This window comes from Hyposmocoma kahamanoa, unplaced genomic scaffold (assembly GCF_003589595.1).
Source record: "Hyposmocoma kahamanoa isolate Upper Pololo Valley unplaced genomic scaffold, ASM358959v1 84, whole genome shotgun sequence".
NCBI lineage: Eukaryota > Metazoa > Arthropoda > Insecta > Lepidoptera > Cosmopterigidae > Hyposmocoma > Hyposmocoma kahamanoa.
Window position 1 is genome coordinate 976,344 of NW_020654229.1, and position 72,089 is coordinate 1,048,432.

Here is a 72,089-nt window from a genome sequence, read left to right on the forward strand (position 1 = left end):
GTAACAAATTACCAGCAGTTAGTCAAGACAAGAACCATATGCTATAGCACGATCGGCACATCCTGAGTAACGGTCAATTTTGTGAAACATTGTTCTCTGTCACACGTTGTTCGCTGTTATTTACGGAGATAGCTGGGCGATCATATAGGTTTATTTAATTTCACTTTTTGAGGTATTGTGGACGAAATAATAAATAAATAACCATTAATACGAAGATCGAATATTTGTATTCGATCCGGTCGGATTCGAACCGACGTCTTCTTGCATACGGTGCCAGACGCTATACCAACTAAGCCACGGAACGAACCAACGGACCCAACGAATTTTTCTATGTGCTTGCGTCGTGTATTTGTATTTGGTTTTTCAACAACTTTTTAGTCGTAGCGCCATCTATGAGAAATCTATGAAAGATTCATCACCCAGTTAGTACCTTTGCAGCTACTAGTCCTGGCGAGAGATGTCACTATTCACTGTATTTTAAATTTTTATTGAATTGATATTCAATTATTTGCAATAATAATATAATAATAATAATAATAATAACAATAATAATAATAATAATAATAATAATAATAATAAATTTTTATTGTTTCTCTCGCAAAGTCTTAGTATAAATACAAAAACAGTACTTAATTATCTAAATAGTACAATATTTAAGTCTGTGTGAGAGACTGGGATCCGTACTAGGAGACCTGTATTACAGATCACCAGCCCCTCCACACTCCGGACCAAAGACAAGTACAGCTTACTTATACTTAGATAGTTACATCAAGAAATGACTTTATTAATAGACTTAAGGCGCAAGGGTGTGTGGATAAATGAGTGTGTGCATGTGTGTGTGATGGTGCGCGTATGTGTGTGTGAAGGTGTGTGCGTGCGTGCGTGTGCAATTATTATTGATACAATAAAAAACAAATTAACAACACTAATATTCTAAAATAAATAGTATATTAATTAGAGGCATGCAAATAAGCGTCTTTTTCGGCCTGATTCTATATAGTGTTACCAGTGTTAAGCACGAAAATCAGACATACGTATAACTACTGCTTAATTTCATTTACACAGGTCACGGTCACGTATTTTAAAATAGTATGTGAGTCACAAAAAGCTCGTTTTCAAACATTCTTAAAATTCACCGAATCCAGCGACTAAGTCACTAAAACGGCAACACTGCCCACGAAAGAAAAAATCAAACCACGAAGATTTTTTAAAAGTTGTTGTACCTGTACATACATGGAGTATTTAACCAGAAATAGAGACGAAATGTCATTTAATTTGTTTGAGAACTATTCTGCCATATCATTACGTTGACAACAGCGCTCCGATTGGCCAGCCCGAGTTCGAAACAATTGACGGGTGTCGTCAATGGGTGTTGTCAATCGTTACACTTCAAATCGACCAGTTAACTTGAGCTTTGCTATAATGGACGAAAATTGCAAAATTACATATTTAATATTCAATCACCGATGAAAATTAATTACGTTTGTTTTATAATTAGATGTTTTGATACAGCACGCCATTATTAGAGATATTATCTTTGTTAACCGACTTTAAAAAAAGGAGGAGGAGAACCTTCTCGATTTGACTGTATGTTTTTTTTGTATGTATGTTACGCGATAACTCCGGTATTTGTGAACCGATTTTCGTGATTCTTTTTTTGTTGGAAAGAGGGTACCTCCATAGTGGCCTCATTTCATTTTTAATAAAATCATCCAACTCTAAGGGTGGCTGATCACGCATGAACATTCATTTTTATAAATAGCGCCTAAATTTTACTTAAGGAGCAATTATTTTAATGGTTGGTTTTGCTATTCTCCAATTCAAGGCGTTTTGCGTTTTTCTCTCTCAATATACTCAAAAGTCGTGCGAACCGTTTTTTATTATCTCCTGTGTCAAGTTCCGTATAGTGGCCAACTAGGGGATGAATCCGGGTTTGCGCACTTTCTAGTGACCGATTTCAATAAAACTTGGTAATTATATGTAATTCCACGTACTTTTGAGGTCGGTTTTTTTAGTACTCTGCACTGAGATTATTAAAATAAATACAGAATATTTTTGGAGTGTACGGAGACGTACACACAGGTCAGTTCTTGACGCTATCTATATTTCAGTGCAAATGAGATTTGATATTTATAATTGATGTATCACTGATGAGTTACCAGGAATATAAGGCCCTTAACTCGTCTCTATTTCTGGTTATATACTCGGTGTATACATATTATTTATTGTCGGAGTAAACGCGTAACATGCATACAAACAAATAAAGTCGAAATGAGAACCTCCTCCTTTTTTGACATCGGTTAATAAGGTAGTTACATTGAATAGATTAATGGAATATTATTTATTTACTGCTCATTACATTATAGTGGCTACACAAACAAGTAATTTATCTATAACAATAATAAGTTAATACGTAGCATGCGGTCTTATTGTCATGTAACAATTTCTGCAAAGCAATATTAGGGATTTGGAATACGCAAAAAGGGTACAACTGATTAATATTTTCGCAAATATACTACATACATTTAGATGGAATGCCAAATAACACGTTTTCGCATACCAATAAAAATGACACCCTGTATTTGTAAACATTTCAAAGCGCAAGTCTCCATTAGAAACGGTTAAATAATAACTTACGTGTTCTATTTCCGTATTGAAGTAGTCACCTGTTATGATCTTACCTAACATAATGGGAAAGAGAGTAGACTATGAACCAAGACATAAGTGGATTCATTGGTTTTGATACTTTAAAGTTTTTCTTCCGAGCTATCATTTTGAAGGCGGCACTTAATAGATTGAGAGTGTGCGATGGAATTGCATAATTTGATTCCGCCTGTCCATAACAGTTGCAGTGCCACTCAGAGCTTTAAATCGCAAAGATCTGATGGGCATTGCCACTGCGCCCATCACCCTGAGACATAAAGTTGACAAGAACCATGTGCCTGTAATTTTACCAGCACCCTTACCCTTTTAAACCGGAACGCAGTAATGCTATTACTGCTTGGCGGCAGAAATAGGTAAAGAGCTCTACTGCTGCTAAAAGGTGCGCATTTAACCTCCATCTCACCTGATGGAAAGTGATGATGAGGTCCACGATGTAGCATGTACACCTAAATAATGCCTATTCAATGTCACCTTGAAAAGGTCCAAGTTATAGCGTTCGGGGAATAAATCTGCAGGTAGGGAATTCCACTCTCTAGCCGCTCGCCATATAAATGTGAAAGCGTAACGCTTCAACAAATATCCACAACAGGGGTGGAATCCCAGCCCACATCTAGTCTCCCGATGATGGAAAGGGGAAGGCGGAATCAAGTCGTGTAATTCCTTCGCACGCTCTCCGTGATATACCCTGTAAAATACTGATAAGCAGGCAAATTGGGACATGTCCAATTTTTTTCTTCGAATACAATTAAATGATACATGACGCTGAGTTAATCAGCATAAAAAAAATCAATTTTGTTCATTTTCATGAACAACTCACGCTTAACCAAAAAAATTTACCTTGCCAAAATTGTTTTCACAAAAAAGACAGAATGACTTACGACAGTTTCTGTACATCCTATAGCTTCATATTTCCCCGTACTGTCCCATTTAAAAAAAACACACTTTATAGTGTGTATGTACTATTATATATTCTTTGTAGCAGCCACAGACATGCCAGAATGTCTAACCCTGTTCCGACATTCAGACAAGTCTTAGTGCAAGCAAAAGTAACAACCATACTTTGTGAATCAGCATAAAACACACGTACCAAATTAGTATAAATAAGTAGGTCATACAAAATATAAGACAGTCATTTACCAACCCACGACTCGTCCATCATTCTCCACCCAAACTACCATGGCGAAGTGGTAACCACCAACACCTGTCACCTGCGCCATGATAAATTCTTTATTGCCCCAAATAAATACAACAGAAATATTAATTTAAGAAAAGGTGAGCAAAGGTGCATTTATCTCTAAAAGAGATCTCTTCCAGCCAACCTAAGGCAGTTATATGGAACAAATGGTTCCTATAAGAAAAGCTTACTGTTTTACTAATACTATTGTGGATCGGTATGATATAAAATCAATCATTGTATTATATTCTATTCAAATATCAAATTTGCTACTTCGTTGTATACAAATCGATGAAGACGAGGCAAAGCCAACGACCAGGACGTGCACGCTACATATACCTGCATCACAGAGCTTATAACGCTTTACTTCATATCATAACATGGAATTATTCATCATATTCATCATCATATATTTTTTAAAGCCGTAAGTTAATTTCTGTGAGTAGAAAATACTACCGGTATTTTATAGAATAGAATAATGTAGCGTTATTTATGATAATCATAAATAACTAAAATTGTACACATTAGTAAATTTAAAAATCGATAACAAGTCACTAAATTTTGTCGACTCGACTACAACACTAGCTGACGCCACGCTATGATATGAATCGTGAGTTCGTTCATTCGTTGGCTCGCTGCCGCTGCCGATGAGATTCATTCGACCACGGACCTCGAAGCGAGTAGCGCGTGCCCTTCTCCACCGCATTTGTTTCTAACCTAGCTCCGTTCCGAACGGTCGTTAATATAAAATTGTTACAAGTAGTAATGAATAATTTACCTGAACAAACGAAATCCAGTGTCTTTTCTTCCCCGTTATTGGGTAAGTGTGAACAGACGTATTCTTTTGTGTGCTAGCTTAACGGTGCAGCGATTCGCGCCATAACTATTCATGTTGCTGCACTCCAAAATGGCGGCTATTCAATTTCGCTTTATCATTTTTAATCAGCCTTTGCATGTGCATCATTTTTAAATATTTAGTAAACTATAATTGTATAACTACACTGCTAGCTCGCTTCTATTTAATTAATTAGTTATATTCATTGACTTACAAATAAATGGACGACGGGTCTAATACAAAAACCACGAAAAAAATGTCCCAAGTCAACCTATTCGAAATTTAAATTGTAATGTCATCGCAGTATCGCGCTGTCAGTAGAACAAATGAAGACTAAAGCGGAGTTTGGCGCTCTGTATACGATTTTAGCGCCTTACAAGTGCGGACACTTTTTAGCGCGGACCCGACGTCCATATAATTGTAAGTCAATGGTTATATTGTTCTAAAATTGCACAGCGGTTAGTTTTATATCTTTCAGCTTTAATTATAATTCTAGTTATTTATTTTGTTCAATTTATCACTCCGTATCTGAGGGTCTACTCTCGATCTCCGTCCGAAACAATTACTGTCAAATAAGTAACATTCGACACAATTAAAAGACAAGTATTAAGAAGAACCTTCATTCGCATCACGCGTCTTTTCATTTGGTCAAGTATTGCTTATTGGCAGTAATTGTTTCGGACAGAGATCGAGAGTAGACCCCCTGGTTTCCGTAACCGCCACAATCATACTCGTTTAGGTACTTCTCTGCAGTGATTGACGGCGGTACGCGTTGGATTTATTCCCAGGGTCCACGTTCCGGACCACGAATCCCCTAAGACCGGTGCTGCAGCCCACTATCTACGTGTTGCAGGTTTTCCACGTATTTGCACGGACTCCGGGAGACGGGACTTCGGATTCAACCCTGGTCGCACTATCGACCCCCCTGGCTAGTGCCTGAAGACTCTGGGAAGTGTCTGCACGTTTTAGTGTAGGCATTACGAAACTACGAAGTAAATAAATGTGTGTCGAGCATAACTGACTATCTGTTTTACTTATTCAACCGCCTACCGGTAGGTTAGCCGGTCTTCAAGCGCGAAAATCATTTATTCGACGAAGGCAACAACATGAAGAAAAAAATTTTTAAATACGGAGTAAAAAATTAGGCTTAACAAAAAACAACCAATCATTGTATGCTACCTGCATGTCCCACCGAATAGGTCACCACCTCAGCATATGCGGGGCGCAATATACCGCGCGCTGATTTTTAGTTGGCAGCCATGGTCGATGTTGCATGGATGTGGTAGGTATAACAACATACAATAACACCATACAGGTTTAATTTTAATTTAAAGTGGCCAGTAAAATAAATCGGCAATTTCATATTTAAACCCCTATTATAAGTTTAATGTTATATTACAAGTAATTCATTAATCATTATACAATTGGTAGTAATTTGTAAAAGTCAAAAGCGGAATTATTGAATCGTTATACTTACATAATGGTATATAAAACTGCACATTATAGCGTATTGTAATTCACTAGTCCTAATTAGATTAGGCCTTCAAATGAGCGAGTGGCGTCCTATATATATTTCTAATTTGTGGCCGCGTCTTGTTATATTGTGTTAGCTAGGGACCCCTCCCCGCGCTTCTCCCGTAACTCGTTCGGCGCCCGTGCAGCTAACAGATTCATGAACAAAACAGGTTATGACTCGTAGTTTTGTTAATAAATTGGTAAATTACACTTCAAAGCACAATAAAAACATCTACGCTAATATTTCCTTCTCGATCACAAGTTCACAACATCTTAGTCAAATATGGCGGATCTTGCGCTCCTATATCTTTTATTTTTATTTTTAGAGTCAATTGAATTACTTCTAATAAAATATGATAATGGAATGATGTTTATAACAGTGATACGTTATTTTAATTGTATATTTTTATTTAACTTAATAATCACACTTAATAATTAAACATTTAAACATGTTAATTCACATAGCATTATTCGAAATAGTAACTGCGTAAGAACAAGAGTTGTTTAATGTTGAAGTCAAAGAACTTTTATTTTACGAAAATAGATAATCTTGTTTAATATATTTGAAGTGATGTACTTTAAATATGTATTAAATATTTTATTAATTTGTTTTCACACTACACACACTTATACCTGTATGGTATGTATATATTGCAAAGATTATGTAAGTATTTATTCGATATAAGAGTACACACTGCAATAACACTATACACACTCATGATATAAGTATTTACGTAGTTTATTTTATTTTATTATCTGTTCCGGGACGCATACGTCCGTCACTCTCACTCACTCGGCTAGGGCCCATTGAAAACCAGCGTCACAACCTAGCCTTGGTTGTGACTTTAGCTGAATGGGATCCTTTTGTACACGCCACAGCCGCACACATGTCAGTATAGTATTATGCAACTTGTTGTTGAAATGTTTTTACGCTGTTCTTTGTGTTATTTCTGTCTTAGTTATAAGTATTAGTCTTTGTTTTTGTGTTTTTTTTTTATAATGTGGCGTTACAATAAATGGTTTCTATTTCTATTTCTATTTCTAATAAAATTAAAATAATAACTAACGGATAACAATTTTGGAGATATTGACGCCTAAAGTTTGTTTTTTCATTGAAAAATGTCAATTCCATTGAGTTTGCTATGTTTTGACCGACTTTAAAAAAGGAGGAGTTTCGAATTCGACTGTACTTTTTTTTGTATATTACGCGATGACCTTGCGAACCGAACCGATTTTGATGATTCTTTTTGTCCTCTTGTTCCTCTTGGAAAGAAGGAACCTTCACCACTTGTAGTCCCATTTCAATTTGAAGAAAATACTCCACCTATAAGGGTGGTAAACTAGGGGATTAATGATTTTTGAGGTAGGTTTTTTTAGTACACTGTACTGAGATTATCTCTATAATATTAAGTGACGGGATGAACAAGTCGTGCTCCTGGTGGTAAGCGATAGTTGTGAAACATTTTGGGGGCAGTGCCACTGCGCCCGTCACCCTGAGACATAAGTTGATAAGTCCCATGTGCCTATAATTTCACTAGCACCCTTACCTTTCGAAACCGGAACACATTAATGCTCACATGCGTCGTACGCGGATAGGTTCCAAAGAATCAAATATGACAAGACCTGAATGTGGAAAATATGAAACAGTGATCAGCGGTCTGCATAACCTATAGTATATGGAGGGGATATTTGTGCACTTTTATGTGATACATCGCAGGTAATTTCGGCGGAAGTAAAAAATGTTTGAAATTCAAATAAACAGGTGCCGCATAACAAATTTCGTAGCCTTCTGTCACGGATACTATTACAGATAGGTACAATGTGCTCGAAGGAATGTCATAGTGGGTAATAGTGGTCCTGTATCGAAATTAATCCAAGACGACGAATTCAAAATGGCCGCCGAAGAGAAACTTAATATATGCCGCCAAGCAGTAATGTGTTACTGCTTGGCGGCTTAACAAGATAAGGCAGTACTTCTCTGGACGAACATTTTCACGAGGAGCTCTACTGCTTTAATTCTAAGAATAACACTTTCTACTAAATTTCGAGAACTCTAATTCTATGCAGACGAAGCCACGGGCAACAGTTAGTGATAAATAAAGTTATTATATTTCACAATAAAATTCGAGTTATTTTCATTACACACCAATGAAATACTTTCACTCGAGTAAAATCAATGTAATATATGAACCGAGTTATTTGTGCCGACGACAACATTTAAAAACATGGCTGCCGAGCCATGTTTTTAAATGTTACTCAACATTCATACTAAATGAAGTTAAGGCCCGAAATGCTATGTAATCAAATTATGTACAGATTAAAACACAATTGCGTGACTGTACGTGGGTATAGCCGTGCACGCAACTGTTACACATTGAATGAATGATGTAGTCTTTGTTGAACATATCACCGTTAGCATGAATACGCTCATTCAAGCAATGTTTACTCTTTTTTATTAAGACTCCGGTTGATATTCAAAATTTGTCATTATACTAAAGGTTTACTTATACAACAAAAATCTATGGTAACGACGTTTAATTCTTGAAAGTTGTGACGATCTAGCAGGCTGATCCCATGAGAAGAAATTTCACGAAACGATAGGGATTGCTATTTGTAAATAAACATTTGTATACATTTATCATTTACAAATTTATTTCAAACAGAGACTACCTGCAAGAGCTGTACGGGACATTAGCAAGGATTTTTGTCATCCAATTACGCGAAAGTTGTATAATGACCTTTAAGACCTGGAGAATGGCAAGTTTTTAATATGGACTGGAATCTAATTATAGAAGCAAACAATGTTATCCAAAAAATCAATAGACTGTCTTTGAAACTCAAGGGATACGTGACTAGGCATTAGCATATCCATATATAGAGAGAACGCTGCCAGCATCTTGGGCACCTTTTGCCGCGAAGATCCAATTTTATTCATATAATTTAATCCTAATTTTAGTTACAAATATTTAAGCTTTTATTGTACCTTATCTGTATATTTCAACATAAGTAAAATAATATTTTCACATCGAATTCTTAGGTTTTCGCGATTGTTACACATAGGAAACGAAACTATTTCTCTTTAATGAAAATTTTCACAATCAAATTCAAGTTATGATAAAATAATATGATCTGCAGCTAAAAAAGCTGTGATCCATATACATTGACTTATGATATTTATTTATTTTCTTATTTCTTATTATGCCATGTAGTAGTGATGCAGTGGCTAATCGTCTACCTTTACACACACACACACGCGCGATTTTAAACAGCGATGAAAACACGATGTAACGCGTGACTGCATCGATACAAACGAACGATTGCATAGGTACACTTGGGATTTATTTATTTATTGAAAGAAACACCATTAACTTAACACAAAATGATCTTAGAAATATACACACGTTCATCATACAAAGTATGTACAGCGCTAAAAATTGAGAGTTATGCCTGGTGCACGAGTCTTTCACTTGCGTTTTTCGCTTGCTTGCGTGACTTGTTTCGCGCATACGCAAAGATCTGTCTTGTGTGCACAGGTAGGATTGCTCACGATTCCCTCGCTTGCGCCGGGCGCTTGCTTTGTGTTGGATTTCTTTGCTTTGCGTGTTTTTGATATCTAGCATGTTTGATATATCCACGCAAGCAACAGGCAACGTTTGCGGAGTACAGCACTACTTGTCAATCACAGAGCACCAGCGTCCAATAAAACCAAAGCAAAGACAAGGCGCCGCGCATGCGCGCAAGTCTCTACGCAACGCAAAGCGGAAGATTCATGAAAGCCTTTGCGCGGAAGACAGATTTCTACGCCGTGACCCAGCCAACGCAAGCAAGGGATAACCGCAAGTGAAAGACTCGTGCACCCGGCAAGTCAATATGACACAAAGAATAATCTAAAATAATCATTGAAAAAAATTACACACATTACAATTACAGAAATAATTGATTATAAAAGATTTAGGGATGAAACAATTGCTTGCACATGCGAATAAACTGTTTAGTGTTCACTACATGAAAGATGTCTATGTCATTGTCTCTGGTCAAAGTCAAGTCATTGTATGACTGCATGAGTCTGTTCAAGGGGCATGCCTTCCGAGATTAGTTTGGCTACTAGACAAAACAAATGATTTCGCAATGGGGACCTTAGGAACTCTACGAGGAACGTTTAAGTTGATGAGAGGCAGTGTCAGTGCATTTAAAGGTGATTGCATCGATGGATCGCGCGTTTGTATCGATGCAATCACGCGTTTGCATCACTGATTATAAAAGGTATTACAGAAGCGTATACATCTCCCTTTAAATGAATTCGAGACATTGTGAAGACGACAGTCGTCTTTGTCATTTTGTTTATATTTCTCATTTAAATATTATGTCTGTCACTATTTTTCACAAATGAATTACTACTTACTATTCTCATAAATAGTACATTTATACAGTAGTGACGAACATCGTCGCTTAATCTGTCGTCCGCTAATTTTAAATCATCTCAGTTGTGTGTGGATAGAGTATCTTCTGCTAAAAGTTAAGGGCGCGTTCAAATTAGCCACTGTTAGAAGCACTGCATCCGCGCGGATATAGATGATATAATAATATAATAGATGCAAATTTCCATAGTAGTTTTAGTGGATGTACATCATTTGCTCATGGAATGTGTTCAGACTGGTTTCCGTACATTTAATGTTGGGTGGTTTCAATCTGTTTTATCGGAGCTAACATGTAGTGCCGCGAAGATTTTGTATAAATGTTTGGTTGGGTAGTCTTTTGATTTATCTGTCTGGATTTTATTAAGTTTTTTTGAGGTACCTATTTATTGATTTTCTAATGGGGCTGACATGTTCAATAACGATCAAAGCCCCCAAAAAATAATAACGAATAAGGAACACACTCAATATAGACCCGCACTAGGGAAACCCTGTGTCGCAGGTGTCATGGACACACACATAGATAACAACACAATTTCTCTCGGCCCGGGAATCGAACCCGAGACCTCTGCGTGGCAGTCCAGCATGGTAGCCGTTTGGCCACGGAGGCAGTCAAATTCAGAAATAAATAAAGAATAAAAAAGGCGGTTTCGATCGTTATTGATTGAATGATGAATGAATGAATATCGTCACTGCATTCCACTGACACTCTATTCAAACTGAATTATTATTGCAATTAGATTTTAACAGAATAACAAATAATATCATAATTGCAATATAATCTTAATGTAGCCTCAATGGAATCACAATGCCCTTTTTTTTTTTTTGACGGGGGGGAAATCTTTATGGAACAATCACAATGCCCTGCCATTTCAAAGAATATTAATAGAATTGAGGCACATGTGAGGTTGTTGCCAAGCGTTCCACTATTAATTATTTTTTAGTTATTTCAGGACTGGAGCGAATATTTTAGGACATCTTGTTTTTCTCGGATGCAACAGTACTACTTTTTATTAAGGTTATGTTTTTCAAGTGTATATACATATGTATGTCCATTTCTTTTTCACACTGTACAGCCTAAACAGCTTGATGGATTTTGACATATGAGGTGTCGTTAGGTTCGTCTTGATTGTGAGAGTGTCATAGGCTAAAAATAATCAAAATAGTGAGGAAGGGAATATTTTTTTTATCTTTCCAGATAATTTGTTCGCGTGTCGAGTTTTTGTTTTTTAAATAATTTTTAGATTTGTTTCAGTATCCTTTAAACAAAAAAACAAAATATCGAATTTTCACTTTCAAATTTCGACCTTAAAACAAAGTACAGTAGTTATGGATATCGCAAGTTAAGAGATATTAGTATAGTCAATTTAACTTTGATTAATCGTTTAGTTCGAGCAAACACTTTTATCGTTGAGTGTATACTGCCCTTTACAAACAAGGGTGCGAATCGAGGGGTCGCCCCTTTTCATTTTTTGAGATGATGACTGACAAGGACAGGGATGAACTTGGTTTTTTATAATTTCTTTTTATAAGTAATATTATAAACACAATAACTCACTTGTGTAAAGCTATTTCTACATACATACTATCACGCTTGCCTCCCACTGGGGTAGACCGAAACTGCGATAAGGTACACTATGATTTTGACGTTACAAACTCGCTTCCTCTACTCGCATAATATTTTCTTTTCACCGTATATATTTATTATTTTCATCTACCTTTTTTAAGCAGTTCCACAATCTATTAACTACTCTTAATTCTAGGAAATGAAACCATTTTTCCGGATTTAAATCGCGTATATTTGATTTTTTGAAACAAACCTCTTAGTACTCTTAATTATTTAAGTGCACCTGGTGATAAACGACACGCCTGTCCATAGCAATTGCCATGCTACTCAAAGCTTTACAGCGTAAAGATCTGGAGGGCAATGCCACTGCGCCCGTCAGCCTAAAACATGAAGTTGTCAAGTCCCAAGTGCCTGTATACCTTTGAAAACGGCAACGCAATAATGCACACATTACTGCTTCTTCTTCTTCTTACAGTGACTATTCAATCCTGAAGGTTGGCCGTCAGCTTCCTGTATTTGTCTCTATCAACAGCCAACCGGAACAGCTGTTCAACAGAGGCAATGCCGGGCCACTCCCGGATGTTCCGCAGCCACAATGTCTTTCTTCACCCAGCGCGTCTCTTTCCCTGCACTTTGCCCATCATTATCAGTTGTAGCGGCATGTATCCATCGTTCCTGATCACGAGACCAAGATATTCTATTTTGCGCCTTTTGCCATGACATTATTGTTTAGCGGCAGAAATAGGTAAGGTGGCAGTACTTCCCTGAACGCACTTTTCACGAGTTCTACTACTATTAAACACCTACTGTTCCCTTCTCTTAGAAGGACTCAACTGACCAACTCTGTCTCACTAGATTAAAGATAGGCCTGCTTTTATCCAGAATCTCACCTAATTGAAAATTAATATGTAACCAATAAAGGGCCCTTGAATAAACAACCTTAATCCGTCACTGTGCTCCAGTTTTTGACATGCACCCCGACGCGTCAGAGTTTAGCCAATTACAGTGGCGTGACATCAGAAGGCCACAGTCTGACACGGGGTTAAAATACTATATAAAATGTCATCATATTTAATACGTGGGATTTGATATTAAACCCATATTTTCCAGTAGAATAAATTGTTTCGAACTCGCATTTTTTTATGACACCATGTGATAGGACGAGCACGTGCTGTGTCTGGTGGTAAGCGCCACGTCTGTCCATAACAGTTAGAATGCCACCAAAGATTTATATAGCAAAGATCCAACCGCCACTGCGCCTGTCACCCTGAGACATAAGTTGACAAGTCTCATGTGCCTGGAATTTCACCAGCACCCTTACCCTTCCAAACCGGAACGCAGTAATGCTCACGTTACTGCTTGGCGGCAGGAATAGGTAAGGTGGCTCTTATGCTACTTATCTATTTATTGTCATTTTATATTTTCATGAATCGAGCAAAGAAAATATAATTGTCGCGACAAATCGACCATGTGCATAATTTTTTAACCGACTTCAAAAAAGTAAGAAGAAGAAGAGGTTCTCAATATTGTATGATTTTGTTGACTCTTTACTTGTTGGAAAGAGGGCACCTCAGTATTGGTCCAATTTAAATTTGAAGAAAATATTCCACCTGTAAGGGTAGCAAACTAGGGGATGAATCCGGTTTTGAGCACTTTCCGGTAGCCCATTTCAATAAAACTTGATAAATGTGATTCCACAAACTTTTGAGGTCCATTTTTTATAAAAAAAGTTACGATGACTCTTTTTTTTATTAGAAAAGATGTAACTGAATACTGGTTCCATTCAAATTTGAAGGAAATATTCCACTTCCGAGTGTGGCAAATTAGGGGGTGAATCCGGTTTATTAGATTTCACCCACTTTCCGTCAACTGGAATAAAACTTGGTAAATAGATGTAACGAACACTGCAAAAGAGAATAAGCAATCTTTTGAGTTCGGTTTTATAATATAAAAAAGTTAGATAGGTAATTATTAGTTCTATTTTAAATTGAAACAGTTTTATCAATTTCTAATAAGCTATGGGCTCGTGCAGTGTACCGGTGATGTGTTGCGACTGCGGTCGCGTCGAACGACTCGCAACGACTTCTAACAACGAAGTACAGTGCAGCATGCGGGAGACTAGCGACATAACACTACCGGCGACCGGCCGGTAGCTTAGTGAATTTGCGAATAATTATCGTATCTACAGGGAAAATGGATATAATATCAAAACTTTTTGTTGGAAATATCCGTTTTACGGGTCCGTGCCGTAGGAAGGATAAGCAGAAGGAGATTTATTCATCCAATTAATATTCTGCGGCGATTACGAACTGCATCAATTAACCTATCTGGGTCCATTATTATAATTTTAATTAATTATGTAATAATCTAATAACATTAATTTATAAAGCAGTAGTCACAAGCGACTTGCGACGACTGATCGCTGCAAGTCTAACGGCCAATGGTCGTCGGTCGCGGGCACGTCTCACGAGCCTTAAGTTAAAATGTTCTATCAAAAATATAACATAAAGCAAGGAATTGATGATTGATGAAATTTTTTGTATAAAGAATTCTCAATACGATAGTTGATTTAATAATTTCAGTGTCCTTACATACTTTAACAAAAAATAAGGTTCTGAATCTATACACGCATCGTTATGGAAACTTTGTAACCGTTACGAATTTAGGTTTGTCAATAAAAACTCTGTTATAACATAAGAGTAAGACTTCTGTCGAATCTCAGGCATTAACACGTTCCAGACCGGGATCAAAATAGTATATAAATGGTCTGTGAAAATAACCATAATTTGTGGTATGGCGGGAAAAATTTTCACGTGACCGCCGGTGGTACATCATCACCCCGTCAACCAAAAGACTTGTCAGGCGGAATGAGTAAATAAAAAATAAATAGTAAAAACACGTCTGCATTTTTGCGCGATTCCCGCCTCAAAACCCAACTCGTGTATACATAAAAATATGTCTGACGAAAACTGTACTCCGCTTGTAAGCTCGGAATCACAGCAAAGTCATGTAGAAACGATTTTTACTTGATAACTTTAAATTACTAATACAAAGATCGAACACTCAGAAAAAATTCCTTCGATCCGGCCGGATTCGAACCGACGTCTTCTAGCTTACCGTGCCAGACGCTATACCAACAAAGCCACGGAACGAACCAGCGGACCTCACGAATTTTTCTATATGCTTGGGTCGTATCTTTATATTTGGTTTTTTCTTGTATGTTATATTTTTGACATCTTATTTTCTGGTTAAATTCCAATTGTTGTAGTTTATTTCTACTATTGATTTAACTTTAATGAATGCTACTTCTAAAGTGAAATAATCATTGTATAAAATATTCACATGCCAAGTTTTGGTGAAATGTACGATCTAATAAATAATATATTATAAGACCTGCATTGTTAATTACATTGTACAACGAATAAATATCTTGTGTTCTTGTATTCTAATAATCATAGGTACCTAATAAGATACATACATAATAATACAATGTATCAGAAAAAAAATTGATTTATTTATTCCAGTTTTTTTATGAAGTACATTTATTCTAGGTCTTTTTTTCAAATAAATACTTTTATTAACCCTAATTTTTTTTACTATTTCACACAGTATCGCACTCCTGAGTGACACTACGAAAATTTGACTGTTCTATAGAGCGGGAAAGATGCATTTAGCACTTTCTCTCAAGACGGTCTGGGTTTCTTAATTTACCAAAAGTCAAGTGTTGTGTGACCACCAGTGGTACATAGCGCCCGCCTGATGGTCCAATTGTCTGTGCTCGACCGGTGGTGCACCCCGAGCTGAACGTGTTAAAGTTTTGTTGTTGATTTAAAAATATTTCGATAAAATATGCTATGAAAAAATTTATTATAATATAACCAATTTTGTAAAACTGATTTCATAACAAAAAACACACAACCAACCTCAAATTTCATTCCTCGCCCGCCCTTCAAGTCATCCTATTAAGCCACGCGTTTTTATGACACCGCATCACGGGTGTCGATTGACATTCCTAACCCCATGTGCACCCTTACGTGACGTTATTATACTGCGTCCCTCTATTTGCTTATGAGGGTTGTTTTCTGAAACATTTGTTTGGTTTATTCAAGAGTATCCGTCACACAATGGTATTTTTCTAGTAGTTTCCATTATGCTAAGAAGATGGCGCCTGGCGTAAATCGAAATAGAAAACAATTTCTGTAAAACCGAAAAGTTCCTTTTTCAACAAAAAACTTCAATGTGTCATGACCTCAAATATAACAAAAAAAAAACAGTAACAAGCGAAATGATGAAATTAAAGGCACATGGATCTTGTCACTTATGTCTACGGGTGGCGGGGGCAGGGACAGTGCCCCTCAGATCTTTGAGATTTAAAGCTCTAAGTGGCACTATAACTGTTACGGACAGGCAGCTTACCATCAGGTGCACGACTTGTTCGTCAAGTCACTTGGTATTGTAAAAAAAATAAAAAATAAATTAAAAATACTATTACCATAAATGTGTTTTAAAAAATGCTTATCCTTTTATTAAGTCGACGTACAGTCACGGAGTTGTGTTTTAATCCTTGTATAATTTGAATAAGTTTTATCAATTAGTGCTCAAGGGAACATTATATTCAATGATGAATATAATGCAGTCTGCATTATATTCATTCAATGTGTAACACTTATGTGCATGACTGTACCGACGACTTTTTCAATGTATTTATTTTAATAATTGTATGTATGAAAAATATATCGGTTTATACCTTTATTTTGAGCTTAAGGGGCACCATGTTGAATACAAATAACTTACGGTGGTGAATCAATGGGAAAATTGTTCATAGAGATTGCTCTGCATGCATTTCTTATCAGATTGAGAACGCCCTCAGCATGAAACGATGCAAGTGAACAAAGCACATGGTACATGTAACGTAGTAAATTAATAATATTTTATTTATTTTATTTAGGATGTATTCGGAAGAGTCCCGTGTCCAACAGTGGAACGTATACTTAGAGATATCGAACGAGGAATGCGCGCGAGCCATTTTTTATAGGCGACTACTGGTTCGGTTCCTCGCCCCCTTTGCGGGGTATCAGGCAAGCCGCTGTCCCGCTACCGCTTGGACGACGGCTCACTCTAAAATCTATCTTGAAGAGAGACGCACGCGCATTTTCTTCTAATAGCGATTTCCGCAAAGTTAATTTTTTTTCGTAATTTAAAGTATTTAAATCGTTGTTTTTTAAACCCACTTGTTTGGGTCCGAGGTTCCGGTACCTTATTACCGTCCTCCTCGTCGGCTGGCCTGAGCCCAGAGAGCGACACCGTGCCCCGGACATCTATTCGGCGGACGGTCCTGTCCTGGTTACTTCAACCCCGGACGTTACTTCGGCGGAACAGCCAGGGGAGTACCAGCTGCTGGTCGTAGGAAGGCAAAAGTTCAGTGAATAACCGTTGGGTTTTAAAATAACGAACCGCGCCCAAATAAATTTTGTTTACAAGGGTACTCCTTCTTTTATTTAGAGGCTCCCCGTAACATACATCAGAAACCACAGCTACTGAAAGTCCAAAGTCACTTTCTTCAAGTACAGGTGTAATGGTATGTAGAATGAAACAACAAGTAAATCTTAAAATATATATTTCTATCCTCCATGCAAAGTGGATATGAACATTACAGTGTCGTTACTCTTTAGCTCATAATCCAGCTCCCCGGCGAGCTCCCAGTCCGAGTCATTTATTAACACTAAGATGCCTGGTCTTACGGAGTCACCCTGAAATAGGAAAATCACCACACCAATTAAAAAATAAACAACAAAGCAAAAAGAGCCTTGTTAACCTGTTCATGAAGAGTGATGTTGTTTACTGTAAAATTAAATCTCAGAGTATATGGATGGATCTCAAAAAACTAACTACAGGCTTTACAGAGCAATTTCCAAGTACTTTTTGTGTATGACTTTGGCATCACAGTACATTTTCTCAAATATTTTGTATGCCTGTAAAAATATACATAATTTCATCAAGAAAGAAGATATCCATAATATTAACCTTAGAGCTAAGTTCAAAGTCAAGGTACCACGATTTCGTTTAACTAAAGTAAAAAAATTTTTTTTTGGGAACTGTATACATTTTTACAATAAGATTCCAGAGAATATACTAAGATTATCATTTCCTAAGTTTAAAACATACATTAAAAGTATTTTAATTGAAAAGTCAATTATTACAAAATTGTAGACTATGTGTTAGATAAAGATGTATGGATAGACAACATGAGTCTAGGGGTCGTATTCCAGAACTCTACTCAATGCTCAAGTCAGGATTTGAGTATGGTTTAAAGCACTCGAAATCATACTCAAGTCCTTGCCATTAGGGTCGTATTTCCAGTGCTTGAAATCATACTCAAGTCTGCTCAAATCCTGACTTAAGCATTGAGTACAGTTCTGGAATACGACCCCAGGATTCCACACAAATTTGATTCAAAGTGTATTTATATTATAGCATTTAAGTTTATTTGAAAAGAGCAACCCCTACAGTTTCTTGCTTGTTCTTCTCAGGGAAGTCAGCGTAGTGAACGAGCAGTAGCTTAAAAAATTAAGTTTTAATGAAATTAATAAAAAAATTTTACTCAATAAATGATTATCTGACTGTAACTTAGACTTATACTCTGTTTGTACATTACAGTAGTGTTGGATAGGACAAATAAGCTTGAGGGAGACAAATAAGCTTTGAAAAAATGACTTGGTACAATGTCCTAGTTCAAATGAACTGAGGTAGTGATAAGAAAGTTTGCAACTACAGCAGTAACTTAACAGACAGAGAATATTAAGCACATTTTCATTACTTGACGGTATCAATCAATTGGATAACTTAAGTGTTATGATATAGTATAAATAAATGCTAATTTTATTTAGTACTATGGCAGTAGGATTATATGATGTAAGATCAGCTACAAAGCGGGCAGCGCAGGATCATTGTTGCATTATTTTGTTGAAATCGAACTGGTGTGACATGAGGCGAGGTGTGAGCTGGGACATTTTTATGGCATGAGGTGTACAAGTAACTCAATAATATTACCACTTTATCATTAACATAGTGTTATATTTATAATTACCAATCGATTAAGTTACATAGTAGTATAAATAAATTACGAAACAAATCTACAATGTACAATACCTGTAGAAACAATTCTGGTCTCTCCCTCAATAGATTATCCTTAATCCAAAGTAATAATTCGCGTATTGTCCATCGTTCATTTGCACTCTCGGGATAATATTTCTTTAAGTTCGGAAGCTCTATTTCTCTTTTTTTTATTTTATCGAATAGCAATTCAGCTCCGCCACCGAATTGCAGATTTAGTTTTAGCGTTTCGGACATTTTTAACACAAATTATCAAAAATTTTAAGTGTAAATTATAGCGGCAAAATAAATTTTAAGAATTACTTTTTTTAACTTTGTAATGTTAATATTATTTACGACAGCTGTTACAACTATAAAAACATTTAATCTTTAATAAATTTTTGTTCGACTTTCCTATGTTTGAACAATTTGTGTATAAACAAAACATTACAACTATATACTACTTTTAAGGTTGTGTTTTTTGACAGTTTCGGCTTATTTTCAGGTTAAAATTAATTTTCTCTACCTACCACCTAATTTCGATGGCAAATTATTATTTGTGCATTGAGGACATAATGTATATGGGTATTCGAATATATCTACGTGAAATATTAAATATTATTTGAGGATACCATATTCGATGTAATAGTTTATGATAATTTATTCTCAAATAAAATACAATCTTCGCAAACGTGAACCCAAACGTCAAACAAGGACGTTCGTTACGTCATATAAAAGTTAAATTAAAAAGAAAAACGTCAAGCTTACAGCGACTTTGACATAAATCAATATAGGAGAGAAGGGTGAAAGAAGGCGTCAAAATGGTCGAATCAGCAGTGAATTTAGCTTATAAGACGATTTATCAATAAAAACTAATAATAAACACAATGAGACCACTACGTACAGTCAAAATAGAGACTGTGGACTGTGAGAATATAGACGATAACGATGACCCTTTAGAATTAATTGCGTGTAGAGTATGCCTAAACACTGATATAAAGTTATTTAATTTACACGAGTGTAATCTATCACAAACCTTTGGAGACCTAACTGGGACCCCGGTAAGCGTTGTTGTTATATTTTAAATACACCAAAAATCATGTTTTGCGAATATTTTTGTGGTAATACGGATATTGTACATATGGCGTGTTTTCGAAAGTAAATGGTGAATATTGTTTACGGAACTTGTTTATTTTAATTGTTTTTTTTTAATTGTTTGTTAACTGTGATAAAATGAAGATCATCCACTTTTTTAATGGTGTGAATTAAAAATCTGTGAATCATCAATTCATAGTCATATTTATTCATTTAAATTATAAGTATTTACAATTTTTCGAAAATCAATTTTTAGAGCTACGAACTAGTTGTCATAGTATAATTTTACATTTTTAATTCCTGTATTTCCCATCCTATGAACCTTAAATCCCTTCTTTATGTGTTTCCTCCATTGACTTACAATTATATGAACGTCGGGTCTGCGCTAAAAAGTGTCCGAACTTATAGGGCGTTAAAATCGTATACAGAGCGTCATTCACGCTTTAGTCTTCGTTTGTTCGACTGACAGTGAAGCAAGCAAAATTAGACAGTGCTGCGATGACATTACAATTTAAATTCAACGTTTTAGCCTTTTCATATTCCTTTACATGTCACTACGTTTAAATAGGTTGACTTGGGACATTTTTTTCGTGGTTTTTGTATTAGACCCGTCGTCCATTTATTTGTAAGTCAATGGTTTCCTCCCTTTATTAACATTTTGTGTGATTTTATTCGCCCTGATAATATTATGCTTTAGACAACATCAAAGTTTATCCATCTTTGTTCTTTTTCACCTCGAGTATGTTCTCCACAACAGCAGTTCGTCGAAGAACTTCCTAAAAGGTTTACCTTGCTGCTGTCTTAACATTGGCAATCTTGATCAATATTGACTGTCTGCATTTTTTTTTAATTTATTTATTATTAATAGGTGAGCAGCTTGAAGCTGATATGCCTATATCAAAGCTGTGTTGAATTTTTATAAAGTCCACGAATTCACAAATACTTCTGAATCCTTTTGTTAAAGTCCACAAAACACTAGAACTTAAAGACCTAGAAGCATTGACTTACAATTATATGGACGTCGGGTCCGCGCTAAAAAGTGTCCGAACTTATAGGGAGTTAAAATCGTATACAGAGCGTCATTCACGCTTTAGTCTTTGTTTGTTCGACTGACAGCGAAGCAAGCAAAATTAGACAGTACTGCGATGACATTACAATTTAAATTCAACGTTTTAGCTTTTTCATATTCCTTCACATGTCACTACGTTTAAATAGGTTGACTTGGGACATTTTTTTCGTGGTTTTTGTATTAGACCCGTCGTCCATTTATTTGTAAGTCAATGCCTAGAAGACACAAATTCTTCTTTTTTAACCAGCTGTCCAGCCGGCTTTTGAAAACATTCACTGAGCTAGCATTAACCACATCCTCGGACAACTTGTTCCACTTTGAAACCACTCTGTTGCCGAGGATGTGGTAGACAGTGTTGGTGAGTGATGGCCTTCGGACAATTTTCAAGTTGTGACCCCTGATATTCCTGGAGTGTACTGTTCTTTTGAAGCAGTTGAGAAGGTCTGGAAGATTGCAGAACCCATGAAGAATTTTAACAGTTTCAATTAGATCACCCCGTACCCTTCTTTCTTAAAGAGTAGTGAGGCCCAGGGATTTCGATCTGTCCTCATAAGATTTTACGACGTAGAGCCTGAGGCATTCTTCGAAACTGATACTGAAGCCTGGTGGTCGCCATTAAGCAAGTAATAATAACATGGTTTTTAAGATTGTACTCTTGACCTTCCAGGTATCTTCAACAGATGGTCTTCCGCAGCACTTGTGTGTCCTGTGCTGTGCACTGCTCAATAAGTCTGCACGCTTCCGTGCGAAATGTCGAAGTACGCACATTTTCTTGCAGGACTTGAGGGTGCAACATCCTGTGGTAATTTGTTTTTTATTACATATTTAGTGATTGGAAATTGATAGCCAAGGTGAACATGCTACAATTGTCGAGAAAAGTTGAAGTAAAGGAAGGTTATGAAAGAAAGGTTTTCTATCCCTCGTCGCAATGCCAGGCTAAGCAATTACCGTTCTTTTAATATCAAACAATTCACAACTAATGTTGACTCCATTACTATTTTCAACCGAATTTTCCGTGAATACAATTAATTACATAAAACATATAAATGCAAGTCATCTGAATTGGATTTGTTTTCATTACATAAATTTAAAACTTTATTATATAACTGCTCTGACTAACAATTCTGTAACTTTACAATTTCATTTGACCACATTTACATTATTTGCTTTGAATAATCACATCCATTTGTTTGTATGTAACATAACACGCAGTAAACTCTTCTGATGCTATGTTATATGTGCATGCTGTATTTGCCTATTATAGGGTTTACACTCGAGTAATTCCTGCAGCGTTATATTATGTCCATGTTTAATAGTGTTGACGAATCTAATAAATAAATGAAATAGGAGGATAAACTGAGAATTTCAGCGTCACTGAGGGCTGCGACCGAAACCGGTTAAAGACTTAGATTTGTTTGTATCCAAAGCAAAAATGTTCATAAACAACATAACTTCAAAATAAACAGCACTATTATTCTTATTACTGACTTAGCACATGGCTCAAGTCTATTTTGGTTATGGTTTTCAAATTGGCAAGAACAACAACACACTCATAGCCCTGCACTAGAGAAACCCTGTATCCATGGACACACACAGACTAATGCGCGGCATGATAGCGGGCGACGGGAGACTTAGGTGAGGAGGGCACGGACACGCGCCGGCGCCGGATTCGCCCAGAAACCACTTTTGAAGCTGGTCCACGCTAGTCTAGCTCTTGCCTAGCGCCCTAGCAGACAAACGCAATTTCCCAAACGTAATTTATCAACTTTCAAAATTATCTGTTTGTACAAAATTTTACAAGCAGATAATTTTGAAAGGACAATCCTAATAATGGATTTCTTACTTCTCAATTTAGTTCAAATTTCGTAAACGATCGTATACTGTTAGATACCAGATTTTACAGTACATTATTCACTTTAATTGAATTACATTTATTGTATTTAAATTTTAAGACATACATGTTGAAACAAGTTTATTCATTTTAAACCTAAAAATCAATAACATCATAACATCCCTCAATAATCCGATGTTGCTAAACAGGTCCACTTAACGGTACAAGCACAGGTGCAGAGAGCGCACATTCGCGAACTTCGTTTAATGGGCACCCTTATTAAACCGACCTCAAAAATTTGTGGAATTACATTTTTATAATTCCTTAAGTTTATTGAAATCGTTTAACGGAAAGTGTGCAAAACCGGATTCATCTCCTAGTTTGCTACCCTTGCAGGTGGAGTATTTTCTTCAAGTTTAAATGGGACCAATACTGAGGTGCCCTCTTTCCAACAAATAAAGAGTCAACAAAATCATTAAAAAAAACAGTCCATGGAGGAATTAAAAAGGTTTTTTTCGCTGTTGCGAAATCATTTTAAATCTCGTTTTTATATAGTATGTCTTATAAACTTCGATGGCGCCATGATAGTAACACGTACGACGGTCTCGACGTTCGTGGGCCTGCAGCTTGATTTTGATTGCTTCTCCCGATGGGAAACTGCGTCTTTTCCGAGTCGAGGCGTATAATATTGCGGATGGGCTACCCGATCGGGTCGATTCAAATTTGAATTAAAATCAGCGCCCTGCAAAGTAGTGTAATAAGGGGCTCACTAACTAGGGACTATGCCCGTTCTAGACGCAGGGCCCTAGACGTCGGATAGTGTAATCAGTGTTTAAAATTAATTCCTTTATTAATTGCCATTTCAGATCACAACATCGAACATCCGCAGAATAGATCGCACAAATTTTCAACTAGACTTAACGAGAACTAGAACAAAGAACCACGAATATCTGCCAACCGAACAAGAACTATGCGAAAGCCGATTCATCGACGACGTAGTTAAAAACGAATCACTGCTATATGTACCCGTTACGCATTTAACTGCCAACGAAATAGACAGTTTAAATGAAGATACGTTAACTGATGATTTAACTGTGGTTGATTTTTTATTCGACAACGATGATATAAAGGAGGAACCGGATAAACCAGTAAAATGGACAAAGAAAAAGAAAGAGTCGAAAAAGAAATTGAAGAAAGTGAAGACGGAACAGATAAAAACGGAACAGTTAAAAACGGAAGAGGAACAAATGGAAACGGAATTGGAAACAGACGTGAACAGTGATACTGAATTGGTTGTTACGGCACGTAAACGGAAATCACAGAAGAGAAAGCGACCATTTAATCAGAAGTTTGAGGAGGATTTTATAGGTTCGTATTACTTGTATTATACTAACACAATCTAGGACGATCCCCGTGACAGTTCATTTGACGTTTGTCATAGGGATGAGGTATAGTCGATATATTTTAGTGTATTTGATTTTTAACCAACTAGTGAAGAATATAACCACTGGTCTTTCGGTTTTAAAAATGACATCATATAGTCACCGAACCCCCGGCCATGATGACTATATGGAAAAGGAGCGCAGGGCATTGGCCGTATGTTGTACCAGGTTGTGATGTAGAAGTCAAAATTACTCTTTTCAAGGCATTTTGTCAAACTTTACACATGCATCCTATGGACAAGTTATACTAAAAAGACGGTTAACGCCCAGCGCGTCCAATACAATAATGTTTTTAGGCTGCTATTGGGACTGCCAGGCTTTAGCAGTGCAAGAAGTATATATATGCTAGACTTGTGCCGATCGGTCCTTAAATGGAGCGATCCTATTTAGTCCAATAGGTCAACTGACTAGGTCGGTCTTCTAGGTCATCTAGTTCCTTAGTTTGTTAGCTTGTCTTGTCCTTCCTCGGACATTGAATGAATGCTTTAAAGTTTTACTTGAAATTTACTATTAATTTGAATAGCATCGTAAAATTGTATTTGAAAAATGGTAGTCCAAAAGTGAGGTTATTTTTCATCTACACATCTATGACTTGTCTATGGTTGCATAGTCTTGTCCTTGCTCGAGCATTGAATGAATGCTCCAAAGTAGTTATTTTATTCACATGAACTACTACGGACTTCTAGTATTATGAGGTCAATAGTACACTATATTAAATTTTAAAAAATACAATTTGATTGTCCTTCTTAATTTACAAGTTTAAACCTGTCATTCTAACTAAATATCTAACAACGCTTCTAAACCTTAAACACAGTTTATAAAAGTGTTAAGGTTAATATTTTCACTTTCAGGATTTTCAAAACTATACAACGTGGACGTCGAATTTCTTAGCAAAGAACAACAACTGGCGGATGTCGAAGCGCGGAAGGACTCGGATGCTTATAAAAACGCAAGGTTCCGCTGTGAGACTTGTTATAGAGGCTTCATGACGGAGAGGGCGTTCGAGAAACACGCTGTTTGGCATAATCCGGTGAGAGCACATTTAAGCGTGAAACACACAGATAGCGGGGGCGGGTGGGTCGGAACCGCGACGGGTCTAATTCCGTGTATTTCTATGGACGACAACACACTGGGCGTGGTCCCGACCTGCGCCCGACCCGCACCTGCTCTCGGTGTGTTTCACGCTTAACTGAGTTGTTTTGAATTTGATAATTGGACGTAGTTAAGCAAAAAGGATCCAATCCACAAAATTATCAAAAAATATGTACCAAACAGTCCCTAACATCTAACCTCTTAGATCAGCAAAAAAAAATTCAACATATGAACATAAATAAATATCTCTGGAGTTACATGTCATTATAAGTTTCGAAAGTAAAACAAGAGTAGGAAACACTTGTAAAATTCAAACTGCCATATCTCGAAAGTGACGGGATGTGCGTTGGATCCTTTTTGTTTAACTACGTCCAATTGTCAATAGCAACTTTTTTAACCGACTTCAAAAAAGGAGGAGGTTCTTCATTCGACTTTATTTTTTTGTATTTTGTATGTTACACGATTACTCCCGCACTTAAGAACCGATTTTGGTGGTTCTTTTTTACTGGAAGGAGGGTACCTTTGTATTGGTCCCATTTAAATTTGAATAAAATATTCCACATCTGAGTGTGCCAAACATTGACTTACAATTATATGGACGTCGGGTCCGCGCTAAAAAGTGTCCGCACTTGTAAGGCGCTAAAATCGTATACAGAGCGCCAAACTCCGCTTTAGTCTTCATTTGTTCTACTGACAGCGCGATACTGCGATGACATTACAATTTAAATTTCGAATAGGTTGACTTGGGACATTTTTTTCGTGGTTTTTGTATTAGACCCGTCGTCCATTTATTTGTAAGTCAATGGTGCCAAAGTAAACTTTATTTCTTGCTTTAAGTTGTACTAATAGAAAATCTCTTGTGATTGTACTGTTTTTTTATAATAACAAGTGACGGGACGAACAAGTCGTGCGACTGATGGTAAGCGACACGCCTGTCCATAACAGTTGCAGTGCCACTCAGAGCTTTAAATCGCAAAGATCTGAGGGGCACTGCCACTGCGCCCGTCGCCCTGAGACATAAGTTGACAAGTCCCATGTGCCAGTAATTTCACCAAACCCTTACCCTTCAAAATCGGAACGCAGTAATGCTAACATTACTGCTTGGCGACAGAAATAGTTAAGGTGGCAGTACGTCTTTGGACGAACTCTTTCACGAGGAGGTCTACTGCTACTAAAATTGCTTATTGGGAAGATGCAGTATAATACTAATTTGATAGTCAGAGCATCACGATTTTGTAATATAGTCTGTTCCAATCTATTTTCAACAAAAAGTAAACAAAACTGTTTGGTTAAAATTTTAAAACAATCACTCAATAAATCGACAGAGTAACACTTTCACTTATATTTCGATGATTTCGACTTTATATCTCATCACTTTTTCCAATAATATTTATTTGAATAGCATCGTAAAATTGTATTTGAAAAATGGTAGTCCTAAAGTGAGGTTATTTTTCACCTATACATCTATCACTTGTCTATGGTTGCATAGTGCTGTACGAAACAAAACATTCGGTTCTTTCAATTAAAGTTTTTGTAATCGATTAGTAAATCGAATATTTCAATCACAATCGAACGAGTATCCAAGTTTAAGGACTTGAAGGAGGACTTAAAATTAATATTTCGGAAATTTTAAATATGCTTAATAGGTTATGTAGGGAAAACCGCTAGTATGACTCAATTCAACAAATCGAATCATTCAATTAATTAATCGATTTGTAGTTGGCATTACAAATGGCCATCACTAAATCGTCTATGGTCGGGTCAGTGACTTGTTTATTTAAATTTTATTGAAAATGGATTGAAACGAAATATACCTCATTTTTTTGATACATAAAGATTATTATTATGCTACGTACCTAACCATATTATTTTGCATATCTATTATTCTATATATTAGACTCACGCCTGTCCTATAGACTAAAAGATGATTTTATATGATTATCATATTTTATCTCTCTTCAATTCAGGCGAGCGGGAACCACGCCTGCGATGTGTGCAAGCAATTCTACCCGAGCCGCGAGAAACTTCTTAACCATTTGAGGAAACACCGTATGCATTTTAAATGTAGACAATGCAGTAATGTCGCTAAGGATAGGTAACTAAAAAAACACCATTCGAAATTTTTTTACTTTATTCAATGTCACGATATTTGACCACTATGATATTCAATTATTTTCGGAAAATTAATAATAATAATATATCTTTATTCAAAAACACACCTTAGCCTCATATGTAGCACAGAGAAGAAAAGGCGTAACAAATCTAAGGCCTCTGGCTCCTAAACTAGACAAATGTCTGTGCCTTAGGAGACAGTGTTCAGTTACTAAAGAGCTCTCCGCGCGATTTTTTACCTGTTGCCAAGTTTGTCCATACACAACGATGGCAGTGACGTCTGCGCAAAGATTTGGTAATTTGGAAATGATTTACAGAGTAATCAATGTAGACCAAAAAGAGTGTAGGCCCCAGAACACTTCCCTGAGGCACACCGTAAGTAATATACTCGGCGTCACTGAGGTGGTTATCTATTTTTACTCTTATTTTTCTATTGATAAAGTAGACTTTCTCCAATTTGGAGAGTAAATTACTCCACTATAGTCTGTCCTTTTTGAAGACAGAGTAAAATGACAGTTCTTTGCGCAAAAGTGTTGCCCGCTTGCGAGCAACTAGTGATTCCAGTCGATAAATATTCTATCGACTATCGACTGAATATTGGTCACGCTTATGAAATAATTGGCCGAACTCGTATCATCTGAATCATCCTCGACCCATTATTCATCCAATTATTGAGCGCAAGTTCATTTGTATTGTAAATTTTTGTAAGTTCATACATACATGCATACACTATATTTAGAATTATGTTTATGGAAAATACAAAGGGGAGACATGTGTAAGTGCCTCCGTGGCCGAACGGTTACCAAGCCGGATTGTCACCCAGAGGTCCCAGGTCCCAGGAATATTCATGTAATTTGTGGTTGTCTATGTGTGTGTCCATGGCACCCGCGACACAGGGTTTCCCTAGTGCGGGGCTATGTTGAGTGTGAGCGTTATTGTTATTATTATATTTTAAAGTTTTTCATTTTAGTTCAATATAGATTATATTATTTTTAAAATGTATATGAATAAACTTTGATCTCGATACTAGTAGGCCACCTGTCAAAATAAGAATGAAGACGGCAATAACGCAATTAGTAATCATTAGAACCTTTCGTAACATTCACAATTCAGTCATTTTTGGCAAAATTTTATCTTCTTCAACAATCTATCGATAAAACTATCGACAACGACCATTGACTTACAATTATATGGACGTCGGGTCCGCGCTAAAAAGTGTCCGAACTTATAGGGCGTTAAAATCGTATACAGAGCGTCATTCACGCTCTAGTCTTCGTTTGTTCGACTGACAGCGAAGCAAGCAAAATTAGACAGTACTGCGATGACATTACAATTTCAATTCAACGTTTTAGCTTTTTCATATTCCTTGACATGTCACTACGTTTAAATAGGCTGACTTGGGACATTTTTTTCGTGGTTTTTGTATTAGACCCGTCGTCCATTATTTGTAAGTCAATGAGTATACAGTAATAAACCTTAATTAGTTGCTGTAATGTACTAAAAATAAAAATTAAAAAATTTGTGTTAAAGTGAGATAATTTTTCATGATGTAAAAATAATAACATCACACTATATCTAACATCACCCATAAGGGTGTTCCTAATATAATAATAATAATATCCGATCTTTGTATTAATAATTATAACAAACTAGTGGGGTCGTTTCACAAAAATAATTGCTTATCGTGGTGGTCCAACATCGTGGAATTCAATAAAATTAAAAAATTGTTTATTTATTTATAGCCTCTATTGCTGATAACTTACTAACTTATCTAACACATTGTATGACATGCGTACTTATTATATGTCACTTATTTATTATTACTCAATGTGTTGACTCGGTACCTTCAGCTTGTCCTAAGACATAGGCCTGTTCCAAAGATTTCCATTTCTCCCTATCTTTTGCTGTTTGCCTCCTCCTCCTCCAGCAACATATTTAAAATCGTCTTCTCATCTAAAGTATGGTCTCCCTTTCTTCCTTTTTATACAATATTACTTTAAATTAAAAAAAACATTCCTACTTCCTCATATTTCCAACTTAAAGAACTGAATTTTAATTTACTTAGCCATAATTTGTTTGTTTTAGCACAAAGGCGAAACAACATCACCGGTGGCACGAAGGTTTCAAATATGACTGCAAACACTGTGGCAGGAATTTCAAGTAAGTTCAATTCTTATTTACAGCTACAAGTTTCAGTTTCCCTTTTTAACCGACTTAAAAAAAGGAGGTTTTAAATTTTTGCTGTATTTTTTTGTGCATATGTCAAAGTCAAAGTCAAAGATTATTTATTCCATAGGTAAAATAAATTTACACTTGAAAACGTCACATTTAAGCTTCTGCTCGTTCGCTACGCTGACCTCCCTGAGAAGAACGAGCAAGAAACTCTAGGGATTGCTCTTTTCAAATAAACTTAAATGCTATGGAATACACTTTGAATCAAATTTGTGTGGATTCTGGAGCCATGTCGTCTTTCCATACATCTTCATCTAACACGTAGTCTTCAACTTTGTAATATGATTTTTCGATCAAAATATTTTTAATGTAGTTTTTAAACTTAGGAAATGATAAACTTAATATATGCTCCGGAATCTTATTGTAAAAACGTATACAGTTCCCCATAAAAGAGTTGTTTACCTTCGTTAAACGAAATCGTGGTACCATGAGTTTGGACTTAGCTCTTAGGTTAATATTATGGATATCTATCTTCTTTCTTATTGAAATTATGTATATTTTTACGGGCATATAAAATATTTGAGTAAATGTACTGTGATGCCACAGTCATGATACCAGTCTCCTTAAACTTTTCTCTGAGAGAAACCCGAGAGCCTAGACGGTACACAGAACGAATCGCGTTATGTTACGCGATAACTCTTTGATTTGTGCACCGATTTTGAAGATTCTTTTTTTATTGGAAAGAGGGTACCCTCTTTCCAATAAGTAGTGGTTCTCAGTAGTGGCTTTATCTATACACATATTATAAGCTCTCTATGTGTTTAGGAACCGCATGTTGCGACTGGCCAAATGGCGGCAAATAAAGACTTTTCTCACGCATATCACGCAACTGTAGTTTTTATTTCTAATTCATAGACAAACTAGAGTCGGCCCCAATTATCATATCGTTCTGTTAGGCGGCGGTGGGCACCAGTCTTTTTTAAAAAAACTCACAAAAACTAATAATAATAATAAAAAGTGATATAAGGCCCATTTGTCTGATGAGTTGCCAGAGACGGTTGGCCCTTAAAGGGGAACTCTTTTTCTGGTTTATACTCGATATTTCAGGCTTATAAAAACAGCCGCAGTAACGAAAATCGAATTCATTTTGTATGGAAATCAACCGTGACGTTACCCCTTAACACAATTTATTAGCAAACAAGGTACTAGTATACTTCACTGGTTAACTTATTCTACACATAAAATTTAGCACAAAATGTAGTATTTGATTATACGTGGAAAATGTTAGGCAAGCCGGTGAAAATCGCCACTGCTAGTGTGCCACTATTACAGGTGGAGTATTTTCTTCAAATTTAAATGGGACCAATACTGAGGTACCCTCTTTCCAACAAAGAAAGGATCATCAAAATCCTCTCCAATTCTTGTAACTCTATTGACTAATAATGTAGGTAGAGTTACGAGAATTGGAGAGGATCTGGGTTATATTTTTATGTATCTAATGGAGCAATAAACACTTTTGACGTAGCTCCACTTATGCCATTCTTCCATGAGGGTTGCTATTTTTTGTTTTTTTGCTGTTTGTCAGTTTGGTCTTATTTTATGTTGTTTTTTTTTGTTTTATTCTATTTTTTATTTTGTTTTGCTTGTTATCAGTATTTTCTTTTTTGTATCTATGTGTAGGGGCATTGCAATAAAAATCGATTCTATTCTAAAATCGATTCCCAAACACATTTCCATTTGTTCCAGTGCAAAGAGCACTCAGCTGAATCACGTACGAGAAAACCACACACCCGTCACTTGTGTTATTTGCGGGGAATCTATAGCAGGCACTATTGAATTGTCGCGCCACAAAACCATGCACACTAAGGTAACACGCCTCTCTTTATTATTTATTATCATTAGGGCAAAGTAGTAGTGGTTCAGTAGAATAGCGGCAAGAGGCCTGACTTCAATGTCGAAGGTACGTACATTTGTAAGGCGTGTATTTAAATGATTATTTTAAATTTGCAAAAGCAGCAGGCAAAGAAATCTAAATGGTCATCTTTTTGAATGATTGATCCTCGTTCCCTGAAACATAAAATAAATTACATCGATTGATATTTAAACTTTGATAATTTTATGTTGGGCCTCAAAGATAAGTATTTTATGTTAGGCCTCAAAAGTAAGACTATTCTCTAAGAAGTCTGTACAAAGAAAAGGGTTTCCTGACTTTAACAGGAATATATATTTTGGAAATATGATTTTTGTACGTGATCACAGTAACTTCTTTACTAAAATATCTAATGTACACTCCGTTAACGTCAGAAACAAGGACCGTCTTGTCCTCCCTAAAATAAACAGCACGATCTTTGACCGCAGCACCTATGTAACAGCGATTAGAATTTATAACAGACTTCCAATGGAAATGAAATGTTTAAATGGTGATCAATTTAAAGCTTATTTAAAAAAATGGTTAATTGACAAAGTTTTTTACAATCTTAACGAATTTTATATAAAGACATCAAATATTTGACAATTGTATAACTAACTTAATTATATTTTTAAATTTTTAGACATTTAAATTGTAATAAATTTTAATTGAATAGTAATTTTAAGACATTGTACGCCTGATTTGGGTAAGAATTGTAGATCTAATCACTTGTAAGTAACACCTGTATTTTACCAATTCATACAATAAATGTTTCTGATTTCTGATTTCTAAGACAAATGAGCATTAAAATTTATAACTTTTTTTTTCTTTTTTAATTCTTCCATAGATAGTACAACTCGAAAAAAACAAACACATGAAAAACATAATTGCGAAATTTTTATACAGAAAATAATTAAAATCAATCATAAGAAATTTTTGATAGTAAGCATTTAAATAGTATGTGGCCGAATTGCAATTAAGTTTCTGTACAGATAACATTTTAAGCGAATCCTTACTTGAACTTGAACCTGACCTATGTAAGGAAGTATGTCGCGCTACAAATTAAAAATAACTCTACCAACCATGGCTATAATGGAAATTGAACAGTCCCGTGGGTTTTATTTGGGACATTATAACCAAGTTAGCCGCCATGCAATTATATTATTTAAGAGCTAATTTGATGAAAAAGTTAATTTGTTAAATGAACGCAATGTTTTACAGATGGTCAACTGCACTAACTGTAGTATGGAGTTCCACAGCGAGGAGGCGCTACACCGACACGTTTCAGGCAACAACAGTTGCACCGGCAACAGGCAGATCAAGTACGTGCAAAGAAGTTGCACATGCGTGTATAGGGATTGTTTTTAATTAACACGAAAACTCAACATCGCTTTCTTGTCCTTAAAATAATCAAACTTGTTAATAAAATAACAATCGGCCTCAAAACTTTGTGGAATTGCATGTATTTGCCAAGTTTTATTCAAATCGGTTAAAGAATTGCCTATTTCCTCCTTTTTTAAGCCGGCTAATACATTGAACTAAACTTAGAGATCTCAGGTTCGATTCCCGGGCCGGGAGAAGTCATACAAATGACCTACATCTATTTCTCTGGCTGGCCAATCCGAGCACAGTTGTCACCGTAATTATTTGGCGGAATAATTTTCATACAGATTAAATGACATTTCGTCTCTATTTCTGTTTATATACTCGCTGAACGAGGCAAAGGCATTAAAGAACAATTCAAAATTTGAAAATAAGTGGTCAGGAACCAGAGCAAAGGTGATAAAAAGGCGGGATGACGATAGAGGAGGTCGCATCGTCACATCTGTGTGTGTCCATGGCACCCGCGCTACAGGATTTCCCTACTGCGGGGTTACAAGTGTGTGCGTTAAAAAAAACAAAGATTATTAAGTATTAATACAAAGATCGAACACTCAGAAAAATTCTTTCGATCCAGCCGGGTTCGAACCTACTTCTTCTAGCATACCGTGGCAGACGCTATACCAACTAAGCGACGGAGCGAACCAGCGGACCTCACGAATTTTTCTATATGCTTGCGTCGTATCTTTGTATTTGGTTTTTCAACGACTTTTTTAGCCATCGGGCCGTCTATGAGAAATCTATAATATACCTTTACAGCTAGAGATGTACCTATTCATTGTATTTAAATTTTTATTGAATTGATATTCAATTATTTTTATGTGAAATTACTCCACTAGTTTGTTATAATTATTAACATAAAGATCGAACACTCAGAAAAAATTCCTTCGATCCGGCCGGATTCGAACCGACGTCTTCTAGCAAACCGTGCCAGACGCTATACCAAGATTTAATAAGAATTTCAACACTACCTTGACCCCAATGATTTTTTTTCAACGTCTTTCAGGTTGGAGTCGATGTTGACCGCTTCAAGAATCATCGATCTATATTTTTTATAATTGTTTGTAGATCTTGTGCCATTTGTGGCGACGGCTTCATTACCAACGAGCTGCTTCGGCGGCACGTCGACGACCAGCATAAAGGGACCACTTGCACATGCGAGGATGTAAGCGTAATTTATTTCTATTTCCCTAACCAAGTAAAATAAAGTAAAAAAAAAAGGTGTAACAAAAAGATGCGATCATATTACAGCTATACTCTAGCCAAATTCGATGTAGAATGTTTAATAACAAAACGTTGCTAGGCAACCAATGATGGCATAGGAAAAGAACATTTTTTTCAATGCTCATTATTAAGGCTTGCTCTGCCCACGGCCTGCTCCCTTAATTGGAATTTAAATAGGTAAGTAAGTAATTGGGTTAAGTAGAAGTAATACTTATCTAGACAATTATTATAAAATTTACAAAATACCTATTGATACGTATGATTTAGGAATACAAATAAGTCTTTGCGTCCTATTAATATTTACTGTTATATGGTAGGTAATGGTAGATGAAAAGAAACAAAATTGTAGGATTTTATTTGATGTTAATTTACCACATTTAAAATCATCCAGCATCTATTTCCGATTCTGAACTTGAATTACCACTAGAACTCGAATGTTTGCAATCTCTCACTTCAATGTTTATATAGACTTTAAAACTTACCAAGCCAATACGAATAATAGCAACATTTAATACACTTTTAAGCATGATATATATAAATGCTGGTCTTTTAGAAGAACTCACCTAAATAATACGACTGTAACAATTTTAGTAAGATATACATATGGGAACATTAAAAAAAATAATCAAAAAGTCACTAGGGATGACACAGTTTTACAAATAATTAATTACTGGTCATTTTTAGGTGATTTGAAACTTCTGTTGAATAATATTCATTATAAACATGGCTTCAAGATTTAGTATTATCCACAATCTAGTTGAATTTCGTAGGAAATTATTGAAATTGTATAGTAACTGTGAAAGAGTCTGAGATGAAAACCCTAAAAATCATACGTTTTTGTTTGTTGACATTTATTCTACATCGAATTTGGCTAGAGTATAGAAATCGATATTACAGCTGGCAATCGCACCAAATGACAATACTTCAGGGCACTTAATTCGAGACACCACGCATTTTCAGTATTAAGTGCCCTAAGCTTAAACAATGTTTGATTGATCAAAATCTATTACACAAATTTGAAACTAGTATACTAAACGTCTTTTCCATAAGTCCTTGTTGGGAATTTGGATTTGCAAAACCGGGGGAAGACTTTTTCTTCGACGATAACACTGCTTTTGTATTCTAGCCCTTTACGACAAAAATGCGAGGTGGCTCGCATTACGTGTTCGGGAGTATATACATATAAAACTAGTAATGCATGACAACTTAGAAATTCGGGACAGTAACACCTTATGACTTTGGTGTATTCCGCACAACAGTGAAAGTATTGAATCAATCACTTTTGGAAAAAAATATATAGTAAATAATCTCAGTACAGAGTATTAAAAAGACCGACCTCAAAAGTACGTGGAATTACGTCTATTTGCTAAGTTTCATTGAAATATCCCCTAGTTCGCCACTATACGGGACTTGATACTGGAGATAATAAAAATAGGTTCTCACTACGACACTACTCAAAGTATATCGAGAGAAAAACGCCTTGAATTGGAGAAATAGCAAAATCAACTAAATAATTGCTAAAAGTAATTGCTCCTAAATTAAAGTTAGGCGCTATTTACAAAAATGAAACTTCATGCGTGAACAGCCACCCTTTGAGGTGGATGATTTTCTTCAAAATGAAATGGGACCACTATGGAAGTACCCCCTTTCCAACAAAAAAGAATCATGAAAATCGGTTCACAAATACCGGAGTTATCGCGTAACATACATACAAAAAAAAAACATACAATCGAATTGAGAACCTCCTCCTTTTTTGAAGTCGGTTAATTAGAGGATATACACTTGTGACGGTGTGACCTTACACCGTCAGCTCACCTCTTTGTATCGCCTCTCTCCTCTTGTATCTTATCATTTTTTTTATTTTACTTGTATTTAAATTTTAAATTTGAATTGTTCCATCTTCCTTCACTTTCTCATTTTGTTTTCGTACCACGGTCACTCCCAGCTCGACCGCCACAACAGTCAGAGCTGTTAATAAGCTAATCATGTGTAATAATTTATAAGTCTACACCCTTCATTTATCTATTTCTGTAATTGAGTTTCTCGGTCCATTTAGGGGTAAGTGCCTTAATAATAAAGTGTAGGGAGTGTTTTATACTGTTATACCTGTTTTTTACATTTACCTTTATATTGTTACAGCCTTTCTTTAAACTTTACTACTTTAATAAATTTTGTGGGCCGGAAGTTTCCCATTTCATTGCCGTGAACCTGTTCACAGCTAGTTAGGGTTACAACCCTTTCACACTGATTACAATACGGTCTGAAAACACGATTCTCAAAAATTTTCACGATAGAATAAAAAACAAACTTACCTCGAAATTTGACAAGAAAACCGCTGTCTTCAATAGGTACTTTACATATACCAATTTTTTTTTTATATCAACTGAACTAAATAGAAAACGTATAGTATACGATATGTCGACCCCTCCCACGTAAAGTATCGTATGTCAAAATTGCCAAGTTTACAGGGGAGCCTTTTAAAGTTCTGAATTCACTGAAATAAGCATAACACGTGACTTTAGATTTCTCACTTTTATTCGGCAAATCTCGTTACACACGTTGAGTATCATAAAATCCTAGATATCGGTTAGATGATCTATTAGATGATCACTCTATGTGAGTAACAAGCTTTGCCGAATGAAACGGAGAACTTTAAAACACTCCCCTGTAAACTTGGCAATTTCGACATACGATACTTTACGTAGGAGGCGTCGATATGTACATTTTTCAAATAGCTTCAATTTCGTTTGTAAAAAAATAAATTCTAAAATTAAGCCAGTGTCTCTGGAGCTCGACCCAATTACTACGAGTTGAGATACGACTGTTATGCCTCTACATTACGCTACCTTCCATCTTTTTTTATATAATAGCAAGTGACGTCTGGTGTTAAGTAACACGCCGATCCATAACAGTTGCAGTGCCACTCAGGGTCGTATTCTAGAACTCTACTCAATGCTCAAGTCAGGATTTGAGTATGGTTTAAAGCACTCGAAATCATACTCAAGTAACTGCTATTAGGGTCGTATTTCCAGTGCTTGAAATCATACTCAGATCCTGACTTGAGCATTGAGTAGAGTTACCTATGAAATAAACTGCCTCAGTGGCCGAACGGTTACCATGCCGGACTGCCACGCAGAGGTCCCAGGTTCGATTCCCGGGCCGGGAGAAATATTTATATGGCCTACATTTATTTCTCTCGTGAGTTTGGGTGTAATTTGTGGTTGTCTATGTGTGTGTGTCCATAGCACCCGCGACACAGGGTTTCCCTAGTGCGGGGCTATGTTGAGTGTGTGCGTTATTATTATTATAAAAGATTATTTTGAATTTGAGTGTAGTTACGTCGAAAACGGTTATTGCTCCGTTAGATAAAGAAAAATATAACCCACATCCTCGCCAAGTCTTGTAAATCTGTCTACAATAATCGATAGAGTTACAAGAATTAGAGAGCACGTGGGTTATATTTTTCTGTATCTAATAGAGCGATAAACATGTTTAACGTAACTCGACTTATGCCATTCTTCCAGGAGGGGTGCGAAATTAGTCCGTGATTGGGATGAAATTTTTTTGGGGATTTATTTTAATTGCCATTACAATTAATGGTCCTGTGCTGAGCATTTTTAATTTTGAGCTATGTAGTGCCAGTTACTTCAAGGCTTATAACTTATTTTCGTGTATTCCAGTGCGGCGCCACCTTTGTGTCAGACCGCAGCCTCTCAATCCACTGGAAGCGCGTTCACCGCGCGCCCAGCGAGAAGCCGCAGCCAGGCGCGGCCCCCCGCCAGTACATGTGCGAAGTCTGCGCTCACAGCTATCCGGTAAGTCACGTTTCGTCCCTCACGTTTGACATTACCACGAAAGAAAAAAAACAATGGAAGCGCTAAAGTGTACCTTATACATAACCAGTATAGTACATAGAAATATCTCCAAAGTCATGCTTTCTACTGGCTTTCTGGGTTCATGTTTTTATTTAAACATGCTTTGAGGTTAATACACGGCCTTTGTGAAATATATTTTAGGTTCTAAAAAATGGCAAAAAAATGGGAGACCGAGCCATTTTTTTGCCAGCCCGAGTTCGTCACCTGTTTCACTTCAAATCGACCAGTTAACTTGAGCTTTGCTATAATAGAGAAAAATTGCAAAATTACATATTTAATATTTAATTACCGATGAAATGTGATTCCGAGTAAATACAGAATATTTTTTGGAATATACGGAGACATACACACAGGTCAGTAGTTGGCCTGTCTATATTTCAGCGCAAACGGGAGTCGCTAATATGTTACCAGGAATATAGGACCCTTATTTCGTCTCTGTTTCTGGTTATATACTCGATGAATCTTGGTAATGACTGATTGGCTGTTAATATAATTTAAACTTTACGCTGTTGGCATATCGTTGAAACTTCATTACCAGCAACACCTATTATTGCACGTTTTGATTGTACAATGAAATTTCAATCAATGTGCTGCCATCTAGCGGTTAATAGCAGAACGACGACGAATTCGAGTTGTTTACTTAGTTCGTCAAAAACGAAGCGACCATATTACAGCGGTCGTTTCTTGTAACAAAAAAAAATATTACGACAAACAGAAAATTGAACATTTATTAAAATTAAATTAAATAAAACTTAATGATGATACGAAACACAATATATTACAAGACTATCATTTCTGCACTCCAAAGCAAATATACTTCGTTTGAATCACTGACCATAGACGGTTGAGTGACGGCCAATGGTAAAGCAAACTATAAATCGATTAATTTAATTGAATGAATCGATTTGTTTAATTGAGTCATTCTAGCAGTTTTCATTTTACATAACTTATAAAAGCACATATTTAAAATTTCCGAAATCTTAATTTTATGTCCTCCTTCAACTCTTAGATACTCGTTCGATTGCGATTGAAATTTTCGATTGACCAATCAGTTACAAAAACTTTCATTGAATGAACGGAATTCGTACAACACTATGCAACCATAAACAAGTCATACAAGTATAGATGAAAAATAACCTCACTTTTGAACTACCATTTTCAAATACGATTTACGATGCTATTCTAATTAATATTGTTAAAAAAAGTGATGAGATATCAAGTTGAAAACTTCGAAATATACGTGAAACTTATTCGATTTAATTGAGTGTTTACTTTAGAATTTTAACCAAACAGGTTTGTTTACTATTTCTTGAAAATGGATTGGAACAGGCTATAAATACGGCATTTTTCTACAATTTTCGGGGTTTTTAGCGAGGTAATTGACACGACCATAACGTTCAAAGCGAACATGGCGGACTGAGCTCAAGTTTGCGGAACTCCGCGTACGATTGGCACACGTGACACGCAAACTAAGCACTTCTACTGTATTTATTGTTGTCCTGTGGACATTACATACTTCCATACACTTTATTTTCGAAATCCAGAATTGGAAAAGGTATTTAATTATTATTCAACTGCCTCCGTGGCCGAACGGTTACCGTGCCGATTGCCACGCAGAGGTCCCTGGTTCGATTCCCGGACCGGGATAAATATTTGAATAGCCTACATTTATTTCTCTCGTGAGTTTGGGTATAATTTGTGGTTGTCTATGTGTGTGTCCATGGCACCGGCGACACAGGGTTTCCCTAGTGCGGGGCTATGTTAAGTGTGTGCGTTAAAAAATAAATAAAAAAGTTTGGTGGTTTTAACCATTCTATGTCACTCTTTATATCTGTAGACATTTGTCTACTCATTGGGAACAGCTAGTAACAACTAAAAGAGGTATAATTTAAATAATTAAAATGCCAACTACAAAAGTATTTACTATTTCATACCACATTTTTACCTCCATTTTGAAAAATTATACAGAAAAAACATACCATTATATATGATATTCACTCTAGACCTGTGAACAGGTGGACGTGTAGTGGAAATTTGATAATTTGAATTTGTTGAATTTGAATTGAAGTTGCTGTATCACGTCATGTTTCCGAACTGCCTCTGTGGTCGGACTGCCACGCAAACGTCCCGGGTTCGATTCTCAGGCCGAGAAAACTATTTGTATGACCACATTTATTTATCTCGTGAGTTTGTGTGTAATTTGTGATTGATCATGTATGTGGTCATGGCACCCGCGATACCGGGTATCCCTAGTGCGGAGCTGTAAACGTGTACGTTATTATTATGTTTTTTCCAGTCGGAAGTTCAACTGAAGTACCACCAACGGGTCCACACTGGAGAACGCCCACATCAATGTCCCATGTGCCCAAAGAGTTTCAGAATGCACACTAATTTGAGAGTAAGTTTATTTACCTTAGAGTATGAATTTCTCATCGCGCTGATTTTCTTACAAACCGCCCTTTTCACCCATCGAGTATATAACCAGAAATAGAGACAAATGTAATTTAGTTTGTTTGAAACCTATTCTGCCAAATCATTACGGTAACAACTGCGCTTCGATTAGCCAGCCCGGATTCGAAACAGTTGACGGGTGTCGTCAATTGTTTCACTTCAAATCGACCAGTTTAACTTGAGCCTTGCTATAATGGACGAAAATTGCAAAATTACGTATTTAATATTTAATTACCGATGAAATGTGATTCCGTTTGTTTTGTAATTACTTAGATGTTTTGCTATTTTTCCCACAAAACCGAATGAAACAGCCTCCATTGTTAGAGATATTATCTTTATTAGAATACATACATAATATTTTCGGAATATACGGACACGTACACACGGATCAGTTGTTGGCGCTGTACTATTTCAGCTTTCTAATTTGTGATTTCAACGCAAACGAGAGTTGATATTTAAAAGTAATATAAGGCCCTTTTGCCTGATGAGTTGCCAGGGATGGATGGCCCTTATTTCGTCTCTATTTCTAGTTATATACTCGATGGCAAGTACATACACTGCTTTATCTATACATATATTATAAGCTCTCTATGTGCTTAGGAACCGCATGTTGTGACTGGCCAAATGGCGGCAAATAAAGACTTTTCTCACGCATGTCACGCAACTGTAGTTTTTACTTCTAATTCATAGACAAACTAGAGTCGGCCCCAATTATCATATCGTTCGATATCAAGTAACGTGTGAGATTTGTTAAAATTATTTGCTTTTGACATTTCATTTCGAATAAAACTCCATCTCGACTGATAATTTAGAATTGAGGTCGAATCAAATTGTTTTGTTTTTCAGAGATGTTCTAAATTTGATGTAATAATAAAATCGAATTTGATGTTATTATAAAGCAATAATAACACTTTCACAGATAAGAAATTTGTTCTAACAAAACAGTTTATCTTTATACTGGTGGTAATTTGCGGTTACAGAGCACATAATAGAGGGTTTATGATATATGTGTGTGGTTAAAAATACTATTCTATACATTTAAACTGCCTCAGTGGCCGAACGGTTACCATACCGGACTGCCACGCAGAGGTCCCAGGTTCGATTCCCGGGCCGGGAGGAATATTTGTATGGCCTTATGTGTGTGTGCATGGCACCCGCAACACAGGGTTTCCCTAGTGCGGGGCTATGTTGAGTGTGTGCGTTATTAAAAAAAATGTACTTATTTAAGTTGTTATTCTATCAGGTTCACATAAATACGCACACGGGTGAGCGTCCGTACAAATGCGCGCTATGCCCAGAGACGTTCAAGTCCTATTCACAAAGACACAAACACAAGTTATTGGTGAGTATTGGAGCAGTTTTCATTGCAGTAGAGCTTGTAAACCTTGTGTAAGAATTGGTCAAGGAGGTATTGCAGTTATGTGACCATTACTACGTTTCGGTTTCGAAGGGCTATGGTACTGGTGAAATTACAGACATGGGTCTTATCAATTTATGTCTCAGGGTGACGGGGACAGTGGCAGTGCCCACGTCTTTGCGATTTGTGGTTGTCTGTGTGTCCATGGCGCCTGCGATACAAGGTTTCCCTAGTGCGGGACTGAGTGTGTGCGTTATTGTTATTTTCATCGCATTTGCTCGTAAATAATATGGTTACTTGACTATAATGTCTCAAATAAAACTCTCGGGCCTTTTTTCTTCCCATTACAGCCATAGTCGGTAAAAAGGTTTTTTAAATTTGTAGCACAACATACTTTCTCATATATATTAGGTTCAAGTAAACAAGTACTTAAGTTCAGAATTAAAACATTCGCTCAAAATGTTATCTAAACAAATTTAATTTAATTAAAAAACAAGAAATTTAATTGCAATTCAGTCACATACTACATAAATACTTATTATTAGGAATTTCTTATAATTGATTTTAATCCATCATGGTTGTATGCGTCTTTGCTTTTTACTTATTTTAGTACGAGTTGTATTTCGTTGAAAGATTAAAAAACTCTCCATTTGCAAAATCCGTAATTGTTGTTTTGGGTAATCTATCACAAATTCGAATTTTTTTTCCGAAATAACGTTTGTTCGAATTTTCGTTACACCGAAAACCGAATTATAACGAAACAGTTGTTCTTTCAGTATATATTGGATGTTTATCGCAAAGACACGATTAGGTTCGGTTAAGTTAGGTTTAAAAGTTAATTTTAATTTACCTCTACGTTTCGGACGTATTACAACGTCCATGGTCTCGAAGGGACTGAAGAGGCGGGTGTCAGCATCTTCTAGCCGTGCGAGTTTTTCTAACTAACCGCACATGATCTTCATTGTTTATTTGTGTACTAGGGTTCTCACTATATCGACACACAACACTCACGACATCCGGCGACTTGTCGGGCTATGCTTGATGTCGTTTATATTTTAACTGATAACTGGATTCCATGACGATGAAAGCTTAAAACCGTCTTCTCGGTTCAAATTACGGTGTTTTTTCATTTCAATAGCTTCACGTACGGTTCTACTATAGATCTGTAGAAAGGATCTTGGGATTATGAAGCTCAATGCAGTGGTTTGGTCCTGACTCCAGCTCGGCTATTGCAGACTTATTGAGCTGGCTTATTATACCAACCTCGTTGCCATAAAGTAATTTATAAGAATAACTGCTTCAACATGTGTATAATTATTTACAATAAATTACCAAACGAAATTAAATTGTTACAAGGACATACTTATAAATTAAAATTGACAAAATGGCTTTTGACACATTGCTTCTATAGTAATAAAGAATACTTAGAATTTACAAATTCATTACATTAATTAGAAACTATAGAGACTAAAGAAACATTGAGTCCCATTAATATTTGCACATCTGCTTGCAGGTTGAATACAATGTACCTAATTTTACTTAAGACCTTTGTAATTACTGTATTCTGGCAAATAAACGTATTCTATTCTATGACCGTTCTTAACAGCCGCTATGTGTTCTTTGACTCTTTCCGCTATACATCCGAAACGTCGAGGTAATTAAAATATGTATTATACGCATTGACTTACAATTATATGGACGTCGGGTCCGCGCTAAAAAGTGTCCGCACTTGTAAGGCGCTAAAATCGTATACAGAGCGCCAAACTCCGCTTTAGTCTTCATTTGTTCTACTGACAGCGCGATACTGCGATGACATTACAATTAAAATTTCGAATAGGTTGACTTGGGACATTTTTTTCGTGGTTTTTGTATTAGACCCGTCGTCCATTTATTTGTAAGTCAATGATTATACGTGATTAATTTGGATGTTTATCGCAAAGACACGATTAGGTTCGGTTAAGTTAGGTTTAAAAGAAAAAACCTTTTCCTCTCAAAATTATTTTCGAGGTTATGAAATTTCGACCAAACGTTATTTCTGGAAAATGTCATTTCTGACTACTGGTAGGTATCAGTTGTGTTGTGAACCAAATTTACATTGTATTGATTTACTCGCAAATGTGATGAAAAACACTATGTATCACGGACGGTAAAAAAAAACAAAACTCGGGCTTGTGCTAAACCCTCGTTAGTATTTTCTTATTTAGCCTCCGTAACACACAATGTACTACTAAAGCTCTTAAGTGGAACTGCAACTGACTTGATCACCCCATCGTTTGATATCATAACGAAAAAAAAGGTTAACAACACCGTCTTCCCTACGAATGAAAAAAATACAATGGAAGTGTCTTAAGCCTCGATCACTATGAGAAACCTATGTCGCCAAAACTCACAACAATTCTTAATTTGAAACGCTACGAAATCTTGATATTGATTGGTCGTAATATCAAATTTAAAAAGTAATAACAAATTCTGGGTTTTAAATAATTTAAAGTTCAATACCATCAATACCTATTATTGCAAGTTACGACGTCTTGATATTATATTGAAATTTCAATCAATGTGCTGCCATCTAGCGGTTACTAGCTGAACGACGACGAATCGGAATTATCAATTTAGTTCTCCAAAAAGAAGCGACCATATTGCAGGGGTATAAACTTTACTTTCGTTTCATGTAACAAAAAAATATTTCGATAAACAGAAAATTGAAAATTTTTTAAAATAGGACTTTCCGATAATCTCAGTACAGAGTACTAAAAAAACCGACCTCAAAAGTACGTGGAGTTACCTCTATTTGCTAAGTTTTATTGAAATATCCCCTAGTTCGCCACTATACAGGACTTGACGCTGGAGATAATAAAAATAGGTTCTCACTACGACACTACTCAAAGTATATTGAGAGAAAAACGCCTTGAATGGAAGAAATAGCAAAATCAACCATTAAAGTAATTGCTCCTAAATTAAAGTTAGGCGCTATTTATAAAAGTGAATCTTCATGCGTGAACAGCCACCCTTCGAGGTGGATGATTGTGATTGGATCTTCAAAATGAAATGGGACCACTATGGAAGTACCCCCTTTCCAACAAAAAAATAATCATGAAAATCGGTTCACAAATACCGGAGTCATCGCGTAACATTAATAACAAAAAAAAGATCGTACAGTCGGATTGAGAACCTCCTCTTTTGAAGTCGGTTAAAAATACAACCACAGGTAATATTTTTGGTGAGGCTATCATTTTTGCACTCCAAAACACAATAAGGCATTTTCCTAGGATTTTAGAGAATTTGCACGAAAGAATGACACAACCATACCATACAAAAATGGCGGACTGTGCTCACATAGGTCTTTCGAGATCTATAGTAGGCATGTATCGGACGCTAACTAACCACTTCTACTGTATTTATTTTTCTATGGTCTTCCCCTCAGGTACACACAAAAGAGCGTCGCCACAAATGCGGCATGTGCGATAAAACCTACGTCGTGTCGTTCGACCTGAAAGAACACATTCGATTCGCTCATATGAAGATCCCACGCCCGCCAAGGAACAGGAGAAGGAAAAAGGACGCAATACCTATGCCATTAAACGCTTTGGCTAGTGCGCTGAATACCACCTAGCAGTGTTGTGTCGCTATCGATAGGTAACTGGTTAAACTATCGATGGTAATGACCACGGCAAGTGCAACACACACGTACTCTAGGACCGTCTTTATCTCAAGCATCATCATGGACCAATTGGACGTGGTTAAGCAAAAAGTATCCAATCCACAAAATTATCAAATTCGTTTTTTCGTGCGCCTGATAGTAAGCCTGTTCATAACAGTTCAGACGAGTACCAAATACCTAAAGTCTGTTCTAATCCATTTTGAACAAAAAGTAAACAAAACTGTTTCATGATAATTGTAAAGAAATCACTCAATAAATCGAATAATTAACACTTTCACGTATATTTCGAAGATCTCGTCACGTTTTCCAACAATATTCATTTGAATAGCATCGTAAAATCGTATTTGAAAAATGGTAGTCCAAAAGTGAGGTTATGTTTTAATTATAGAGGTATGAATAGTCTACTGTTGCATAGTGCTGTACGAACAAAAAACATTCGGTTCATTCAATTAAAGGTTTTGTAATCGATTAGTGAATCGAAAATTTCAAGCGCAATCGAACGAGTATATAAGTGTAAGGATTCGAAGGAGGATTTAAAATTAAGATTTCGGAAATTTTAAATATGCTTTTGTAGGTTATGTAAGTAAAACCGTTAGTATGATTCAATTAAACAAATTGATTCATTCAATCATTGACTTACAATTATATGGACGTCGGGTCCGCGCTAAAAAGTGTCCGCACTTGTAAGGCGCTAAAATCGTATACAGAGCGCGACACTCCGCTTTAGTCTTCATTTGTTCTACTGACAGCGCGATACTGCGATGACATTACAATTTAAATTTCGAATAGGTTGACTTGGGACATTTTTTTCGTGGTTTTTGTATTAGACCCGTCGTCCATTTATTTGTAAGTCAATGCATTCAATGCATTAATCCATTTTTGTAGTTGGCATTACAATTGGACATCACTAAACCGTCTATGGTCGGGTCAGTGACTTGTTTGTTTACATTTTGTTGAAAATGAATTGAAACGAAGTATAGCTATTTTGTAACTAAGTTGTAAATAATTGACGAATCGACAATTTATGAAAGCTACTGTAATGTCCAGTGATAACAAACAAATCAACTAGATAGCGTTAATAAATCACCGCCACGAAACGGTTTTTAAAAAAGCCGTTTGTGGCTAAAGCTGACCAAGTCCCGATTGCACCAGGCGCAACGCACACGACGGTGAATTAGGTACTGCATAATTTTAAATTTTCTTTTTTATTATTATCTTTATTTATTTTAGATTCTCGCCTCTCCCGGGGCCTAAAAGATTAATTTTGAATTTTTATTATTGTTCCTTTCTTCTTTTGTTTATATGCGTGTCTGTGCTTGTGTAATAAACAGTTTTCTTTCTTTCTTTCTTTCTACTTGCACCGATTTTTACACTTTCCGAGCTACGATCTGTAGCAGAGATTTTTTTTTTTTTTTTTTATACATGACAGGCAAATGACTCCACTCCACCTGATGTTAAGTGGAAAGTGGTATCCAAACGCGAAGGAACCTAGTGCAGCGATGAAATCCTCACTGCACTAGCCACCTCCACCCTGCCTGCCTACAATATGCCTCTTCACGCCTCGTTTGAAGGACCCCATATCATAATGTTGCCACGAATGTTCGGCTGCTATTCGGCCTAATCGGCCACTGAAAAAAAAAAGCACATTATTCAAAATGTAACCATATATTTTAATCACAAATTATTGCTTTATTACTCAAAATCAATCAGTGGCAGGTTGTGATGAATGAAAACAATTTTTTTCGGCATTGGTTGGTAACAAACGATTGCGTTTTTCCTCATAAACAATTTCTGCTTCTGAATATAGCCTCTCACTATAAACACTCCTGTCAGGAGACGATAGATAAATCTTAGCAAATTTTGACAGGCTTGGATACTGCTTTGCGTTTGCTGACCACCACTTGTAAGGATCTGCAATCCGATCTAGGCGAACACTTTTCAAATAAAAATCAATTTCATTTGCAATAGAACTTTTCTCCACATCCTCATCATTTTGCATATTATCTGTAGCGATTTCATCAAAACAGGTCCAGAAACATTGTATATTGATTCTACCGTTTTATCATTGTTCAACAAAAACACCGCACCCCCGTTAACTGAGACAGGTCGTAACAGGCCACGCGTGAAATGCACAGATCTTAGGCCGAATATTCGGTCAGCCGAGAGCGTGACCGAATTCACTATTTCTATATTATTCACTATTCGTGGCATCTCTAATCTGTAGTATGAAGATTAGCAGTCGTTTTGAGTTATTGGTTCATGATATCATAAAATCTTATTTAGAAAACTACCGTGAGTTTAAGATATTGTAATCTAACGGATAACTCATGTGTTATGGGGAATTATTACCTCGTGGCATTCAATCACGAGCTGCCGCGGCGATGACTCGACGGAAACTGAGGACAGATTCGAAACATCGAGGGAAAAAATCGAATTAAATACGTGAGTTACCCGTTATTTACGTGTGATGGAAAATATGAAAGGAGAGTGAACGCTGGGAATCAGGTGAATGGCGCCTTACATCATGGACAGCCAGAAAGTTTTTTTTATAACATCAAGTGAGGGGACGAACAAGTCGTGCGCCTGATAGTCAGCTACACGCCTGTCCATAACAGTTACAGTGCCACTCAGAGCTCTAAATTGCAAAGATGTGAGGGGCACTACCAGTGCGCCCGTCACCCTCAGACATAAGTTGACAAGTCCCATGTGCCTGTAATTTCACCAACACCCTTACGCTTCAAAGCTGGAACACAGTAATGCTGACATTACTGCTTGGTGGCAGAAATAGGTAACGTGGCAGTACTTCCCTGGACGAACTCTTTCACAGGGATCTACTGGTACTAAAATGTCCACTAAAGTGTCTAAAAAGGCACGATTGGCTGTGCATGGGAGGGTGCTGGGTCCACTTATGTATGGTAATGAATGTAGATTTTGGCAGAAGAAGCACGAAAGTAGAATTATTGCAGTAGAAATGAAAGCCATGAGAAGTATGGCTGGAGTGACTCGAATGCATAAATTACGGAACAGTGTGATAAGAGAGCGTTGCGGCGTGGAAGAAGATATAGTGACAAAGATAGAGAAAAGATCCTTAGATGGTTCAGACACGTAGAGAGAATGAATGAAAGAAGATTGGCGGAAACAGATTTATAAGACGAGTTTGAGCGGGCAAGTTGGTATGGGCCGACCAAGGGAACTTACCATGACCAAAATGAGGCCATCCTAAAGAAGGGCCAGGTCAAGAATACCCTTAACCGACGAGCGTGTATGAAAGCATTGATGCGTGTTGATGAGGCGAAAGATGTGTGTTAGGACCGTAGCAATTGGAAGACTGTTGTCTCTGCCTACGCCGATGGGAAAAATGCGTGAGGTATATGTATGTATATATTATCCGTTATTTTATAGTTAATTTCACATAGCATGGGTACGGTGACGTTTGAGATTTGAAGCGTCTAGTGATGTAGTAAACTCGATGGAAATACCTTATCGACGTAATTTGCCACGAAGCGGGAATTAATTTAGAGACAATTTAAGAACAAATAACAAAATAAAAAGGATTCAATTATTATGTTATTTTAGTTATTAAAAAACTACACAAATAAAAATTCAACAACAGCCAAACAAAAAGTTAACGGGAACGAAACTAAATTGGAACAATTATTCCAAAAACACCAAGCAAAGTTCTAAACAAAATAAAACGAGTCTCATACAAGGTGTAAACACTTGTTCTGACGCGAGATACGGTAGTCGTTTCGATTTATCGATTCTATAATATAAATCTGTATAGATAAATATTCCGTTTTACGCATCAAGTAGTTGTAGTTAATTTATTTTTACTTAATATACTGTAATTTTTATTTAAAATTACAACTGCAATATATGATAACAAATTTACTATTTCTTTTTGGAAGCTGGTTGAGAGATTAGTTAAAAATAGTATGTGCTGTATGTTTAATTTGAATAAAATTATTATTATTATTATTATTAATGTAAAAATTTGAAATATCGCAGTACCTATCGTATGTGAAATGGACTATAGTTAATATAATATATAGTCTGTCTTTTTGAAGACGGAGTAAACTGTCATTTGTAGGGTTGCCAGTTTTCATAAAATTTTAAATAGTCATGTAGTTGCTGTCGACAGTTTTATCGAAAGATTGTGAAAAAACGTGATTTTGCCAAAAATGCCTGAATTGTGAATGTTACGACGTTCTAATTATTACTAATTGCGTTCTTGACATCTTTATTCTTATTTTAGCAGTTGATCTACTAGTATCGAGATCAATTTTTATTCATAATACATGTTAACAAAAATATCCGGATTTGATTATCTATATTGAATTAAAAAGAAAAACTTTAAAATATGTATAGGAAATGTAACTATTTTTCCGGATTTAAATCGCGTATATTTGTTTTTTCAAACAAACCAACGTTTCGGACCCTTTACAGGTCCCATGGTCACGGTTGACATTCAGCCGACAATCAACCGTCAGTCAGTGAAAAAACAAATATACGCGATTTAAAGTCGGTGTAATAGTTTCATTTCCTATGTGTAACAATCGCGAAAACCTAAGAACTCGATATTCAAAATATGTATTTTTCATAAACATGGTTCTAAATACAGTGCGTGTATGCTTACAAAAATTGACAATTCAAATGAACTTGTGGTCAATAATTGGATGAATAATGGATCGAGGATGATTCGAATGAAACAAGTTCGGTTATGTATTCCATAAGCGTGACAAATATTTACTCGATAGTCAATAGAATATTCATCGACTACAATCAATAGCTGCTCGCAAGCTGGAAACACTTTTGCACTATGAAGTAGGTCGGCACAACATGTATTTTCTTCCACTCTCCCCTATCAGCCGTTATTTCCATCCACACTAACATCTTTCTTATCCATGTCATCTTTCACACAATCCATCCATCCATTTATCGGTTATAAACAAAGGTCGAAAGGTGTTCCACATATAGATACAGCTGCAGGGAGCGATATAGAGTTGTTAATAGTGCAGCAATACTACGTAACCTATTTAAAAAACATATCTAATCATCTCCGAAGCAATCGGCGAGAGCCACATTTTTAACCGTTTCAGTGATTTGGATAACAGGTAAATGGGAACATAAAAAACGCACAAATTGTCTATTACACCATGGGCAAATAGCTCAAGAGACTGCTAATCTGCATACTTAGATAGATCTTAACTATGAAAAAAATCAAAATTCCGTCTTATAGACGGCGTTGGTACCAATAATGATGTTGGTTCCAGCCGTGGGGCGACGGCTTAAGAATACATTGTCGCCTCCCCATACATGCCCGTGGGGGTCGTAAGAGGCGACCGAGGGCGTCACAAGTGTCCATCTGCTTAGCATTGTGGTAGGCTCTGTGCCGACTGGATAGCGACCACAGTACACACGGCGGAAAACCCTCCACAGTGAAACGCTTTTGCGAATCGCGTTCAGGGATCAGTTGGTGTACATCCAGTGCATTTGGCCAGACCGGCAAAATGATAGTGACGGAGTGAAGATATTTGTGTTTTCCATCCGTTACTCTCATCTCTGGACTGTATTCGCACTTTCCATCAGGCGCGGTGCAGTCATTTTGTCGAGTCGCAATAAAAAAAAAAAAATAAAAAAAAAAAAAAAAAAAAATAACCTGTAACCCGTGTGACGCCGCCAATAGACGGGGCGACGATGGCGACAGAGCGAACGGACATTACGACCGTGAACTGGCAACCGGTACTATCTCAATTTTGACAACTTTACAGGATGAAGAAAAAATCATTTATATAGCATCTGTTTTATTAAATAAAAATACGTAATGTACAGACATACATGTGAAATAGAAATATTTAAAAACCGTATTTCTATTTAATAAACCAGATGTTATATAAATGACGCAAGTCATTTTTTTCTTCGTCTTGTGAAGTTGTCAAGATTGAGATAGTACCGACTGCCAGTTCACAGTCGATTAGCTCGACCGCGACGACAGTGATCGCGCGCGGCATAAATATTATTAAAATTCAAAGTTATTTCTAAATCTTTACAATAAACGAGTTCAAAGTTCTTATTCTTGTATTCTTTATCGCATACACCGTTGATATCAATAAATTCCTTTAATATGATCTTATAAATCATTCAGTTTTATGCCTTAATTGTCAGGAGTTAAAATTATTTTCCGAATTTTGGCAAATATTCGTGTCAGTATTTGCATTGTGTGTTACAAACTAATTTATAAATTAACGCTTCCTAATACGTGTAGATGGCGCTAATCCTAATCAAAATAAAAAATAGCCAGCACTGTAGCACTATCCATAATAAGCGTCATCTAGTTGATTTGTTTGTTATCACTAGAAATTAGAGTAGCTTTGATAAATTGCAGCTTGTCAATGTAAAACAAATTAGTTACAAAAACAGCTATTTGGTACTCGTCGCGACATCTGGTGTACCAAATAGGTACTACTGACCACGCTGACTTGTATCGCGATTAGCAGTCCCTTTGAGATATTGGTTCATGGTTAAACTAAACAGATTGAAATAATGTACAAGGTCAAGAGTATGTCAGCTATGACGTGCTATTGACTATACCCTTCCGTTTGTAGATAAGAGAAATCTCCGAGTATAAATAATACTAAGTCGATTTATTTCTAATGTATCGATAGTTTTTTTTATCGATGTCAATGCAACACCATTAATATAATACTCGCTAATAAGTAAAACAATAATAATTAACGAAAATTGTAAAACCAATTGCAATAATTTATTATAATTAGGAATTAAAGTACATACGTAATAGAATAAATTGAAGTTTCATTTTTAACCGACTTGAAAAAAGAAGGTTCGATTCGACTTTTTTGTGTTTGTTACGCGATTATTTCGACTCCACCTAGGTAAAGTATAGTATGTCGAAATTGCCAAGTTCACAGAGGAGCGTTTTAAAGTTCTGTTTTCATTGAAATGAACATAACACGTGGCTTTAGCATTTCTAAGTTTTATTCGGCGAAGCCGATTAGATGATCACTCTATGTGAGTAAAGAGATTTACCACATGCTATGCTCATTACAGTGAATTCAAAACTTGAAAACGCTCCCCTGTAAACTTGGCAATTTCGACATACAATACTTTACGTAGGAGGGGTCGACTTGTGAACCGATTTCCATGATTCTTTTTTTATTAGAAAGGAGGTACCTCGTTAGTGGTCTCAGGCGAATTTGAAGAAAATATTCCACCTCTAAGGCTGCCTTTCCACCAGAGATGTGCGAGGTGCCGAGGCGGTGCGAGAATGTGTAGCGGCGCTGTGAAACTGTGTGATGTTTTACATCAAAGCTGTGCGAGGATGCGTTACGCACTCTTTTCAGATACGCGCGGGCGGGGTACGTGGTGGGGCGAGCGCTGACGACGTGTCAGTGCCAATTAGTGTCATACTTAGGAAATGAAACTATTTTTCCGGATTTAAATCGCGTATATTTGTTTTTTCAAACAAACCGACGTTTCGGGCCCTTTACAGGTCCCATGGTCACGGTTGACTGAGGTGGTACAGTCTTCAACCAGTTATGTCTAATATTAATGCAAACCACCCTATTTTTTCACTATAGTTACAATAGTTATTAATTAAATACTTTATTTTTAATTTTACAAAGAAAACATTCCAATTTACGCTACATTAAGTTTTACAAATTATTTTATTGAATGAATTTTTATTAAGTTCAATTTATTATTAATTATTAATAGAAATTAGAATAAACTAAAACATATTAATTAGTACTGCAGTCTTATGTCTGTTTGGGATTTTTCATTAGAGGAAATACTGGATCCCAAACTGGTGGTACGGAGAAACCATCTTCCCTGTTGAAATTAGGATGTTTTTTAATTTCAATGGCCTCTGAAAAAACAAATATACGCGATTTAAATCCGGAAAAATAGTTTCATTTCCTATGTACACATATCATACACATACAATCGCGAAAACTTAAGAACTCAATAGTGTCATACTTTCAGTAGCTCTAGTTTCCTACACCGTTTTGCACACATCCCTCGCTATTTTATATGTACTACAAACACTTGGCTCCGCTAACCCTTTTCCACCGGAGCTACGCTAAGCTAGGCTAGGGAAATGAAGTAATCCTATTGGTCGATTTTTTCCTCGCACACCGCCTCGCTACATCGCACATCTCTGATGGAAAGGCAGCCTAAGGTTAGTAAATAAATAGTAAGTAATAATCGGCTTGAAATCTCAGACCTACAATGACAATGTGTGTTAGTTCTTTTGATAACATGGCAAGCTGTAGTAGAATATTATCAGAGTTGTGAAAAACTCCCCATTGTGCTGAGGTTTGTTACTAAACGCTGTGTTTAGCTTATTTTTACTTATTAATTTGTTAAGATAAATAAACAATTTCATTATTAAATTAAGTGGAGCAATTTCATTAAAAAAATTAATATCGTAATAGTAAAATATCCCTACAATCAATAAGATTAGTATCACACAAATAGATTATCGTAAGTGCAGAGTAATTCTTTTTTATAAAAAAACAAACCAGATTCGTTGGACCTTACGACGGTCTTGTTGATACTAAATTACGTAGTATTTGGTTGCAGTTTTCATATATATAAAAACTTAGTATGGGTTACATAGTGTCGATCCATGGCAAATTTTCCTTAAAAAAAATCATTATTTTTCAGAAAAATTAAATATATTTCTTGATAGTTTTCCAATATTTTTTCTTTAATTTTCCACATTTGACGTTGACATCTGTCAACAGTTGAAGTTAATGAATGGAAACAATGGAGCCATTAAAAAGGATTTTTCTCGCTCTTGTGAAATCATTTTAAATCTCGTTTTTCTCTAAGTGGCTTTAATCTATACAAGTTAATTTTATAATTCACGGTAAATAAAACTTAAAAAGATATTTCTAAACGAAGAACTTCTTATAAGCCTTCGAAATTATAAATTTTTTGAGAATTGTTATTTCCACTATTTGAAATTTTTCGAAAAATTACCCAACAACCTCAAAATTGGCCCCAGTTGTGTCTTTTATCCCGAATTATTATCTTTTGTCCCGAATAAGCCTGTGTTTATTCATAACATCGTCACGGAATGGTAAATAAAAAATACAAAATAAGGAATATAACATTTTATCCTTAATTCAGTTCTGCAATAATTAATATTAATATTTGTACACATTTAATCGTAAGTAAATAAAAAACTTAAACAACCGAAATTTACAAAGGAGATTCATAATTCAGATTACAGTTACTTCACAACTCATCTTTGCTATATTAACTACAATTGTATTTTCATTATGCATTGTCTATTCAAATATCATTGCAAATACAAATACTGCTAATGCCACCAACGCGTAGTGCGTTCCTTAAATTTTCTATAGGATATATTTCGGGGAGTGTGCACTGGAACTTTTCAATTTAGTTCCACCCTCACCGTTCGGTCGACTAGAGGTCCGGAACACTCCATCCTTATGTCGTTGATATACCACCTATTCGCACTAAGCGCTTTGCTTCCTCCTTTCTGATGCGTACGGCAAAAGAATGGAATACTCGTCTGTATTTCCCAAAAAGTACAATTTGGGGCTGTTCAACACCAGGTTTTTCAGGTTTTTTTGGTGAGATTGTGGACAAGTGTGTCTAACATATTTAAAAAAATTGGTTCCAGGTACCCGACCGTCTCTTTTTAGTACTCCCGTATATCAGTCTTTAGTGGTTGTGATTTTTGTGCGATGTTATTGCAGTCATTTTGTGCCTTTCGTCCCCAATTAGTACTTATTATCACGAATTTCTGTGTTTTGTTACCAGTTTGTGACTTTTATTCCAAATCTTTTGTCCCGATTTCATGTTTGTTCTCCCCAGTTTGTGTCTTTTATCTTTAAATTTTATCTTTTGTCCCCAGTTTGTGTCTTTTATCTCCCAATTTCATATTTTGCCCCGAACTTTTGTGTGTTGTCCCCAATTTGTGTATTTTATATCACCAATTTTTTATTTTTTGTCCCAAATTTGTATCTGTTATCCCTAATTGGTGTTTTATGACCAAATTTACATCTATTGTCAAGAATTTGTGTCTTTTGTCTATGTTGTCTTTATCTTCAATGTCTATCTTTTATCACCAATCGCATACTCGTATTCGTCACGCAGTTTTGTATTGTTTGTGCTTGTTACCCTTAAATCAGTACTTGGCTATTGACTCTCCATAGATACTCCGTCGACTTTATGCATATACAGCGGGTGTGTGTCAATTTCAGGCGGTCTTGGACGATGTCTCGCCCTAGGGGGCTGTGGGATCTTCATGTGGACAGTTTTGATGTGGGTTTTGACGCAGGTGGAAGTCTGGAACGTCTTGTCGCAGAGATCACACCGGTACCGGCGGACTTTTGTATGCACCTGTACGAGAAAGATATTTTTTCAGTTGTTGTTTCTAAAATGTAGAAACCACAAAATGTTAACCGTGACCATGGGACATGTAAAGGGCCCGAAACGTTGGTTAGTTTGAAAAAACAAATATAAGCGATTTAAATCCGGAAAAGTAGTTCATATCCTATGTGTAACATTCGCGAAAACCATTTCCTATGTATAAAGAACTCGATAATCACAATATGTATTTACCATAATCATTACACTATGGTAGGTAACACTAATTTACTTACCAACTGATGTTTGTGGTTCTGCGTGCGCGACTTGAACGCCTTGGGACAGTGGGGGCATTTGAAGGGACGCGCGCCGGTGTGAGTGTTCATGTGAATCTGAAAAATCATATCAGCAGATATAAATTTAAATAAAATTTAAAAAACCCTCTGTACAAAACAGTGTACTTCTAAAAGTCAATAGTCACCAGCTGTAGACTAACAACTCGTCGAGGCCAATTCAATGAGCCCAAACATTATAGTTTTACTGGAAGTATTTGAAAAGTTGGGTAGTCTGGAGACTGTCCAGCATCGAGTATATAACCAGAAATAGAGACAAATAAGGGCCATTCATCCCTGGCAACTCATCAGTCAAATAGCACTCATATCACTTTTAAATATCAACTCTCGTCTCTCGTTTGCGCTAAAATCACTAATTAGAAAGCTGAAATAATATAGCGCCAACAACTGACCTGTGTGTACGTCTCCGTATATTACAAAAATATTCGGTATTTATTGCAATAAAGATAATATCTCTAACAATGGGGGCTGTTCCGTTCGGTGGTGTGGGAAAAATAACAAAACATCTAATCCCGTCAATTGTTTCGAATTCGGGCTGGCCAATCGGAGCGTAGTTGTCACCGTAATGATTTGGCAGAATAGTTTTCAAACAAAGAGTAACAACTGAGTCAACCGTGACCATGGGACCTGTAAAGGGCCCGAAACGTTGGTTTCTTTGAAAAAACAAATATACGCGATTTAAATCCAGAAAAATAGTTTTATTGACACTTTTCTTTTGACATGGTCGAGTATTAATTATTTGACAATAATTGTTCCGGATGATTGTCGGATGGAAAATGGAAGTAGACCCCCTGCATATTTCCGTACAACACCTTTACAACATTCCACAGAAAGTGACAAATAAAGTAACCAGAAAACGGACCTGCAAAGAGTCCTGTATCCTGAAGCTCTTCGGGCACAGAGGGCATTGATGAGGCTTCTCTCCGGTGTGAACTCGTTGGTGATATTTCAGCGCAGCAGCACTCTGTTAATAATTATAAATAAATAAATATTAGACATCATCACATATCACATATGTACGTTGCTCTGATCCCAAAGGGGCTAAAGCACTTGTGTTATGGATGGAAATCGCAAACAACGCCGACACCTCAAACCCCCAAAACCCGAGACAATATGCAAAAGTTAGTTTTCTACACTGACCCGGATAGAACCCGGGACCACAGAGATGGCGACACCATGAATACCGGTATGCGAGCCACTCAACCACGGAGCATATCATTAATTATTACTTATTAATGTACTAGCGTCTGGCACGGTATGCTAAGAAGACGTCGGTTCGAATCCGGTCGGATCGAAGGAACTTTTTCTGAGTGTTCGATCTTTGTATTAATCATTACAATCAATAATATTTTTTTTTTGTTTTTATTCGTTGTTTTTTAGATTTCATGCACGCCACACCCGTACACTCGCACCGACACGTTAACACTGACACAACTATACTAATACACACTGCACGACTTGTATGCAATTTTTGTTTATATATGAGACGTAATTTTTTTATTTTACTGCACGACTTACACTTTGCCTTTTTGCTGTTGATGCACCGCGTTACCCTCTAGGCGATAGCATTTGGGACACACGCGGTTGTGTCCCAAAAAACTGAGCCATGGCCTGTTTGGTTGTTTTTAATTAACTAGCAGATATTTGTTGTTTATTACGTATATTTATTGGATTTCCTACTTTTTTATTATTTTGTTTTGTATGTTTTTTTCTTCTTTCTTTTTTTTTTGTTACTTATTATTTCATATTGTCGTGTGTGCTTGTGGAAAGACAATGAACGTGTTCTATCTATCCACCTGTTCTTTCTTTCCCCCCTTATCTCGCCCCCTTACACCCTTATTGAAAAATATAAATATACTCACCCTCCAAGTAAGCCCGCACATTTCACACATCCGCCTCTGTATTTTGGGCGGTCGTTTCGGCTTGCGCTGCTTGCCACTCGCAATTCCACTAGTGGACTTCGGCTTGGCGTCTCTCGGTCGTCTGTTCCTTGTCTCCTTGTGTATGACGCGATGCATGCGGTACAGTTTTTCGTTTTCGAAATTTGCGTTACACTGCGAACAAAATCAAACGTTAAACGCTATATATATATATATACAATTTTATAAATAGAAAGATCGAACACCTAGAAAAAATTCCATCGATCCGGCCGAACTCGAACCAATGTCTCTTAGCAAACCGTGCCAGAACCGACGTCTCCTAGTAAACCATGACAGAATAGACTGTTCGGTACGCCATAACTCCAGCATTTGTGTACCGATTTTGAAGATTCTTTTTTATTGGAAAACTTGAGATTGAATCCTACTTCGCGCACTTTCCGGTAACCGATTCCAATAATACTTACCTAGCCAATTATTATTAAGTTTACAAAATATCTATTGATACCATTGACTTACAAATAAATGGACGACGGGTCTAATACAAAAACCACGAAAAAAATGTTTCAAGTCAACCTATTTAAACGTAGTGACATGTAAAGGAATATGAAAAAGCTAAAACGTTGAATTTAAATTGTAATGTCATCGCAATACCGTCTAATTTTGCTTGCTTCGCTGTCAGTCGAACAAATGAAGACTAAAGCGTGAATGACGCTCTTTATACGATTTTAACGCCCTATAAGTTCGGACACTTTTTAGCGCGGACCCGACGTCCTATATATAATTGTAAGTCAATGATTGATACGTATGATTTAGGAATAAAAATAAAAGTTTGCATCCTATTAATATTTACTGTTATATGGTAGGTAATGGTAGATGAAAAGAAACAAAATTGTAGGATTTTATTTGATATTAATTTACCACGTATTGTATCATCCAGCATCTATTTCCGATTCTGAACTTGTATTACCACAGAACTCGAATATTTGCAATCTCTCCCTTCAAATCAAAATGTCAATAGGGATGACAGTTTTTCAAATAATTAATTACTGGTCATTTGAAACTTCTGTTGAACAATATTCATTATAAACATGGCGTCAAGATTTAGTATTATCCATGATGTACTTGAATTTCGTAGGAATATATTGAAATTGTGGTAACTGTGAACGAGTCATATGTTTTTGTTTGTTGACATTTATTCTACAGAGTACAGGTATACTATAGTTTTCTGATTATGATCGCAGTTTGGTGAGAAATTGTATTATGTATTCTTGTATGCCTTATTTGTATGAAATAAATAAAAAAGTTTTTTTTATACTTATTAATACAAAGATCGAACACTCAGAAAAAATTCCTTCGATCCGGCCGGATTCGAACCGACGTCTTCTAGCGTACCATACCAGACGCTACACCAAATAAGGGTGACGAAATATCTTAGATTTCTCATAGATGGCGCTCTAGCTAAAAAGTCGTTGAAAAACCAAATACAAAGATACGACGCAAGCACATGGAAAAATTTCGTGAGGTCCGCTGGTTCGTTCCGTGGCTTAGATGGCATAGCGTCTGGCACGGACGTCGGTTCAAATAAGGCCGGATCTTTTTCTGAGAGTTCGATCTTTGTATTAATAATTATAACAAACTAATGGAGTAATTTCACATAAAAAATAATTTAATATCAATTCAATAAAAGTTTTTTTTAATATATTATATACCTTCTCGCATTTAATCTCTCTCCAATGGTTCATTTTCATATGATCGTTGAGAGTTTCTTCCGATGGATAATTTTCTCCGCATTCCGCACACGCCCTGTCAAAATACAATTGTTATTAAACAACACGTACTTCCCACTGCTTAGCACGAGCCTCCTTTGTTAGGTGGGAGTACCTTTTATTTAGTAAACAACCTTTTGTTTCTCACTGCTGGGGCTCTGGTCTCCTTATTGAGAGTAGATGTAACAAAAATGTTTTAATTTTTCGAATTTTGCACCATCAAAACAAAATATTAATAGGAAGGTATTGCTAATAAGAAATATGGCCGCCTGTTGCACATTATCACCACGTGGCCACTTGTTGTCATTGTATTTTAACTGTGTTAAGGACGAAAACGTGTTCGGGCCCATGTGTTTTGTTGTGATTTTATAAGATTGTAATTGGTATTTGCTATTGGAATTAACTGTTGTACATATTAGTCGTAATTCTTAATAGAATAAGTTCTTATTGTGTTATGTACTATTTTGAGTAAATAAATGAGAGACAAGCGGGTCTTGCTTGGGATATTTATAGTTTTCCCGTCCCGCTCCTACATTGGTGCTGTCCCGCAGGCCAACAATATAAAAGACGGAGCGTTGGCAGTAGGACGGCATCCACATAGATTTACCGCTCCCCACAATAGCCCAATTCATGAAACAGGCATCGAGGAAATACTTCCACTATGCTCCTCACCACCCCAAACCCCGGGGTGGATGCATCCAACTACGACCCCCTCAGGGAACACCCCCACCGCGTACGTACTACGTAGGACACGTCGGCCAAGGGAAGTCCTCAACGACCATATCACTCTCGCCACTTTGAAGGCCAACCAGGTCGCATATCAGTCCTCCATCTCCTCACACATCAACCGCCCTCGCCGGCGAGGTCGTAGAGCCCCTCATTTCACACTCACAGCACCGCCCTGAGTTGAGGTCCGTGCCCACTTGGGCGCCCTCGGGCCCGCTACTTAGTTTTAAGTTTATTTTACGGGTTATTGAGATTTCAGCTCGCCCTTTAATCCGGTGGCGCAGTCAAGGCCATCAGCGGCCAACTGCAAAATATGCTTCAGAAAAAAAAGGCAGGTCAACAATGTAAAAGACGGAGCGTTGGCCACTGCCACTGTCCTACTGGACGGCATTCCAAATCTGACCGCGATCCAAGCAAGACAAAGAAGCTCAAGAAGAATTCACAACCAGGCATTTTCACTACAGTCCCAAATAATCCTCAACAAGCGTGAGTCGTCGAAGGGGCCTGGCATCAAAAAAGGAAAAAGTTCTCAATTCGACTGTGTTTTTTACCACGTATGTTACGCAATTACCTCGACATTTATGAACCGATTTCGATGGTTCTTTTTTTGTTGGGAAGAGGGCGCCTCAGTAGTGGTCCCATTGAAATTTGAAGAAAATATTCCACCTCTAAGAGTGGGAAATTAGGGGATGAATACGGTTTATTGGACATCACCCGCTTTCCGTTAACCGGTTTCAATAAAACTTGGCAAATAATAATAACGCACACACTCAACATAGCCCCGCACTAGGGAAACCCTGTGTCGCAGGTGCCATGGACACTCACATAGGCAACACAAATTATACCCAAACTCACAAGAGAAAGTTTCTCCCGACCCGGGAATCGAATCTGGGATCGAATCCGGCCACAGAGGCAAAATAGATGTAATGTTAATTTTTATAAAAAATTCATAATTGTTAAAATGTACAATACTTAAAGCAATTGTAACCTAGTGGAAGAAAAATTATTGAGTTTTTTTTTTCATTATTATTGCTATTAGAGGGGATCTATGCGCATACGCATACTCACTTGACGTGCGGCCCGCAACCGCCAGGCGCGGACTCATAATGTCTATTCAAAGCCATTTCCGTGTGGAACTGCACGTTGCATAATTCACAGCGTGATTTCACTGCCTGAAAACACTTAAACGATTAGGTAAACTCAATGGTTAAAATAATCGTAGTAACTCGTCGATTTAAGCGTGAAGCACACAGAGTCGGTGCGGGTCGGGTCGGGTGGAGTCGGGTCCGTAGCGGGTCATATTCCTTATATATATATGGGACGATAACCCATAGTCTCGCGCTCGATATATTTATATCAATAAATACACGGAATTAGACCCGCCGCAGACTCACTCTCTGTGTGCTTCACGCTTAAATCGACGAGTTACTACGATTCTTAACTCGATGAAGTAGGAAAATGATAGCTGTGCGTTAACTCAAAATGCATGCCAATAAGGTTGAATTTACAATGTACCGGTTTTGATATTCATGCAAAATCTGTGCGACGGGCTGGTGTCCGCAACTCGACGTCTAGGCGCGTAATTCGGCGACGTAATTTTCGCTAGATATGTAGATATGTCCTTAACAGTGTTACTGTTACAGTGCACTAACTAGCATATGCTTACCTCTTCATGTACTTTTAGCATATGCAAGAGCAACTCTGTATTTCTTAGCAGATGTCGCATGACATCGCTTCGTGTTTAACAATAGAACGAAAGACACGGAACACTATAGTGCGCGCGGAACTAGCTGGCCGCGCCTTAGGTATGTGAGCGGTGGGACGGGGAGGCGGGGGCACTTGATGTCATTACTCAGAATACTCAGTTCGGCGCCGGACTTCGCGGCGGCAACACACGTTGACAGTTCTGGCTAGTTTAGACAAAACGCACAAGAGATTGCAATGTCAAGATGAGTCCGCCGATAAAAAGACAATCTAAGGAAATAATATTTAAAGTGCATACGTTTTTTAAAAAACGGAAAGCCGATGTCAATAGTTTAGAATATAAAACTGATGCGAATATTCATAAATTAGTGGCAGAAGCAACCGGGATATCAGAACGAAGTGTAAGGAGAGTGATTGCTCAAAGTAAAACATCCTTGCAAAATACAGGGGAAGCAAAATTTAGTTCTCCACGAAGGCCAAAAGAGATAAAAGAAGAGATCCCTTTTATTAGAGAGACCAAACATTGTTGAATGGCGAGTGAAATATTTGAGGGCCATAAGAAAATTCAGAGAAGACAAACGAAATATATTCTTTTTGGACGAAACTTACGTTAACCAAAGTCATAATGTCCAAAAATGTTGGCAATCTTCGTCGGAGCCTGGTGTTTATGCAGATATAGGCAAAGGAAGGCGTTTAATAATAGTTCACGCTGGTAGTCGGAACGGGTTAGTTGACGATGCTCTGCTAATTTTTAAATCAGATTCAAAAACAGGAGACTATCATGGAGACATGAACTCTACAAATTTTTACAACTGGGTTGATCGAAAGTTAATACCTAAACTTCCACCTAACTCAGTCATAGTTATGGACAATGCAGCTTACCACTGTGTGCAAGTTGAGAAGAAACCGACTATGTCCTGTATGAAAATTAATATGCAGAATTGGTTGCAAAATCATAACGTGCCCTTTTCTCCCACGATGGTCAAAGCTGAACTCTTGGGCTTGATTAATACGACCCAATCAGAAAAAATATACACGATTGATGAACTTCTGAAAGGTGCAGGTCATACTGTTCTAAGACTACCTCCATATCATCCAGATCTCAACCCAATCGAGCTTGTGTGGGCAAATATAAAAAATTGCCTGGCCAGAGATCACATTAATGCTACATTGGACGAGAAAATTACAATACTAACAAGACTATTTTCTGAATTTTCTGCCGAACAATGGCAAAAATGCGACGACCACGTACAAAAAAACGAACAAGAATACTGGAATCATGATATGAGATATGATACTGTGATGGACGAATTCATTATAAACTTACAAGATGATTCTGACTCAAGTTCAGACAATTCAGAATCAAGTGATTCAGAGGATAATATGTCAGAGTAATTTCATATCTATAAATACAAAGTCGTGTTAGTTACACTAATTAATTAATAATAATTTCATAAATGATTCAAATATGTCGGAAGAATTTCATTTAATTTGTTTTTGGTTTATTTTACTTTTAATTGCAATGTACGGACAACAGCAAGTCCATCAATACATAAATGTCAAATTTATCCAATCAATTTTATACTCTATTCCCTGGACTTTAAGTTGAAAATCAATTGAGGAAATCTGACAGTTTGTGGCGGCCTGATGTGCTGCCGACTGTACATTGCAATTAATTAGATAGGTATAATATAAACTTGTAAAAGTTCAATTGGCTTTAATTTTTTCTTTTCAATAACTGAACAATTATTGTTCACGATATCTCGAGATTGGTCGTCACTGTCTAATCTCATGTGCGTTGCGAGCAGCAAGCAACCCGCCCCCTCACCCCTGTCCCTACCTAAGGCGCGGCCAGCTAGTTCCGCGCGCACTATAGCATATGTTTACCTCTTTATGTGCCTTCTGCATATGCGAGAGCAAGCCACGCTCACCCGAGAATATTTCTTGGCAGATGTCGCATGACGCTGACCCGTGCCGATTTCGCATGTGGTTGAATTGTGATGTGCGTTTGCTACAAAAATATACAGACTGTTAATATAAGCCAGGTTAAAAAATATTGGTGCTTTCTTTTTAACCGACTTCAAAAAAAGGAGGAGGTTCTCAATTCGACTGCATATTTTTTTATGTATGTTACGCGATAACTCCGGTATTTGTGAACCGATTTTCATGATTCTTTTTTATTGGAAAGAGGGTATTGGTCCCATTTAAATTTGAAGAAAATGATCCACCTCTAAGGGTAGCAAATTCGTGGATATATCAGGTTTATTGGACTTCAACCACTTTCCGTTAACCGTTTTCAATAAAACTTGGCAAATAGATGTAATTCCACAAACTTCGGAACTTGTTTTTTTTTTAATGAAAAATGTATATTTATTTTTGTGTCTCCTGCACCTTTCAATATAAAATAATTGAGAGTGATCAGTAATAAGAATCGGGTCCAATTTTTCTTATCCTCAACAACCTTATAAACAATTACAATAATTGCATTGGAATCATTGACTTACAAATAAATGGACGACGGGTCTAATACAAAAACCACGAAAAAAATGTCCCAAGCCAACCTATTTAAACGTAGTGACATGTAAAGGAATATGAAAAAGCTAAAACGTTGAATTTAAATTGTAATGTCATCGCAGTACTGTCTAATTTTGCTTGCTTCGCTGTTAGTCGAACAAACGAAGACTAAAGCGTGAATGACGCTCTGTATACGATTTTAACGCCCTATAAGTTCGGACACTTTTTAGCGCGGACCCGACGTCCATATAATTGTAAGTCAATGATTGGAATGTAAATTGTTTTCACGGACGGACGGGCGGACTTACATGAATACTCTGTCGCAGAAATGACACGGATATTTCACACCGTTGTGCCATTTGAAATGCTCCATCGCTTTGGATCTGTGAAAGAAAACCATATTTTACTAACCGACTTAAAAAAAAGGAGGTTATGTTTAAACAAAGAAAAAAATTTTGTCGACCCGATGGGACTTGAACCCGTGACCATGCTGCACCGTCGCGCTGCTCTGTACCAACTGAGGTACAGGTCAAGTTATCGAGTTGACGAAATTCTCCTATGTGGTTTTGTTATAGATCGTTGTACTGGTTTTACCTGAATACTATAAAAAAATAAAATTAAATAAAATAAAATGTCATGATCAAATCAATGTCAAAATCAAAACAATATTTCATTAATAAAATGGATATAACAAAAATAAAACTAATGAGTAATTATTTGTCTCAGTAATAAAAAGCAACCTTAAAAAACTAGTGAAGCTATTTCACAAAAAACCTCAACAATGAGAAGGTTGAAGGGAGAAAGTCGTTGAAAGACCAAGTACAAAGACACGACGCAAGCACATAGAGAAATTCGTGAGGTCCGTTGGTTCGTTCCGTGGCTTAGTTGGTATAGCGTCTGGCACGGTATGCAAGAAGACGTCGGTTCGAATCCGACCGGATCGAAGGAATTTTTTTTGAGTGTTCTTTGAATTAATAATTATAGCAAACTAGTGGAGTAATTTCACAAAAAATAATTGAATATCAATTCAATAAAAATTTAATGAGAAGGTTCTTAATTCCTTTTGTGTGTATCTTGTGTAATACCTGTAATTATTTTTATTCAATATACTCACGGGAGTTTGCTGGTGTGTCCACATAGTCGACAAACGAAGTTCATTTTGTGCTGCGTTAAATGGTGCAATAACTTGTAGCGTTTTGGGAACCGGAATTTACACGCCTCGCATTCGTAACTGCCTACGCTCTAGAACAAACAGAATATATTCACAGACAGTAGCAATGGATTTCCACGTGAAAAGGTTCGTCCAGAGAAGTACTTCCTTAACTATTTCTGCCGTCAAACAGTAATGTTAGCATTACTGTGTTCCGGTTTTGAAGGGTAAAGGTGCTGGTGGAATTACTGACACATGGGACTTGTCAACTTATGTGTTTGTGATTTAAAGATCTGAATGGCACTGCAACTGTTATGGACAGGCGTGTAGCTTACCATCAGGCGTACGACTTGTTCGTCCCGTCACTTGATATTATAAACAAAAATGTACAAATAATAAATAATGCTACAATGGGAGACTGGTGTCCAAGCTGGGTAAAACTTGTGTTATAGATCACGATTGGTCGTAGTATCAGATATAAAAATAAATAACAATTCTGAACTGTTAATATAATTTAAACTTTACCCCGTTGGCATATTGTTGAAAGTTCAATAACTATTATTGCAAGTTACGACGTTTTGATTTTATACTGATCAATCAATCAATGTGCTGCCATCTAGCGGTCAATGGCTGAACGACGACGACTTCGAGATGTTATTTAGTTCTCCAAAAAAGAAGCTACCACATTGCAGCGGCAAAGTTTACGTTCTGTACAAAGAACTATGAGTTTCAAAAAAAGAACGTATACTTTTTTCAAATCAAAACAGTCTCGTTGAACGTGTCACGGTGTTCCTGAACAGAATAAGGTAATTTTATTTGTGAAATTATTAAAATTCAAATTATTTTATTAAATAATATCTCCAATTGTTACATAACAGGTACAAAGACGTAACCAATTGGCAAAAAGAAGCTATTTAAAAACAATATACATTTACTTGTTTGTATATTTTTACAAATAAAATAATTTTTAAATATTGGTTGTTTTTTAATTAAATTAAGTTGTGGTAAAAATGTTGTATTACATAATGAAGTCTTCAAATTTCGTAGTACTAGAACTTTAAGAAAACCCATTATGCAACGATTGCATAATAGTACATTGTGCATAATAAATAAGAAATCACTAACGAGGGCCTATTAGAAGCCTGAAGCCGAAGGCTGAGGGCTTTAATAACGCGAGTTTTGCATTTTTTACCGTCCGTGATACATACAAAGTTTTTCATCACATTTGCGAGGAAATAAATAGAATATAAATATGGTTCACAACACAACAATTATGGATTTTGAAAATGGCGGGGATATTTCATTTTTTTTATTCAACTCGAACTAAAATGGATTGTAAAAAAATAGCAAAACTTTTATATAGATAACCTAACCAACGGTTAAAAAAACCGACCTCAAAAGTCATTCATCCCCTAGTTTTCCACCCTTAGAGGTGGAATATTTTTTTCAAATTTAAATGGGACCACTTCTGAGGTACCCTCTTTTCGACAAAAAAAGAATCATTAAAATCGGTTCACAAATGGCGGAGTTGTTGCGTAACATACAAACATAAAAACGAATTGAGACCTCCTTTTTTTCAAGTCGGTTCAAAATTATTAAAATGAAATAATTTAAATTCTTCATAATAAAAATTTAAGTAGTATGTGGCTGAATTATAATTAAATTTCTGTTTAGACAACATTTTAAACGAATGTTTTAATTTTGAACTTTACTTAAGTAAATCCTTGCTTGAAGTTGAACCTGACCCATAGGTGTGACATATCACACCATGGCTGTAATGGAAAGAAAAAAGGCTTGTGGTTCTTATTTAGGGCATTATAGCCAAGTTAGCCACCATGCAGTCATACTATTCACGAGCAAGTGTGATGAGAAATACTATTAACTTACCGGGTCATGTATTCCCTTGTGATTTCTAAACGCGGCTTCGCCAGTGAACCCCTTGAAGCAGAGCTCACATTTGAACCTTGAATTCTTGTAATTGTCACTCTCCCTTCTTGCAATTACTTCGTTGATCTGTTCTTCCTTGGTTAAGAATATAATATCTACATTGTATTCAGTTGAGAATCTTTCGTAATCTTCTTCTGTTTTACGAGGTTTTGTGTTCCTAATGTCTTCTTTGAGCTGAAATTATTCATTGTTCATGTTATTACGCCGGGTACTCATTAGCGTGCTGTAAGGGCGCTGTTTTCATTATGTCGTGATGACAGATAGTCGTGCAGTTTAAAGTGTCGTGGCTTGTATATTTAAATGAAATTGTTCATATAAACCTATAAGTTCTCGTCATGATCTAGTGGGATCAGCTAGACACGACAGTTGTTGAACGATAAAATAAACGTACACGACAGATAGTCGTTACTTTAACAAAATGATACGACATAGTGGGAACGCGCCCTAACGTCGAAAAAAGTCGTGAACGACAGTGAATTATGTTGTACTATATGTGAACAGCTTCATTTAAATATACAAATCACGACACTTTAAACTGCATGACTATCTGTCATCACGACATAATGGGAACGCGCCCTAACGTGACAGATACAGTCTGAAGAGTGTTTCACGTGTACACGCGTGCATTTTCCTTCTTGTTTTAAATTAAGCAGAACGCACGCTAGAATCAAGGTACTCATTATTGTCGGCTCCCTACGAACCGCACGCGTTCCACTCGCGGCAAACTCTAGAGTCACGTACATACATGATTTTTGGTAACATAACATGCAACAATTACATTTATCGAGTTCTTAGGTTTTCGCGATTGTTACACATAGGAAATGAAACTATTTTTCCGGATTTAAATCGCGTATATTTGTTTTTTCAAACAAACCAACGTTTCGGGCGCTTTACAGGTCCCATGGTCACGGTTGGTCAGTCAACCGATTTAAATCCGGAAAAATTTATTTCCAACAATTACATTTTTTTTCTCGCGAGTTGAGGGAATAATTTTTGGTTGTCTATGTGTGTGTGGCAGTCACAATACAGGGTTTCCCTAGTGCGGGGCTATGAGTGTGTTATTATTATATAACCATTGACTTACAAATAAATAGACGACGGGTCTAATACAAAAACCACGAAAAAATGTCCCAAGTCAATCTATTTAAACGTAGTGACATGTAAAGGAATATTAAAAAGCTAAAACGTTGAATTTAAATTGTAATGTCATCGCAGTACTGTCTAATTTAGCTTGCTTCGCTGTCAGTCGAACAAACGAAGACTAAAGCGTGAATGACGCTCTGTATACGATTTTAACGCCCTATAAGTTCGGACACTTTTTAGCGCGGACCCGACGTCCATATAATTGTAAGTCAATGTATATAACCTCTACCTTTTCCTTTTTAATCTTTTTCTTTTTCACATCCCTCTCTTCCCTTTTTCTTTTTTTTCGCTTCTTTTTCTCAAACTCATCTTTGACGTCCGTCGGAAAGAGTGCCGCGTCGTATTCGGTTTTTATGTTGTTCATGCATTGCTGTTGTTTGTGTTGTATTAAGGGTGTGTCGTCAAACGCGTCGTACGTGTCGTCGTCAGTTGACATAACGTTGTTTGTTTGCATGTCAAAATAATCTGTTTCTTCTTTTACCTGAAAATAATTATCATTATTACAAACCTACCGCTTAACTAAGTCGGTCCTGGGGTAGCTGCACGGTGCGGGCGAAGTGACAGTTTACAAAAGGGTTAATTTAACGGGAAAATTAAGTAGCAGTAGAGGTCTTACCTATTTCTGCCGCCAAGTATTAAGTAATGCGAGCAATTACTGCGTTCCGGTTTGTTTGCGATATAAAGCTCTAAGTGACACTGCAACTGTTATAGACAGGCGTGTCTCTTACAATCAGGCGCACTCGTTCTCGTCACTCGATATTATAAAAAAACCTTTTTGGTGTTGGTGTCTGTGACTGTAGTTGCGATTGTGTGTCCGAAAGAAACATTCGGTTCATTCCATTAAAGATTTTGTAATCGATTTTTAAATCGAAAATTTCAATCGCAATCGAACTAGTATCTAACTAATTTTAACGATTTGAAGGAAGAATTAAAATTAAAATTTCGGAACATTATAATATGCTTTATAGGGACCCGTGAAGGGCCCGAAACGTCGGTTTGTTTGAAAAAACAAATATACGCGATTTAAACAGGTTATGTAGGGAAAGCCTCTAGTAAGACTCAATTGAACAAATCGGTTCATTCAATTAATTAATCGATTTGTAGTTGGCATTACAATTGGCCATCACTAAACCGTCTATGGTCGAATCAGTAACTTGTTTGTTTACATTTTGTTCAAATTGAATTGAAAAGAAGTATAGTTACACTTTATCTATTTAGTTATTCTATTGACTATTTTAGTACCAATATAGATCCCTCCATGGTATTCGTACCTAACTTCACACTACAACCTGAAAGAAAGCTATAAAAGACCCATGGTAAGGCCGAGCAGCTCAGTCTTGATCCGATAGTAAACTTAGAAATAAATCAGAGTTGGATTTTATTTAGCGATAACACATATCACCTCTTACCTCTGATAAATCGGAAATATCCACTCCATTATCAAAATCTTCTGCTAACCGCTTCACAGGCTCCAATACCACACAATCTGTTACATTCATTTCGTTGAGATCTGTTAATGTATCTGCTAGTCTGTCTGTCAGTGTTGTCGGTTCTGCCACATCGTCAACATAGTTGATATTTGGCAGCCGTTTGGTAGTGAGCGGTAATATGAGATGGTGAGAGCGACGGTCGATCGTTCGGAGATAGGAAGTGGTTATCTGTAAACAGATATGACAGATGGCACTAAGGCAAAAAAGTCGTTAAAAATAAACAAAACTGCAACAAGCACATAGAAAAATTCGTAAAGTCCGCTAGTTCGTACCGTGGCTTATTTAGCATAGCGTCTAGCACGGTTTACTGGAAGACGCTGGTTCGCGTCCAGTCGAATCGAAAGAACTTTAATCAGTTATAACAATTTTTTATCCTATGTAACATTATGGTTAATGCAATAAAAAATTGAAGTAATAATAATAATAACAAATGATGGTGGTATCTGTGACTGTAGTTGCGTAAAAAAAGAAGCACTGGGTGGGAAGATAATGAAGATTAGTTGCATCCGCCTCGTGGCAGAGTCTACACTCTATACTATTCTCCCATTTAAAAATACAAAATTAATATTTTAGGCCATGGGAGAGGCGAGAGATTAAAATAAACATAATAATAACGCACACACTCAACATAGCTCCGCACTAGGGAAACCCTGTGTCGCGGGTGCCATAGATACAAACATAGACAACCCCAAATTCTACCCAAACTCACGAGAGAAATAAATGTAGGCCATGCAAATATTTCTCCCGGTCCGGGAATCGAACCTGGGACCTCTGCGTGGTAGTAACCGATCAGCCACGGAGGCAATATTAGACCCTCAGACGTCTTCACTTCCAGTTTTAATCCATTTTGCATAAAAAGTAAACAAACAAGTCACTGACCCGACCATGAATCGATTTGTTTAATTGAATCATACTAATGGTTTTCCTTACATAACCTACAAAAGCATATCTGAAATTTCCGAAATTCGAAATTTAAGTCCTCCTTGAAATCCTTACACTTGATACTCGTTCAATTGCGCTCGAAATTTTCGATTTACTAATCGATTACAAAAACTTTAATTGAATGAACTGAATGTTTTTTCCATACAGCACTATACAACCATAGACTATTCATACCTCTAT

The 72,089-nt window shown here is 36.6% G+C and overlaps 3 protein-coding genes across 4 annotated transcripts in view; 1 reads left to right on the forward strand and 2 right to left on the reverse strand.

Annotated features, from left to right (window-relative positions):
• Positions 1 to 17,791: 17,791 nt before the first annotated feature.
• Positions 17,792 to 19,561, reverse strand: LOC113234563 (ubiquitin-related modifier 1 homolog). The gene is made up of 2 exons (XM_026469908.1): positions 19,320 to 19,561; positions 17,792 to 17,920 (listed from the first exon to the last, which is right to left on the reverse strand). The coding sequence occupies exons 1-2, from the start codon at positions 19,518 to 19,520 to the stop codon at positions 17,792 to 17,794; spliced, it is 330 nt and encodes a 109-aa protein (XP_026325693.1). The 5' UTR covers positions 19,521 to 19,561.
• A 528-nt stretch (positions 19,562 to 20,089) lies between these two features.
• Positions 20,090 to 46,425, forward strand: LOC113234527 (zinc finger and SCAN domain-containing protein 12-like). The gene is made up of 13 exons (XM_026469872.1): positions 20,090 to 20,323; positions 22,094 to 22,228; positions 24,124 to 24,625; positions 25,551 to 25,729; positions 27,759 to 27,886; positions 29,989 to 30,063; positions 31,822 to 31,942; positions 33,206 to 33,306; positions 34,433 to 34,529; positions 38,269 to 38,403; positions 40,760 to 40,861; positions 42,158 to 42,256; positions 45,696 to 46,425. The coding sequence occupies exons 1-13, from the start codon at positions 20,150 to 20,152 to the stop codon at positions 45,882 to 45,884; spliced, it is 2,037 nt and encodes a 678-aa protein (XP_026325657.1). The 5' UTR covers positions 20,090 to 20,149; the 3' UTR covers positions 45,885 to 46,425.
• Positions 46,426 to 55,386: 8,961 nt separating this feature from the next.
• The window catches only part of LOC113234469 (zinc finger protein 709-like), a 20,991-nt gene continuing 4,288 nt past the window's right edge, over positions 55,387 to 72,089 (reverse strand). Inside the window, exons 5-16 of one of the 2 annotated variants that reach the window (XM_026469791.1) lie at positions 70,887 to 71,135; positions 69,707 to 69,958; positions 68,275 to 68,508; positions 66,352 to 66,479; positions 65,546 to 65,620; positions 64,611 to 64,734; positions 62,088 to 62,191; positions 60,237 to 60,330; positions 58,510 to 58,701; positions 57,510 to 57,611; positions 56,591 to 56,686; positions 55,387 to 56,327 (exon numbers count right to left, since the gene is read on the reverse strand). In XM_026469791.1, the coding sequence (XP_026325576.1) occupies positions 56,124 to 56,327; positions 56,591 to 56,686; positions 57,510 to 57,611; positions 58,510 to 58,701; positions 60,237 to 60,330; positions 62,088 to 62,191; positions 64,611 to 64,734; positions 65,546 to 65,620; positions 66,352 to 66,479; positions 68,275 to 68,508; positions 69,707 to 69,958; positions 70,887 to 71,135 (1,854 nt within the window). In that variant the 3' untranslated portion in view covers positions 55,387 to 56,123. The remainder of the gene's footprint in view (positions 56,328 to 56,590; positions 56,687 to 57,509; positions 57,612 to 58,509; positions 58,702 to 60,236; positions 60,331 to 62,087; positions 62,192 to 64,610; positions 64,735 to 65,545; positions 65,621 to 66,351; positions 66,480 to 68,274; positions 68,509 to 69,706; positions 69,959 to 70,886; positions 71,136 to 72,089) is intronic. The other variant, XM_026469792.1, reaches the window with a different exon arrangement.

Coding starts and splice junctions, on each gene's coding strand:
- LOC113234527 (XM_026469872.1), top strand. CDS start 20,150: ATGAGACCACTACGTACAGTCAAAATAGAGACTGTGGACTGTGAGAAT. Junction 38,404..40,759: donor TCTGCGCTCACAGCTATCCG/GTAAGTCACGTT, acceptor TGTTTTTTCCAG/TCGGAAGTTCAACTGAAGTA. Junction 40,862..42,157: donor GAATGCACACTAATTTGAGA/GTAAGTTTATTT, acceptor TTATTCTATCAG/GTTCACATAAATACGCACAC.
- LOC113234563 (XM_026469908.1), bottom strand. CDS start 19,520: ATGTCCGAAACGCTAAAACTAAATCTGCAATTCGGTGGCGGAGCTGAA. Junction 17,921..19,319: donor GACCAGAATTGTTTCTACAG/GTATTGTACATT, acceptor TTCCTATTTCAG/GGTGACTCCGTAAGACCAGG.